Raw genomic sequence first — 59,588 nt, 5'->3', positions numbered from 1 at the left:
TGGTTTGCAGTATAGCAGAATAGTGATGCAATTTTCCTCTCTGTTCTCTCCTTTTCTCAATCCAATCAAGGAATTCTTCTCTGTGTGGAGGTGGAAAGTTCATGATTACTGTCCCCATTACCAGATGTCACTCATACAGGCAATGCATGCTGGTTGTCTGGCAATCATTGTAGAGGACTGCCAAGCATGGAAGTGTCATGCAAGGAGATTGCATTGTAAGGGAAAACATCCAGTGTGATGTTGATGAAAACGTTTGGCCCGATCGACAAGAACGAATGGATATAGTATATAATATAGTATCAACAAATGGAAGAGACATATAAAAGTTGGATAACCATGTTAGGGTATATTGATAGTTGTAGTTAGTTGGGCCATTATGTTACAAATTATTGAAATAAGTTGTAGCCCATGTTTTGATGGAGGTAGTGTATTTAATGTTTTGAGACTCTAAGTACATTTTTTGCAAATTCAATGTGAAAAGTGAATTCTGTTTGGACAAATGTGCTCAAGCAATCGAGAGGAACTGTAAAAGCAGTAAATAACCAGAAGAAGTTCAAGATACAGAACAGGCAAACATTTAAATAATAACACACTGGCATCTCCACACTGCAACGTCACTTTCCCCAATCGACCCGGAACCCATTCTGGATGCATTCAATATATTTACATATTGCAGGTTCTTCTAATAATCCTCTGACACCTCAATAGGGTGGCTGTATTAATAGCTTGCTGGGATTATGAACAAGGTTTATATTTTCCCCTGATAATAAACATGTAAATACATTTTTATTTAGTTAAACAAAACTTAAAACAATATTTTGTATCAATATTGGATCCCATAGAACCATTAGTCTAATTATAATAAAATAAATATTCTACAATATTTCAGAACAAAAATATGTTCAGTATTGTTTTATGTAAAAAATGCATTTATAGTACATCCTTACTTAATCGTTGTCAACATTATGGTTGCTATGAAATAGAGCTGCAGCATTACAGCCACATTTCAGTCTTTTACACATTGGCGTTCAGCAAGTTTATTCCTTTATCATTAAAGTACATTAAAGCACTGATCAGGAGAGGACAATGTTGCGTACAATGCAGGGATTATCCTACATTCAGTGGTAAACTAAAACATACACGTATCTGCGTAGTTCACAGATTTAAAAAAAAGGAAAAGAAAGAAAAAGAAAAAAAAGAAAAACTAAATTCTCTGCTAAACCGACGGTTCAGTGTTTTTGCAAGCCGATTTCTAAGAACCTTATATGACGCATACGTTTTTATTTTACTTTTTTTAACACTATAGTATATATAGCCTTTGGGCTGTGTTGATTATTTCAAATGACTTGTTTACACGGCGTATTGCATATCTATCCTGTTTAGGGGCTATTTTGGGGGGTTGCTATTTTTAGCGATTTATTTTTAAGAGGCTTTGTCTGTCCCGAGTTTATCACCTGTAAGAGAGGGGTTCTGCCTGCCAAATAAAACAACAACACAATGAGTTATTGTCTTAGACGTGTCCCCAGTGGCTGGTTCCGAGCGCCCCTAACGGTGTCCAAATGAAGAAGACAGGTGGCCTGTGTCTTTGTCCCAACGGGTATCCCTCCCAATAGGGCGAATTCAGGGCAAGCTTGTTAATGGCAGTGCAAATGCACCGCTGTTTTAAAAACAGCAATCTGTTAAATATACCTAGTCTGTACTCCCAGAGGCACATTTCCGTGACTGATAACAAAAAGACAAACAAACAAGAAAGAAATCATTAAACTAAAATAATAATAAGAAAAATAATATTGGTTCATATGAATAGCTTAAATACCTTGATGGTGAGTGTATTTGTACTTGTGTGCGCAAAAAAAAAAGCGTTTGAACTATAAATTACACACAAACCACAGACTTCTTAATAGCATAAATAAATAAACACCAAACAGCACAGGTTCCTGCTGTAATGCAACCTACTCGACGATGCTGTCTGCCTGTTTCCTGCGCTCGTCGCCAGGCTTAATGCAACACAGCAGAGCAGCGCCTTCACACGTACGTGGCGGCTGGCCGGCTGCCAGCGGGGAGGACGCGCAATCAGCCGCTCGTGTGCCGGGAGCCGCAGGCTGGCGGCGGCCTGGCTTTGATTGCCGGCGCTGGTCGCAGAGGCTGAGAGGAGGGAGGGCGGCTAGGGTGCGCAGAGGAAGAGTCAGGGAGCCGGGGTGTCCTCTTCCGCTGGAAGAACGTGGGCCCCAGGCACGTTTAAGCACTCTTCACACTGCCTGTGTACGTGTGTGTGTGAGAGCCTCTAAGTACCAACCAGTTGGCCGGGGCCTCTCCTGGACAACTAGGATTGATGATTGAAGACACAATTGTCTCTTCTAAGCAGCGCTTTAAGAGCCAAAGTTAGTGACCTCACCGTCTGGTAATGAAGTACAGGCAGCCTGAGAAAAAACATGGCATGCCCCATTTCTGACTTGATAGACTGGAAGACGGGTAGCCAACCGTATCCCACATCTCATACAAACAGCGTCAATCAGAAGTTTAATATTTTACACAAATGTATTTATTTATTGGTTGGCAGGCGCCCTTGTGCAGGGTACATACAGGTTACATGAGCAATACACAAGTGCAATTTCAAATCAAGCATAATACAGTTACAGTTTTAATCATACAGAAGTGCATCAGTTAAAATATAAAGTTAATTTAAAATATAAATCATGTATCCTAGTTCTAATAGTATTATTACACTTTTGTATTGCTCTTATATTTTGTAATTAGTATATGCTCTTAAGTCCAAGGTATGAGCTAAAGGGCAGAGGGCGAAACAACAGGAGCACTAGCAATGTATGAGTAAGCAGCATAATGAAGCATAGTTATATATTAAGTGCAAAATTACAGGAGTGCTGAACAGTTCAGGAGAATAATCTGCTGTATTATTATTATTATTATTATTATTATTATTATTATTATTATTATTGTTATTATTTCTTGGCAGATGCCCTTATCCAGGGCGACTTACAACATAGGTACAGTCTGAACAAATGTGTCTTGAGTTATCACTGGAAGGTGGACTCAGGGACTCTGCTGTCCTGAACTCAGGGGCCAGGGATGAAAACGAGTGGCTCTGGAGGAAGGGGAGCGGAGAGGGGGCAAAGTTAGTCTTCTGGCTATATGCACATGTCCAGTGAAATAAAAATATTAATAATAAAGTCTATTACTATTCCCTTTTGTTGCTGGGACTGCATCAAACCTTCCATGCCAGCCTAAACAAACCTGGGTGTCTGCGTGCCAAGACAAAACAAGGATTCTGAACTCCAGTGAGATACATGGATATTAAAAACTGCCCTCTGTCAGGTGCAGCTGATACACACACAAAAGCAGGAAAGCCTTGGTAATTGGAGAGTAAATAAAATCAGATGCAAGGCCACTGAGACAAAGGGGGCACTGATTAAGGAGGACAACAAATATAAGAACAGAGTATTGCCACCCTCTGTCGCTAGCACTTGTCTCAGTCTCTCTTTTCCTTCCTCAAGACAGAGCTAAATATATACCAGCAGGGAGAGGGAGCTGGATGCATCCCTTTTCTCACTGGGAGTTGTACAACTGGGAGCCAGAAGAGAGGAGGAGGAGGAGGAGGTGGGGGGGTCTGTCTCTGGTGTTGGGGGGTAAAATAATGGATTGTAGAGACTTACCAAGGCTAAGGGCCAAAGCTGGAACCCCTTATCCTAAAACAATAAAACAACAACAGAAAGATACACATCATCAATTAACATTAACTGATAGAAACTGGACACAACACCAGGCACAAACAAAAGGTAGCACTTGGCTTGAGATTCCCACTGCGCCGGGGAAAACTCGACAGTTCAATTGGATTATAATGGCTATGTCTTGGTACCACATTATACAGTACAGTCCAGTCAGTGACTCTGCAGCATTCCAGTACAGTCCATACCGGTCAGTGACTCTGCAGCAGTCCAGTACAGTCCATACCGGTCAGTGACTCTGCCCCAGCAGATTACAATATTATCATCTCTTTTGCTATGTCTCTGGATCTGTACAATACTTTCATGATCATGACCTAGATTCTCCTCAGGATTGTTGTTCTCTGGACATGGTTTTCACTGTGGCTGAACCTTGGTGTTACAGTGGTGTCCTGTAGGTTCAACAACAGGCCTCCAATACACTTTACTACACTGGACCATAGGAACACCATGCTACACCATGATCAATATTTCACACAGTCAAACCATGTTAAACTTAGCAGCATAGCAAATTACATGGATTTACACAGCCTTTTTGTTTAGGAAACAGTTTGACACAATCCCCCCCCCAGCCAAAATCTAAGGCAGACAGAGACAGACAGAGAGGGAGAGACAGACACCGATTTTCCTATCCACTCCCCAAGGAAGCTTTCAACTTATAGGAGGAAATTTTCTGCTTGCAACAGGAGGAGAAGGATCTGTTCTGGTGATGGGGCAAGATTTCAAATGGGGACAAGGACAGGGACAGGGACAGAGAGAGGTTGAGGTGGGGGATATGAGTGTACAATGACTTCCCACCTTTGCTTTCCTGGACGCCAGTGTCTTAAAGACGGACCAAACAATGGAGCCAAAGACAATAGTCTCGTGAGAAGCCAAAACTTAAACTATTGTTTACAGCGCCATCCCTCCAAACAAACACACACACACACAGCAACAGAGTCATTCACAGACACACACACACAGTTGCACAGGGACACACGCAAGAGGAAACCAGTGCAGACGACTTGGGGGTGGGTCTGTGCTACTGCATGGCCCCCCTAAGCTCAGATCCCTGTGATCAGGGGGGCAATGAGTCATACAGCGACTTACAGTAACAGATTGGACTGTACTGGACTGCTGCAGGGTCACTGACTGCACTGGAGAATGTCTGTGGGGATGAAAATTCAATTTGCACACTGCTTTGAAGGCAAAATACAACATACATATACAGATAGACATACACAACAACACACACACAGTCTTTATTAGAGGAATGTTAAGGGATTCTTTCCTGGCACTGATAGAAATGACAGAGCAAAAACCAAAGTGAATACATCAAACCAAACATACATTGTCACCTCCCAGCATCTGTGGCAGAGCTTCAGAGAAAGAGAGGGAGGGAGGGAGAGGGGCTGCACAGGAAGGCAGCAGAGATTAAGAGAAAATGGAAGAAAGAAAGAAAGAAAGAAAGAAAGAAAGAAAGAAAGAAAGAAAGAAAGACAGAATGTAAGACAGAATGAAAGAAAGAAAGATTATTTTTTTGTCTGCTTCCCCTCAAATATTCACTGCACACGCTCCCTCTAATCAGACCAAATTGGCACAATTACGTTATCGTCCTGGGCGGCCATGTGGGGCTCATATGGCTCGGGCTGGTGTTATCAGAGCGAGGGGCTATCAGCAGCAAGGGTGCCATTAGTTGCTGTGGGCAGAGGTGTGGCTGGCAATCCCAGACCTGGGATCTTGGGGATGAGAGAGAGAGAGCAACTGACTAGGTGGCTTTCAACCACCCCTGCCTCCCGATGACATCACCTCCGAGTCCTCTGTGCCCCTTGATGTCATCAGCTAAGCCTGAGAGGCCTGTTTGGGGAACTGCCACACGTACAACACTGAGTGGCACAGTCTCTCTGAAAAGAAAATAGGATGAAGTGGAAGCACCATCTATGCCGTGGATGGGGAGCACCAGTCTTCTCCCCAGGATCCTCAGGTTTTCTGTTTCCACCCCAGACCTGAGTCACTCTGGTTTGAGGTGAATTGTCTGCCTTGAGGGGTGAACACCAATTTAAGCCATGGACCAACAAAGGTGGCTCCTCTAACCACCTCTGTTACCCTAAAGGAGCTTTTCTCTCCTTTGTGGCAAATTGTTCTCTCTTTCCTCCTTACTGTTCTTGACTGCATCAAAGTACTCTCTCTGTGGCAGCTTGCTGCAAGAGGCCCCATATTAAATACAAATTGCTTTATTTATTGGTTACTAAGTCCAGTTGCCTTTTGTTTGCAGGTATTGATCAGTCCACTGATTGGACAGTAGGACTGAAACCTACAGGAATCTGAGCCCTTTTAGGTATTGCATCTGCTCATCCCAGAAGTAAATAGACATGTGTGCGAAGAACACTTGGTTCTTCTTTTTCTCCTTCTTCTCTTCCTCTCCCTCCCCTTCTTCTTTTTGTTAGAAAGTGGAAAAAAAGTGATTTGAACCCTTATGATGCAAATGAATATATTGCAGTCATAGTCTTACAATGCATACAGATATTTTTGACAATGATTTCACTCCATACACGAGAGCTTAACTGATAAACCAGATGAAAAATGTCTGTACAGGGCGAACATCATGCTACAGGAGGTGGAGGAGGAGGTCTACAAGCGAGAGAATCTGAGCATGTTAAAGACCTTGGGGGAGAAAAATGTTCAGCAAGTCTCAGCGTTACATAGCCAGGTGAGTAGTGTGATCACTTGTGCTCCAGTTGGATCTTTGCAGTTTATCCTGCAGTATCCCGCCTAGTGCATCCTGTACGATTGTCTTACAGGATACACCCAGTATCCCATCTATACAACCTCCCCACAGACAAAAAAACATTATCTTTATCTTCCATGCAGCCCCCGCACCCACCCCCATTGCCAATGCCACCTTGTTACATTGTACTTTGTTTTGCCTTTGTTTATTTGGAGAAGCAGTGCCCAGAATAGCAAGACAAACAATCTGCTGAGTTCAGCAACACAAAGGGGAAACTGGAGCAGCTACACACAAGACAGTTCAGATTGGTGACCTTTTAAAAAGGAAAAAAAAAAAAAAAAAAGCTTTTCTCTGATCATTTTAATAAGGGCAGCAGTGTGGAGTAGAGGTTAGGGCTCTGGATTCTGGAACAGAACGTCGAGGGTACAATAGCAGGTGGGGGCCACTGCTGCTTTATACTTGAGGGAGGTACTTCACCTAGATTGTGCTAGTAAAAACACAACTGAATAAATGGGTAACTGATTGTATAAATAATGTGATATATTGTAAGTTGCTCTGGATAAGGGTGTCTGCTAAAAATATAATAAATATTTATGCAGAAATGTGTACATGTACATACATTCTATCGTCAGTTCCTGAGATGTGATACAAGTATTCTTTGGTCCTGAAGGTCAAGGATCCAGAACTATCTTTTCTATTTCTGACATGGACATCCTCTTTGAATGACGACAGCGCTGTGGGCTGCTAAAAATAATAATAATAATAATAATAATAATAATAATAATAATAATAATAACAATAAAAAAATACCAGGTTATTAATAGAATAATAGGAGATTTTTCACAAAGATAAGAGACAGCGGGAAAAGTGCACACCCAGACGTCACGTATTATTCTGGAAAAGGCTGCCGTTCAGTGGTATTGTGGTCAGTCTGAACAAGACAGCATGCACGAGATGTTCTGCATACATGGTTTCCTTAATCTCCTCTGATGTTCGCAGAGTAACATGGCGTGCAATGGGACATCAGTATATCTCACATGAGATTCTGTTCTTGGGCAATCATTCATCGCAATATGTTTTATTTAATGTTTTTCACAATTCTGTGTTAACCTTTCATTCTTGATATTTTATTGTTGGTGAACATGTATTGATTTGTGTATTTATACATTTGTCTGTGCAATGCAGTGATTTGTAATTGCCATTTTATCACGGTGTTGTGCAACGTTTTCTCCTGTGACTGTGATTGTGTGAGTGTGTGTGTGTATGTGTGTATGTGTGTATGTGTGTGTGTGTGTGGAGGGGGGGGGTGTGTGCGTGTGTGAGTGTGGGTGTGGGTATGTGTGCGTGCGTGTGTGAGAGTGTGTGTATGTGAGAAAGTGTGTGAGTTTGCGTGTGTGTGTGAGGGAGGGTGAGAATGTTTATATGTGTGTGTCTCTGTGCATTGCTGTGTTATGGCCTGTGTGTGTGTGTGCATGTGTGTGAGTGCTCCACTCTCTTGGGCGCAGTCATCGCCACTTACAATCTGACCCTTTGTACCGGTTGCCAGGCCCAATCAGGGCAGGATAGGACACCCACGCTGCCAGGGAGGCCCAGAGGGTCAGATCACACTAGGGTAAAGTGCCCACCCACTCCTCAGGGCAGTCAGGTTGTCCCTCCCTGCTCCCCCACTCTCCACCCCTAGCCCTCAAATCCACACACAGGCACCTAGTGTGTGACTGCAGCTTGCCGTGCTTTGTTTTAATTACATAGTTCCCATGATGAATGTTTATCAATGACTGCTCACACAGTCCAGTCAGTCTAAATATACCTGCATTGAAGGAGTCGCATTTGCCTTAAGCCTGATAAGAAACTGAGACTGAGACTGAGACCTGTTCCAAAGTTATGACTCCAAGAACTTGTTTTCCCGATTAAGAATTTTCCTTTTTTTTTTTCACTTTCTCTCTTGGTCCATTTCATTATTGATCCGGTCAGTGGATTTGCTTGTCCTGAACATCCATCTAAATCTTGGGGATTTGCTAATCTATGTGGAAATTGAGCTTTCTGTACCTGTCTGATGGGAACATACAACAAAAATATCATTATTATTATTATGAATTTATGACCAAACTGAGGGCATCGTACAGTAAAGTGCAGAATACGGTAGAGATCTACCCGTCATGTGTGCCGAGAGGGCCGGAGCAGGCACGAGCATCTGTGTTACAGCAGCAGTTACAGTTGGGTGAAAGTGCTGAGATACAAAAGTAATCATCAAAACAACTGCACAGAAATAGGTGTGAATTCCCTCCCCCAACATTTAATATATGTTCATAATTGCACAAGTATTAAACGCTAAACTGGCCCTTGCAAGATTTACACTGAAGATGTACATGCAGATTCCTCCCCATTTAAAACAATAGCAGTCGCCATATGAGTGGCGTATGCATTTCCACCGAGTTCTGCTGTTGATCACATGTATAAACTCTGACCACAAACCTACCCTGTAACCCTGTACCTGACCCTTACCTTGTTATACCTGTGATTAACAGCAGAACTCAGAAGTGCATGAGATATCCTTGCGTTGTTCCAGTGGTATAAATTGATGCTCATTATTGTAAAGTGTGACCGTTTATTTCTTAGCAGATGCCCTTATATTGGCCCACTCACAGTTGTCACAAGAGACATTGTCCAAAGCATTGCAGGACACAGAAAATAAAATAAGTGCCAAGAAAATTAACGGAATTTAATACATACAAATTAAGTGCTTTATTATGCGTGTGTGTTGTCCAGTGGCGATCCTAGAGTCTGTGTGGGCCCTAGGCAGAACAATCGATCGGGGCTTGGGGGGGGAAGGGGTGCTGACAGAGTTTTCTCCAGTGAGAGCTGGGGGGGGGAGGTTTGGGGGGGGTGGAATGTGCAACAGTTGTGGTCAATGCTGTGGATTCAATTGTGTTGCCCCTCAGGGGCCCCCTTCAGTCTTGGGGCCCCAGGTAGCTGCCTGGTTTGCCTGGCCATAAGCTGTGCCTCTGGTGTTGTCTCTCCCGGAGCTGTAGCAGAACTGGACTCATCGGAGTGCTCCGGAGCCTGGAGCCGGAGCTGAGGTCATGGAGCTGCTAAACTCTTTCCACCCCTCTATTAAACTCTGCAAGATATTAAGTTCAGTTGTCTTGAATTAACAAAATATGAAACTTCATAGCCATTGATGTGATCAAGATCAAGTCTCACTCCAGCTATTCATGATTTTTTATTAATTGCAATTATATATCACCTTCACTTTCTGACTCAGTTCTAGAAGTGATTCTATAATCTTGGGCACATCACTCATAAACCACTTGCAAAAGAAGTAAAGTCCATTTTAACTCTATACTTCTAAGTATCCCCAAATTATTTAATTTCAACCAAATTCTTCATGTGCCTAAATTCACCTAATTTTACAGCCATCTGTTATCTGAAATGTCCTGACTTTAGATTGGCCAAAGGTTAGTTGCCAGGGAGTAAAGGTCACATGCTGGAGTCATGCCCCCTGCACCTTGATTGCCACTAGGGTTGCCATTTTTGAGAGATGCCTGGGGGAAAATGAAAACTGAGGTGGGGTGCTGGCGAATTGACAACAACAGGGGAGGTTGAGTGATGTCATTTTTAACGACATATCCAATAGATTACAGTACTTAAAATAATCGGACATCTTCCCAAAATACTGTACAGGGGGTCAAAGTATATACACTAGATGGTCAAAAGTATGTGGACACCTGCTCGTCACACATCTCATTCCAAAATCATGGGCATTAATATGCAGTTGGTCCCCTCTTTGCTGCTATAACAGTCTCCACTCTTCTGGGAAGGCTTTCCACTAGATTTGCTTCCATTCTACCACAAGAGCATTAGTGAGGTCAGGCACTGATGTTGGATGATTAGGCCTGGCTATGTTATAAAAGAACAGTTATTTACACACAAGTTAAAAAAACTAGTAGACCTACATTAAACACTGAAGCTTTAAAACCAGATTTCTATATTCTAATCTCTTTTATCATCTTGGGAAATGTAGAGCAAAGCAACTCAAATTGAAAACACTTTTTAAATATTGATCCCTGGGCCTGGGGCTGGGGCTGGGCTGGGGATGCTGGAGCCAGCCTGGAGCTGGAGCTGAACCTCTGGAGCCAACAAACCCAGAGCATTGCCAATCCTAGCACATACACACCGGCATCAATGAGAGGGAAGAAGGAGCAGTCTCTGCGGGAAGGGGAGCCGGGGGCAGGGGGTACAAGTGGGTCTTCCTGAGGCAGAAGACAATTTAATTTTGGAGGCATTTTCACACAAAGAGTGTGTTTCAGCTGGCTTTGGAGGTGGATTATGGGATTTCTCACACTCATGTCAATGCACTCCCCTAACCCCCCACCCCCTCCTCATCTCTCATCAATAGTAACCTTAATCTTTGCCCAGAGTAGATAGGCTGTGTCCTTCTACTGTCTGTCTATATTTTCTTCGACCCTCTCCCTCTCTCCCTTCTAGCATCCTTCCCTCCATCCCTCCCCAGTTCCTCTGTGTCTAATTCAAGTTTTTTGTAATTGCTGGAAATCACAGGAAGTCAATTAGTTTTATCGCAGGGCCAGACCGCAGTGCAGAACTCACCCTGGTCACGTACTGTACAGAGGGGTATGCTACCACACACACACACACACACACAAAGTGACTCACACACTCTGACTCTGCAGCAGTCCAGTCCAGTCCAGTCAGTGACTCTGCAGCAGTCCAGTCCAGTCAGTGACTCTGCAGAAGTCCAGTCCAGTGCAGTGCAGTCAGTGGCTCTGCAGCAGTCCAGTCCAGTATAGTCAGTGACTCTGCAGCAGTGCAGTCAAGTCCAGTCTAGTCCAGTCCAGTCAGTGACTCTGCAGCAGTCCAGTCGAGTGCAGTCAGTGACTCTGCTGCAGGACAGTCCAGTCCAGTCAAGTCCAGTCCGTGACTCTGCAGCTGGACATTCCAGTCCAGTCAGTGACTCTGCAGCAGTACAGTCCAATTGCTCTGTCTGGGAGGGACATCATAGGCTGAAGAGTGCAGACAGAGGGCAGACTGAGGGATCCTCCTGATAAAAAAAAGAAAAACAGGTTATTTGGCCAAAGAAAAGCCTGACAGCAGCTTTTATCAGACTGGGCAGTAGTGCAGCCCAACGTCTGAGTCAGCAAGAGAGTCTCATTAGTGTACTCTGATTTATGTAAGAGGTCTTTAACATGACAAACATCCTGTCAGGGTCTTTAACAGTTATTACCCCCCCACACACACACTTCTCCCCTTGCCACCTGCAAACTGCCACGTAGCCATAGCATTTAACCCTACCCCCCCTCCAACTGCAGTCCTTTTACACCACTGGGAGAAATCGTGTGTTTCGTCAGAAGAGGGAAAACACAGAGAGAAAAAAAAAAAAAAAAGTACTTCAAAGACAGGGTGGTTGATGGACTGGATCCTGAGCAGAAGGCAGGTCACGTAGCTAGGCATGCCCAGAAAGAGGGTGGGGGGGATTGGGGAAAAGCAAAAGAAAAGCGACAAGATAGACTGCCTTTTCTCTTTCTGTTTTGAGCACTGGGAGAGTATCCCATGAGATCAGCAGGGTGCAGAGCGCAGTGCGCACCACTGCCATCCATCTCCCTGCTTTCAGTGTTGTGGACTACGATCAACCGCACTGCAGCACCTCCAATCCCCACCGAGCACCATGGGGGTCAGATCACAGGCAGTTTGGTCTGATCAGTTTGCTAAATGGGTTAATAAGTATTAGTTTCACACTATTCATGTGCTCCTCATTTGTGATATTGCACTGCAATGTACTGTATTGGATTCAATGCAAATGATTTTTAACCCACTTACATAGCTGTTCGTCTGGGGGGGAAACAATCACCACCGTCACATGACCACACCACCCCTATTTTATTTCAGTGAGGAGGGGGTGTCACTCTCCCCTCTCCCCACGCAGGCTTTAGCAAGATCTCAATGCACACAGCAGAGTCAAAATTCAGAGTTACACACAAGTTTATTACATTGGGTGCCAGGTGAGGCACGAAGTACACTGGGCTAAAGGCCCTACTACGAACAATAAAAAGGATTAAAACCACCTTTAATAGTAGGTGGAGAGAGGGAGAGAATATTCAGAAGGGACACATTGTTGAGGCCAGGTAAGTGAAACCACTGATGTTATTTTACCCATTCTCCCCCAGTGCGTCTCTCTCCACAGGGGCACTGCTTTCCATCTCAGGCCCAGCTGACCACTGGGGGGAAAACACAATCTCTACCAGCCCTGTCAGATAAGTAGGAAATGGGGGGGGGGGGGGGGGGGGGGGGAAAGTCCAGAATCTTCCTGCTCAGGATACCACTCTTGTTACACAGAGGCAGCCAGGAGCCAGGAAAGGGTGCACAGCCCTCAACCAAAACTCTCATTCAAGACCAAGGAGCATTTTCCCATAGGACATCAGAGTACTGCCATGAACAATTCCTCTGTTCCACCCACAGTGTTATCCTCCTTCCTTCTCAGTCCCAGGTCTCCTTTACTGCTCTCTGAACTCCTCTTTTAAAGCAGGTTCTCCTCATTAGGGGTCAGAAGAGAAATGAAAACAGGTGTGCTAGTTAAAGAAGTGGGGGACACCACCCAATCAGACGGGTGTGTCCTTAATTAGTGTCTGTAGTTGGTGAAGAATGTTGCCTATAATTAAGTGAAAAAAAACAAAGCAAATAAAAAAGTGAAAATTAACAAGTAATATAACATGTACAAAAGTTAACAAAAGTAATGACAAGTGAAAATAGAAACCCATAACACTCCGTAATAAAATACACATAATAAATAACACACCAATTAATAGGCAACACCAATCACCCCTCCCAGCACCTCTTGTAACAGGTCCAGATACACTTTCTCTTTGCGATCAGGGTTGAAAAGATTTTGCCTCAGCCGCCCTGTACAACCCATATAATGAAAAGCAGGAAACCAGCTGTCAAGACCCAGTCCCTCCTACAATCAGATTCCTGAACCCTCTACTGCCACAAAATCAGACAAGCAGGCAGGGGCAGGGTCCGGCTACATAGACCTGGGACCCATTCAACGGCTGGAAGGCCTCAAATAAACAGCAGTCAGCTCATTCATAACATTCTCCCTTTTCTCCTCGCCCTCTCTTTCATTATTCGGCAAGACATGACACTGTGCCAACGCCACAGGCAAGGAAGAGGGAGACAGAGACAGAGCAAGGTCGGGGTTGGGGGGGGGGGGGGGTGTTAATGGGATCTATGGGAAAAACAAAACAGTTTTCTGCTTTGTTTCATGTCTTTAGTCAGTCAGTTATTTTTCTTCTTGCCCTGCCATCCTAACAGGAAACTCTGCACTCTCGAGAGGTCATTCAAAGGTTTCTGGGCAATGATGTACCCAGCGATCCCAACCCCACTCCCTTCCCTGGGGTAATGAAGATTGGAGATACAATTCACCGTCAAAACTGAAACTTTTATGTCATTAGCGTGCAGGCGACGTTCCCAGCACAGGCATGCTGCACACTAGCTAATTCCACTGCTGCACACTGCGCAGTCCGTGTCATCAGGAGCGCTTCCACACCATTGTTTGAAGAACCAAGTAAAGAAGTTTGGAAATTCACCACACACTTCACCTTTCTGAATGTTTTACACATAATGGAAACTTAACTCATTCTGTGATGGTTTATTTATCTCCTACAAATTAAGGAAACTAGGATAAGTATCATACACAGATATACTGTTGTTTAATTTCACAATTTCTTGCTTTATAATCTAAATGGATTTTGTTTTGCTTATTTTGTATAATACTTTATGTGGCAACTGGCCAGCCTACTGAACAAGGCAAGTCAACAAAATATGTTTTATGGTTAAGCAGCATAGGCTGTTAAGATTAAAATAACAATGTGATACTATTTGGGAAAGGGACGCAATCTGACATCTGTGTAGCAAAGGCATGGGGTTTAAATGTGTTCAGTTCTTCTAGCCCTACTACACCACTGAAGGCACCACCTTCAGATTAGGTTCTTTCTTTGGCACTGGGAGAGCAGGCAAGAGGAACAGGTAAAACCTGTTTTTAATTAGAATTCAGGGGGACACAAGGGAGCAATGGAAATTAAAATTGAAAAAAAGAAAGAAAAATAAAATTCTTTCTTGTGGACTCCTAGAGGCCCTGAAGCACCCTGAAATAGACTAGCAACTAATCTGTAACCTTTGCCCAATCCCACTTAACCTTATTTTACAGGTGTCTCAGCTACACTATGCTTTTAGCCTATCAAGATTTTCATAATCTTTGGTATTTTTGTATTACCAATTCTGAGAACAGATGTTGGTGTGCAGTACAGTATACAGCCACACTACAGGCAGAGGTGCTAGAGAGCACTAGAAGTAGGAAACACTATGGACCTCCCTATAAAAACTGCACTCTTAACACAAAGGCTAAAAAACAAGGTGCAGTAGTTAAACCAATAAACTTTTTTCTTGTTTAAAGTACAGAATAAAAGGTTGAAAACTAAAAGGCTACTATCTACAGTCTTGGGGTTACAGTCTGTGCATTGTTCTGAGGGAACGTTTCACCCTTTTCTTCACTTATCCTCTAAATGTGTCACTCAACTTTTCCATGCATAGGACCTGGATCATAATGAGCTTATCAAGACCCAGTACACCTGTGGAGACTTAGTAGAGGGACACAATCAACAGGTCAGCAGGCACAATGGCAGTGGGGGAACCAGAAAAAACAGTGGTTTTCAAACCAGTCCTGGAGTACCCCCTGCCCTGCTGGTTTTTGTTCCAACCAAGGTCTTAATTGCTTAATTGAATCCTTAATTGAACTAACAACTCGATATACTGTTAAATTAAACAATTAAGACCTTGGCTGGAGCAAAAAAGAGCAGGGCAGGGGCTACTCCAGGACCAGTTTGAAAACCAGTGCCTTAAAACAAACACAGTCAGCTTCACACTAAATAAAAAACACCTGTCCTTGAACCCAACTAGGTGTAGTTGGGGGTGAAGGAACCGGTTGACTTTTCTACCAGTCATAGAGCTACAATTAATCACCATTAATGCTTTAACCTATCCCCTAAGTGCAATCAAATCAAATCAAAAAAGTGTGACAGAGTAATTTAAGAAAATTAAGTCAGTGAAATAAAAAAGGTGCAAAAGTAAAGTGAAGCTGCTATGCCCAATGCTGCCAATAGATTTGTTAAATACTACCAAGTTTGACTATTCGGCAGTGACAGTTTTTGGCACCAGCACACTGTATATCTTTGCAGATCAGTAAGTGCAGACAACACTGATGCAGCTCATCTCTTAAAATCACAATATTATTACAAAGTTATGCAACATCACTAAGTTAAACAACGTTAAACACAGATTAATAAACTGATAAACATTTTGATTTAAAAAATATGTCCTTGACTTAGCCTACTAATAATAGAAAACACAAAGTGTACGTTGATTCAATTATTTATTATAATTAATAACTCAGATTTAGCAGTAGCAGTTTATCTTCAATTTAAACCATTGTCATTTCACTCAACCTACACCGGATCAGGATAATGTATGCTAAACATCGTTCAGTAGCAGATTTAATATCCTTCCATAGTGTTCCTCAATGGATTGATGATCTTTAAGTTGAAAGTGACTGACATGTACTAATTCTACCATTAACGCAATGCACATTTTAGTTGAATGTGTGCATAATGTTTAGCTATTGCATTTCTGGCGCATTACATGTTTAAACATTACCTGTTTCAAGCATAAATGATTTAGTTTAAGTTTTGTAAATAACCTAGTAACTGGTTGCCACCTAGTGGCAAAACATGTTATAACATAATACGAGGCAATTTATATTGAATCTGCTTGTGGTTATCAAACCGGTCCTGGAGAAGCCCCTGCCCTGCTGGTTTTTGTTCCAACCAAGGTCTTAATTACTTAATTTAACTGTATATTGCTTTGTTAGTTCAATTAAAGATTCAATTAAACAATTAAGGCCTCAGTTGGAGCAAAAACCAGCAGGGCAGGGGGTACTCCAGGACCGGTTTGAAAACCACTGTATTAAACAATAATTACATTACAGTAATCTTTCATGCTGTAGTCTTCCATTATTAAGATTACCACTGTTTTTCACTGCTCACCTGCTGACCCCTCTCCCTCTGTATGGTTTGTGCCTTCTTTCTTTCTTTCTTTCTTTCTCTCTCTCTCTCTCTCTCCCTTCTCTAGTCTTCTTTCAGTCAGCTGTTTACAACTGAGGTTTTCCTGCCCCCCCCACCCCTTCAGGTCTGAATGGGTCTTTCTGCACTGCCAGCTATCTGAGAGGACCAGGGCGAGTTTCAGTCTGCCATGCATGGAGGTCCGAATAGTATCCCTCTCTACCAGCATGTAGGAGTGATACCTCATCCCCCCTTCACCAACTTAATATTTGAAAACATTCAGTTACATATACGAATTGCTTATGAGTTAAGTTATAACAAAAGTACCTTCTGAGCAGCTACAGGAGTAACTGGTGAATTACAGAATGTTTAAAGGGGCCAATCTGTGAGCTGTAGTCAGGATAATTAGAATCCAATTACTGATCATTAGAGGGATATATAAAATTAAAATTAAAAAATCTTGCAGTTTTGGAAGGGAACTTTTATGTTGCAATTTAGTGCCAAGTGTGAACTGTGTGAACCACTAATCCACCCACAGATGTGCTGGGGGGTTTCACTATGCAATCTCAATGTGGGGTTGCACACAGAGGAGGTATCCAAGGAAGTGAAAATAAATATACTGTAATTCTTTAAGGGTTACAAACAAAAGGCTGGAAAACTTAGAAATGTCCACAGAAAATAAGGAGGATGATATTGACAATCAATCATAGGAAAAAAGACACTAATCAGCTTTTGTCAAGATGACTACAGTCATGTGATCCACCCACTTGTAAGAGGAATTTGTTCCATGTATGATTTCCTGTATAACAGTTTAACTTATTTATTACATCAATAAGATTATTTTCTGAGGGAAGAAGCGTCACAGGTGTGCAAAAATCATTTATTTGTTACAGATGTCATGTAAAACTACTACCATTTGATTATATTCCTAAAACATGTAATATTAAGCTTCTGTTGAGTTACAGGAAAGAAACAGGTAATACCCAAGACTCCTTCTCACAGACTGCTGTGGTCAGTGTCGGGCAGCAGAAGGGTTCCTTGTGTGTCATCTCTTTTCCTCCTTTCCTTCTTCTTCTTCTTCTCCTTCTTCTTTTGTTCATTTTATAGGTTTAATCTCAACCAGTCTTGTTCAGACAACTCTATACCATGAGCTCCACACATGATGAGATCATAAGTTGCCATGGGCTGCTTCTCTGCCTATACCTAAGGTCTAATGTGAACACAAGTATGTACTGGACCTTAGTGTTTCTACCCTGGTAGTACAGAGCATGGATATTAGAAGAATTAAATTGGCCTGAGAACGTGAACTTAAATCCCAATGTAGAGAAAATCAGCAAATACAGTCATAACTGTGACTCTAGAATCTGCATGGAAGTCTTGGTCATTTTCCACAACTTTCCATGACAACTGTTTTTCCATTTCTTTATAAGGGTTTCCCATGATCACGAGTGGGAAGCCTGTCTGTGGTGTGTGTGTCTATGTGCTGTGTTTGTGTGGTGCGTGTGTGAGGAGCTCCGAGACTTCCACCCCTGCCCGGTCCAGCCCCCCTCCAACTCAGTCCTTGTCCCAGGAAAATTTACAGGCCACTCCCTTCATCTCCTCCTTGTACACAGCTGCAAATCGTGCCTCCTGCTCAGGGCTGAAGTGGTTCTTCCAGTCTCCTGCCACCCCTGAAACACACAACAGCCTAACTGCAGAGAAGGAAGCTCCTGGACAACTGGCACAGAAACAAGAATTTGTCTTCATCAAGGGTCATCAGTTTCATGCCCTTAACTCTGCGGCAGTCCAGTCCGCGACTCTGCGGCAGTCCAGTCCATTGAGGCAGAATCAGGACCTGGTTTAAAAAAAAAAAAAAAAACTGCCCCTGCTCCTGCTCCACTCACCTTTCCTGAGGAACGGGGACTTGCTAGAGTCCATGATATCGGCAGGCACTAGGGAGTAGTTGGACATGGTGTTGTTCCTCATGCCATCAAAGCAGCATTGCTGGCAGGCAAGGTCCAGGGCCTCGGCACTCAGGTCCCTCCCCAGGAACTTCGAGATGCGCTGCAAGGCCCCTCTCAGGTCCTGCAATGGAAAAACAGCACGTACAGCCCCGTGAGAAGCCTGGCCAGACACAGACGTCCCTCACATAAAAAGAATTTATAGCAGCCCTGGTCCTGGAGGTCTACTAGAAGTTTTAGCTCTTCAGGACCAGCTACAAATCCCTTAGTGCACAGGCTCCCAGCCCTGGTCCTAGAGAAACTCCCAGTGTCTGATGGCTGACTGACTGGTTTCCACTGCAGCCCCAGTTGTCAACCACTGACCTGACCTTTCTGCCTATTAAAGAGCTAAGATCCACTGAGGAGGCTGGAGTGAAACAATCATCATAAGTCCAGTTAAGAAAACCAGCAAACACAGGCCAATGCAAAGGATAGGAAAGTAATAGCATTCTGTCTCTCCTACCTCCACCATCTCCTCATAGGCGATGTACATGATCCGGTCTCCCAGGTCGCTGCTCCTCCAGCTCTTCACGTGGTCTGTCCATTTCCCAAACAGCACTGCCCAGAGGCACGAGGGGGTGGGGGGGGGGGGGGGGGGGAGATCAACACAGCTTACCTCACACAAAGACCGGGGCGGGCAGGGCACAAGGCACAAACAGGTGGTGTTCTTCCAACAGGTGGCACAAACGATACAGTACAGATTCCTACCAAATTGTGACTCTCTCTCCTGCTCCCCCTCTCCATTATTCCTCTCTACCTTCTTTCCCCCAACCTCTCTGCCTTTCTCACTCTCCTTCCCCCTCCTCTTCTCTCCCCAAACTCCACCCCCAGCCTCTCCTTCCCCCTCAATTGTTTCATCCGTCTCTCTGTGCTCACCATTGCCAGCCAGGAACTTGTCCAGGAACTGGTCGAAGGTGCCTGGGTCATCAAGAAAGCTGGCCATCTTGTGGAAGTGGAAGGAGGAGACGGCCACGTCCTTGGGGTTACGGGTTACATAGATCACCTGAGAGAGAGAGAGAAAAAGTGCATGAGAGGGGAAGGGAGGGAGGACGAGAGAAGGGAGTTCAAGCACTGAACACTACATTACCAAAATACAGGAGGAGGGACTTAACATTATATAGCATTGTATTAGCTCTGTAGGTGATCTGCGAAAACATACCAATGTCAAATTTTCTATTTCCGGGTTTGCCATGGAAATTTTGGAAATAAATAAATCCAAACAGAAACTCACAATCTCAGGACAGTCAGGTTTAACGAATAAAGTTTAATATAAGCTTATATGGTTATCAAATTATAAGGCTGTATACTTATTATGTTGTAAAGTTATAAAGCTTGTGTTAGGGGTTGATGTACCGCACAAGAACTTCTCTTAAGCAGACCCGACTCCACCTCCTGTCAAACTAGCACACTGACCTGGGTTCTGACCCACTTCTTAGCAACCCAGGTTCTGATTGTTGTTAGTGTGAGACCACAGACATGGGGGGGAAGAGTGGATAAACAGCAACCCACCTCAGGAGAGCCAGCACTGACCCGGCTAGAGCAAAAGGCCACTGTGAACTTCCTGCAGGGACCATTCACCTCACCCACTTACTGAAACTGTGTGAGAGGGCATAACCAACCCGCTGCACACAGGCCCTACTTAATGCATGGGCTTACCAGGGCTTGAGCCCCGGGGCCCGAGCCACAAAGGCCCCATGTGGCTTGGAGAAAATGTGTATAATGTATCTATGTCATCTTTACTCGTGGTTGGATTTGCTCTTGTGTGGCATGCAGCACGGATTGATGATGATGGTGATGATGAGGAGTTGGATTATGTAGCCTATTATTAGTGCGTCTTTATTTATTCCATCTCGAAGCACTTCGTGGCAGGAACAGCAAATGTTATCCAGGTATCATTTCACAGAAATGCCTAAACGTGTGTGTTGATGTTTCTCTTGTGAGACTGGGCTGGAAGTGATCACTGTCACCAATTACTTTGTTAGTGAAATATACACCGATCAGCCATAACATTATGACCACCTGCCTAATATTGTGCAAGTCCCCCTTTTGCCGTCAAAATATAGGTTTCAAAACATTTGATAGGTACTGACCACCGTAGGCCGGGAACACCCCACAAGAGCTGCAGTTTTGGAGATGCTCTGACCCAGTTGTCTAGCCATCACAATTTGGCCGTTGTCAAAGTTGCATAGGCTGGATACATAACTTCAGCAGCCTGTGAACTATGCACAGACATTAATGGCAATATGTTTCACGGGGCGGGTTCACCCTATGAAGATGAATTCCACAGTCCATGCTTGTGTGCACATTGCTTGCTGTGTTGGTGGTGAATGATGTGATAAGGGGTTTGTGGTCTTAAAAGGGGGTGCCTAGGAGGTGGTGGGGGGGGTCAATCCAGGTAGAGGATTAGAAGAATCATCAATGATACCTTTCAAAACATCCCAAAGCACTTACAATAATACAATAGCAAGCTACAGATCAGTATGGAAAACCACATGAAAACATCTCAACACGTCAAGCAGGTGTGAAAGGGGCTGTAGTGCAGAGCATGCTGGGAACACTGGCGAAGACAGCCACACAGTTACCTTGGCCTTGGACGTGAAGAAGGAAGGGGGCATGAGGTGGTAGGGCAGGTGTGTGACCATGGCACGAGGAGGGGGGCGGTCTCCCAGGACCAGGGAAGCACGTGTTTCCTCCAGCCAGGGCACACGGTCCCAGTTGGGAATGGTCTGCACAGGTGTCAGGTTCCCCCCACTCAGGATTACAGGTAGGATCTCCTGCATCCAAGTAGTGCCTGGGGAGATGAGAGAGAGGGCGGAGACAGTCACTCACACCAGTTTGAAAACATCACTCCATTGGTAAAGAGAAGAGAACACAATAACCTAACCGCATCTAAAGCAGTGGTCAGTGGATCTTCAGCCCTACTCCTAGAGCACAGCTACAGTAGAGCCATTCAACCCTCCGAGCCAGCATTTAGAAAATTTGCTCCAAACGCTGCCTGATAGAGAGTTGAGCCTTTGGGCCCTATTTGTCAAACTGTCAGATACAAAATGTATTAATTATGGACAGAATAAGAATGGTTTAATAACAGTTTGTCATTCATCAGCTCAAAATGCGATTGCAACAATGTTAGGAAAATTGTGATCAACAAACTTAAAAGACAGGTGACTGTAATGCATAGTTGAACAGAGAACAACTTACACATCAATGGTAAATTACTTTTGAAAAATACCAATATTGTATACACATGTACACCAGAGATTCATACAGGAAAACAAATTTAGTTATTCATTGGGTTAAACACTGGGTTATTCACGCAATGTTTTATTTCTTCCTGAAATATCATAAAAATTTTACAGAAAACAGGGGCTGAAATAACATCTACCCCAACTTAAATTAAAAATGTAATCCTTATTCAAAGACAGTAAATCTGTTGTATTTGTGGTTCAGTGAACACCAGCATTTAAACTTGCAGATTGTTGCAAAAAACCTTAAGAACATAAGAAAGTTTACAAATGAGAGGAGGCCATTCGACCCATCATGCTCGTTTGGTGTCCATTAATATCTAAGTGATCCAAGGATCCTATCCATTCTATTTTTAAATGTTCCCAAACTTTCAGCTTCTGCCACATCGCTGGGGAGTTTGTTCAGATTGTGAAAACTCTCTGTGTGAGAAGTGTTTCCCGTTTTCTGTTCTGAATGCCTTGAAGCCCAATTTCCATTTGTGTCCCCTGGTGCGTGCGTCCCTGCTGATCTGGAAAAGCTCTTCTGGTTTGATGTGATCGATGCCTTTCATGATTTTGAAGACTTGGATCAAGTCCCCACATAGTCTCCTCTGTTCCAGGGTGAAAAGGTTCAGTTACCTCAGTCCCTCTGAGTAGGACAATCACTTCAGACCTGGAATAAGTCTGGTTGCTCTCCTCTGAACTGCCTCTAGAGCAGCGATATCCTTCTTGAAGTGTGGAGCCCAGAACTGCACACAGTATCCAGATGAGCTCTAACTAGTGCATTGTACAGTCTGAACATTACTGCCCTTGTTTTAAATTCTACACTTTTGACAATATACCCTAACATTCGGTTTGCCTTTTTTATTGCTTCCCATTGTTAGGATGGAGAAAGTGAGGAGTCCACAGAGATTCCTAGATCTCTCATGCTTTAATTCATCTAGTTCTATTCCTCCCATAGTGTAATTATAGTGGACATTTTTGTTACTTGTATGTATTACCTTGCACTTGACCCATTTTCAATGCCCTGGCTGAGGGAAGGAGGTTCTCAACCAAGATTTGACGGTACATGGCCCCGTCCATCGTCCCTTTGATGCGGTGCAGTTGTCCTGTCCCCTTAGCAGAAAAACACCCCCAAAGTATAATGTTTCCACCTCCATGTTTGACGGTGGGGATGGTGTTCTTGGGGTCATTCCTCCTCCTCCAAACATGGCGAGTTGAGTTGATGCCAAAGAGCTCGATTTTGGTCTCATCTGACCACAACACTTTCACCCAGTTCTCCTCTGAATCATTCAGATGTTCATTAGCAAACTTCAGACGGGCCTGTACATGTGCTTTCTTGAGCAGGGGGACCTTGCGGGCGCTGCAGGATTTCATTCCTTCACGGCATAGTGTATTACCAATTGTTTTCTTGGTGACTATGGTCCCAGCTGCCTTGAGATCATTAACAAGATCCTCCCATGTAGTTCTGCAGTGAGGAATCAGCCTTCTCATGATCATTGAAACTCCACGAGGTGAGATCTTGCATGGAGCCCCAGACCGAGGGAGACTGACAGGTATTTTGGGTTTCTTCCATTTGTGAATAATCGCACCAACAAGCTGCTTGGCGATGGTCTTGTAGCCCATTCCAGCCTTGTGTAGGGTCTATAATCTTGTCCCTGACACCCTTGGACAGCTCTCTGGTCTTGGCCATGGTGGAGAGTTTGGAATCTGATTGATTGATTGCTTCTGTGGACAGGTGTCTTTTATACAGGTAACGAGCCGAGATTAGGAGATTAGGTGCTCCTAATCTCAGCTCGTTACCTGTATAAAAGACATGTTATACTGAACTTAAACCCCCTACTGTTTAAAATAATTAAAAGGCTCTGATTTAAGAAATGATTACTTCAATTAAGGGTTCAATTAAGTCATTGAGAGCTCGGTTGGAACAAAAACCAGCAGGGTAGGGGGTACTCCAGGACCAGATGGAGGAAACGGAAAGAAGGAAAAAGGAGGAGGAAAACTAATTTTGTCCTACTGGACAATGTCACTGGAACCCAGTAGTAGCAGAGAATGGTCAGCTCTCTTGGACCAGGTCTGGAAATCCCTGACTGAAGTCAATAATTCAGTCAAATTAGCACATTGGACCTACATTTCGGACAGGATGACTGGATATTTTTAAATCAGGGGAGGCGCTTGTATCCTCCATTCCGTTCCGCCAGAGTTATGCCACGAAGTCTGGGTCTTTAATACTTTAATATATGTAGTGGGTCTGTAATTTTCCGTTAACATTTCGTACTTGTGATTGTGTGTTACAAAAAAGGAGGAAACCGCATTTTAACAGTTTAACAGTTGTATCAGTTGACCTGCTTTACTTCCCACAAATTTGCGTCGCTTCGGGGTGTCCTTTAATCTGGTAAAGCAAAGGATTACTTTTGAAGTCAGATTTTAAACCACTCCCTGACTACTTCGTATTTGTATCATTGCCTAGTAACAGTTAAATAAAAAATAAATTATACCTAGAAGTCAGAAGTAGGGGAAATGTAAAGCTCGTTGTTTATTGTTCTGGTTTGCGCTATTGAAACAACCGAGGCAGACTTTCACAGAAGTCATTCAGGAGGACTGTGCGAAGCGGTGCAAATTAATGAAAATTAGTGTGTGGGGGGGGGGGTTGCTTTTCAATCGTACTGTGCAAAACGTGAGGGTCTATACAGACTTTAGATATATCGTATTTAAATCTCATATTTAAAATGTCTGATATATTGGTCTTACAATTCCAAAAAGACTAAAATGGTCCTATTATTACCGAGATTAAAAAAGCAACATGCATAGACCTACATGCTTCGAGGATTTTACAACAATTTTCAGCTTTCAAAACTGAATGAAATGGCAATAAAACTTAGTTAAAACACAGCGCAAAAGCTATTTATATTTTTTAGCTATAGAGATAATCGGTGTCTGCGTGAGTTTTTTTGTATTCGTGTTTACGACTTATCGGTCAGAAGTGGCCAGATGTGTACAAGTACAAACGTGGGCCACAATAGGCTATAGCCAGCGCTACAGTATTACTGCCGGTCGGGCTATACGTACCAGACTTTGGATAAGTAACCGCAAAAACATCATCGTCTCGAACTTGAAATTCCGCGGCGTATTTCAGACTCTCGGCCGAGTGAGTCTCTGTCGGGACCATCAACCCTTTAAACAAAATATACTTCCCCTCGGTTGTCATTCTGTAAACGGCAGAGCTCAGGAACAGAAACCGTATCCTTAACTAAACTGAAGCCCTTCTGCAAGGCGCTAGTTGTACAGGCAGCAAGCGTGTCTGTCCGGTTCCGACGTCAGCCGCCTCACAGGCTGCACCGCCCCGCCACCTCAATTCACCTGACTGGCAAATACCCAGCAACGGGGCTGTTTTGAAACTCATCCCAAAACAAAATAAGGGCAGACGTTTAACATAACTTTAGCCGTTAAAATCCAAAACTGTAGCTAATTTGGATCTGTGACTCCAGACCCAAATGTCTAAAGGGTGATACACACACAGTTTCGGCGGAGGCAGCCCCTCCTGACGGAGCACATGGAGGAATGCGGATCAGAGCTGAAAGCAAGTTACAACCAGGTCAGCGCACAATCACTGCATTCCCTGCCTCCAGAAAACAGTCGTCTGTTTGTCTAAATAGTGCAGCGTGTATGCGACAGTGACAGAGGGGAACAATGGCCACAGTCACATGACCTCGCCACCCGTATTTTATTCCAGCGAGGAGGGGGCTCTCACTACCCCCCCACCTCCCCCCCTCCGGCCTTAGCAAGATCCCAACCTACATCACCACAGTCAATACTTGGAGTTGCAAAAAATTGTTTATTACCAGTGGCTGCCGGCCCTATTGCTAACAATAAACCCCCAACTGAAACCGCCTTTAATACCGGGCGATTGCACTAGCAATCGTGACAACCAAAAAGAAAAAAGGAAACAAGACAAAAACATTAAAAACAGGCAATAAAAACACTCAAACTAATCCTAAAACCCACCAATAAAACTAAACTAAACTAAAAGTTAAGCCTGCCCCCAAGTCAAAGTCCAAGTCTAGGGAATACGGTGCAAGTAAGTAAAAAGGGAGTCTCTTATCCACCAAATGTCCATTCGAGGTCGAACAGGTGGAGGTCTCTGTAAGGCTTGGCAGCACGGGGTCCCCCTTACACTGTCGGCCTCTGGACCAGGCTCTGCAGTGGCACCAACCCTGGGAAGGGAGAGAGAAAGAAAAGGAAATTCAGGAGGGACGTGTGGTTTGAGGCCGGGAAACTGAAATCACCCACTACAGATGTTAATTCTCATTCACGTCCCTCTGCTATCCTTTTCTCCAGTGTGTCTCTCCAAAGGTGCACGACTGTCCGCCTCAGGCCCAGCTGACTGTAGGGGGGACACCGTCTCTACCAAACCTGGAAGATAAGTCTAATTAGTAGGAAATCTGTCTCGTGTCTATACTTGGACTGATTATTTCTATTTTTCCTCAGGATACTATAACTGTATTAAGAGGAGACTGCCAGTAGCCATGGAATGTGTGCAGCAAACTGACTAAAACTCTCATTCAAGACGAGAGAGTTTTCCACAGAATATTAGAGTACTTATCCTGGCGTGAACAATCCCCCTGTTCCAATCAGCGGCTTCCTCTGTTCCTCAAGGCTCCGTCTTCCTGGCCTTTATTGTTCCTAATCGCCGCACACCCTCCTGTCCTGCTCCCTTCCCGGCTCTGGGCTTCACTGCCTGCTGTGCTCTGCACTGCTTAAAGCAGGTTTTTTTCGTTATGGGTGAGGAGAAGATAAATGAAACAGGTGTGCTAGTTGAAAGAGTGGGGGACACCGCCCAATCAGACAGGTGTGTCCTTAATTAGCGCCTGGAGCTCGTTAAAGTGCTGTCTTCATGTGAGAATCTGATTAAGTTAAGACGAAGTAAATAGTGAAAATTAACAGAAGTAATAAAACTAACAAGTGTAAATATAAACCCACAAGAAAACACTCCATAATAAAAGAAAAAACATATTATTATTATTATTATTATTATTATTAATAATAATAATAATAATAATAATAATAATAATAATAATAAATACACCAATTAATAGGGAACACAATCAACCCTCCTAGCACTTTTTGTAACATGCACACGAGTCACGAACAGGTTATTCCCAAGACTGGCAGTTATCAAGCCCGTTAGAATGATCATAATGCATGTTATTGTGAGTCTCCATCACTCTATCACTCCGAGGAAGAGCCTTATACATCATTTTCGTAGCAAGGGTTCAATTGTATTCTCTGTGGGTAAGGGTTTTGCAAAGCTCCTAACATGGCTCCTCCACACAAAAAAGGGCTCTAACAAGAATGTTACCGACATTCATTACACGAGCGTGAGTGTCAGAGCTGCATCCCGTAGCCGGTTGAAGTGAAGCCAGATCATGGAAAACAAGACAAATAAAACTCTACAAATTCGAAACCAAACTATGTTTGTGTAATCTGTCTTCTGTCAAAACCCTCACGACCCCCCCCCCAGATCCTCAAGTTTTAGCCTTGGATGTGGACCCCATCTCATTTTTATCCATATCATGTCCAACGGCTCTATTCAACAAAAAGGGACTCGGGATAGTCATTTCCAAAACCTTTCTCACAGGAACAAATCACATGCATCATTTCCTGATGTATTTAGCTTTGTGGTTAAACATAGAATAACCAGACATTCATAACCCATTTAATATTTTTTAGTTTGAAACAATTTCAACAATTTCGGGAAGAGGCACTGAAACGACAACCCAGTCTCACTAGAGAAACGTCAATCGGCTAATGATGCCATTCTCGATTATTGGTATTTCCAATATAACGTTTATTTTAAACCAGTAAATACTTGCACACCCTAGATAAAAATAGATTTTTTTTTTTAAATGCACTACATGTCCCGGCCTCCTTTCTAACGCCAACTTCCCTATTCGATGGCCCTTCAGCTGCTCCTTGTATTTTCTCTCAGCTCCCATAAACATAATACAACAAAATAATCCAAGAATGAAGAAGTAACTCCGCAAAACACTGTCATAACCGACCCAAACTCACATTGAGTTTCTAGTCAACACCCCGAGGAGCAGACGGCGTGTCAGCACACAATCCAAATACTTCATTAATTTTCTCATCAGCTTACATTCAGATACACCGTCTTCGGTCCATAGATGACAGATTACAAGAAGAAAAACAAGTTTATCTTGACGGATTAAGTGAAATAACCCGTTGTAATTTTGATGTGGGCTGTCTCGGGCCAAGCTCGAGTCATTTCTCAGTTTCTCCCTTGCTTTACCTTTCATGGGATGATCTACAAAACATGGTAGTTTAAGAAAACTTGTCTATATTTCAAATGCACGTTATTGACGCGAGGCATGACTGAATAATTCAATATCTAATAGCAGAGAGGTACAGGCCTGGTGTTACGACGTATAATACCGGTCTTCATTTCCACCTGAGATCGCAGAATTTATCCTACTCCCAAGGTCCACAGATTGGACACATGGACACAGGTTACACATGCTTGGAAGTTGATTATGATTATGTAATTTATGTATGGGCATCCTGAAATCTCCCTGCACTCATGGTTGCGCAACTGGAAAAGTAATACCTGATCGGGCAAGGGAACACATGTTGAGCGCAAATCTATTGTGGCTAGAAATAGCATGCAGGTGATTATTTCCAAGGTCACCTGTGCCAACACAGTCATAGGGATCTGCAGACATTCCTACCTACTTACTTACTTACACTCACTCACTCACTCCCTCTCTCTCTCTCTCTGGTACCCTACAAGGAGTACTCACCTGACTTAGGGTATGTGACAGCCAATATATCGTCTTTATGAAACTGAAATTCCTCGGCGTATCGGAGGCTTTCGGGAGTGTGAGCGATGCTGGGGAGCAACAGCCCGTGGTACAGCAGATAGTTACCGGTGGTTGTCATGTCGAAATAATTAAAATAATAATACTAGTAAGTGTCGGAATTATTCCGAAAAATACAGCAACCTCTAAAGATGATACAATGCCTTGGCCAGGAGCAATTTATACGGGAAGATTGCATCACACATTTCGAGCGACAAGTATCCGCCCTTCCCTACTTCAGCCAATCACAGACTCCACCAGATCATATTACTCTACATTGCGCCTTTGAATAGGAGACTCTGGGGCATCAGAAAGAAGGCATGTTAATCGTATTACACACCTGGAGAAATGCATGGGAAGAGGTTTATGGGTTTGTTTCTTTCATGTAAAGCATTAAACGTGCATGTGCTGCTGATCGCGACCCAGTATTGGATGAAACAGTTGTTGAAAGTGGGTTTAGTTTGAGCTTAATCTTATTATGAGGGTCCGTTTAGGAAATAATTCAAAAGTTTCATATGTAGGTGTGTTAGCATTTCATATGCATGTGTTGGAGTATTTCATATGTGTGTGAGACTATTCAATTTCGTGTGTGAGTGTGTGTTTAATATGTGTGTGTGTGTGTGAGCATTTCATATGTGTGTGTGGAAGCATTTATGTGTGTGTGTGTGAGTGTTTCATTTGTGTGTGTGTTTCATTTGTGTGTGCAGGAAAAGTTAAAATTATTTCCTAATATCCCCATATAATATCTTTTTAGCTATTCGAGTGTATTAGTTGTTTGTCTTTTATATAACGGTCATTTTAACAGTTTTATTCGCCCCTTCTCAATAAAGCAGATGTTAGAATATTAACCTATAATGTTGCGTGGGATGTCGTGCATTTGACCATGGGGTTGCCTGTAAATTTGTTTACGAACTGTGAAATGTATGCCTACGTGAAATGTGTTACATAAACTGACCGTTCCGCAACTGTTTAAGCTGAGAGCGACAGGGGAGACTGGAGAAAGACGATCATAAGAAAGAACATAAAGTTCAATGTAGTCCTTTTAAGAGCTCAGCTGGAATGAAAACCATCACACACACAGGCTCCTCCAGGGCGAGGGCTGGGACACCATTTGTTTAGCTCTCGGTATTCACTGTAAAAACCCGATTAAAACCTTACACTGGAACCGCAAAATACCTATATAAACGGGCACGGATCATTCATATGGAACTCAAAAGTCCCAAAAGTTTCACAAACTCCCAAAAGGGGATTTTAGCAGGTGGCCCAGTCTATCGCGTACTGGATTACACTAACGAAAATGCTGCGTTTACATTACAGATTACACAAAAGACCTAGTGTTTTTATTTTTTATTTTTTATGATTTCATCATTTGTTATCATTGAGTGCAAGTGTACTGCGAATTACAACACAAGTAACTGACAACGTGACTGGGTTAATATGCGGAATGGAAAAGGCAACTTTCTAAGTGGATTCAGATACGAGCTGCAAAGTATTTGAGGGCTAGATTGTATCTGTGGGAAATTATATTTATCTTCCACACAAATAGAAAACATATAACATACATCATAATAATTATAACTAATACATTTGTAAACATGTAAATATTTCTCCAAATATCCCAGTGATTGAAAGGGCTGCATGTCTTGCCTGTTTATAGTCTGATATACAGTGATAGTCTTTGCATTTACACTGACATTTCTGATCCGGATCATTTGCATCAGTAGCATCTGATCAGGATCAGAAATGGCAGTGTAAACGCTTGGCGATCGGATCAAATGTACCTCCCAGGGAGATGGTACAGATCCAGATCAAATGTATCGGTAGCATTTGATCTTGTCAGTGTAAACGTTCAACAGGTGTTGCGAGGAATTCAGTGACCGATAGCATTCTTGTGACCAGGTGGATGTGCGCATGCGCCGGCAGCAATCGCCCGCTCTCTGCCTGCGGGAGCGCGTGATCACTCGCACGCGGCGCAAATCGTATTGTCAATAGCGCATGCGCACTGCTGCAAACAGAGCGAGATTAGCGCTTCTGCACGGCGCTTAGTTCTCTGTGCAATTGTACATAATGAAAGGATTGTTTAAAAACAACAGCAACTATACAAATTGTTTATTGAGATGTGTATACATTAGTTACACTTACTATACGATGTAAGTATATGTACTCTTACTATTGGTTATCGAACTTTATATACATAGTTAAAGTTGCACTTCTTAATACTGAAGATATTCTGTATTTGATCTGCTGTTACTGTAAAATATATATTTTGCCGCCCCGGGTAGGTGTTTCTGCTAATTAAAAAAGAGAACATTACGCAATGGATTCATGTAGGTAATTAAATTAAGTATTGTACGAAGTACGTGTATTTTTCACAGACCACAACAAACGCATTGAGACACTCTCGTTTATATTAATTTCTTATTACTACACAAGTAAAACCATATGTAAACATATGCAGACATCATACTTAAGCGACATAAATGCAGTACGATCTTCTAACTGTTTATTTACTTATTTATGTATAAGTAACTTAATTAGTGGTAACTTAACCACTTTTGTGACTAGTGTGTAAGGAAGGGGTCACCATTGTTTCCAAGGGGCAGAGTTTTTACAGCCACTGGAAAATTTGGTTTCAATCCACGCTGCCATATTTCCAATGCAGACATAATTTGTACTAAGGGACCCCAACCCAGCTCCCAGAGTGTCAATGCACTCCTCACTAGCCGGTTAGTCAGTCTAGCCAAATATATATTCAATATGATATAGTAGAAAAATATTGCGGCATTTCAGTGGATCGTTGAAAAGTACACGGCTTTGAAGGTATAGAAGCCTGTAAAACACTCCGGGGCCTACATAAATGTTCAAATGCATTTAGACAATTGACCAATAAAATCAAATAGACAATTGAGGACTTTGGCAGCATGAAAACCAGCACACTCACCAGCCCGCCAGAAACCAAGCCCGAGAACCCCACGGCATGTGCTCAAAGCAGCCGCAGAAGAATTAACTTTAAAAAATAAAAAGTTATGTGCCTATTCCCCCCCACCATTAGAATCCTTAATATTCTTCACTTTGTACAGCCGATTTGGATTTTTCAATATTTTTCCCCAAAAAAATTGGGATTAAATCAATAACCCATCATTGTGTATGTGAGGAGCAGTAATCACTGAGAATATTAAGACGACAAAAAGAGATTAAGATAAACAAATAATTAAGTACCCTTTTAGTTTTTTATAACTGAGACCAAAGTTTATTCTAAATGGTTAGAACATTAACATTAACAATAACCTTAATAACCAAAAAGCTCCAAAAAGAGAACAAAGCGACTTGCATACTGCGCTCAGTAATATGTAACATCCCCATCTAGCTACAAATAATATGTGCAAAGAGAAGGGAAAAAAAGGGAACAGAAGGGAATCACAGTATTACAAAATAAATGGGAGCAAACCACAATATCAGAAATACAAGTTAGGCTGTACAGTATTAGTTCATTTCCCGAGTAAGGAGCGCACATACTGCATAGCTCTGGCAGGGTCTTCAAAACATCGGGATTCCACTTCTGTGTCGATCTTCAGTACAGCTGGGTATAGAAGGGTGAATTTGATCTTGTACTCATGTAGTAGTTTCTTAGTTGGGTGAAATTTTTGCCGCTTTTTCTGCAAGGCTCTTGAGAAGTCAGGAAAGACCAGCACTCGGTGCACTCTCCAGGGGATCTCTCCCTTCTTTCTGGCGGCTCGTATAATCAATTTACGGTCTTGATAGTGAAGGAATCTCGCAATGACAGGCCTTGGGTGCTCGTCTGGTGTGGGTTGGGGACCTAGGGATTGATGTGCTCTATCCATTTTCAGATCTCTGTAATCTTCCCCAAGGTCCAGAATAGTGGGAATATTTGTCCTTAAGAATTTAAGCATATCTTCTCCCTCAGCCCCCTCTGGGAATCCGATAAAGTGGATGTTGCTACATCTATTTCTATTCTCCATGTCGTCAATTTTAACACGAAGGGTCTCCAGGTCAGTTTGAGATGCAGGGGGATTGGCCTTCATTTCCTCAGTAATGTGTATATATTTGCAATGTCCTTGCAACACTGTTGGGGTCTGACTGACTGTCCAATGGAGTGGAAGCTGCTTTGCCATCTTGTTCTATTTCAAGGAGTTGAATGTCATTTTTCGGTTTAGTTTTTTTCTTTGTAGCCACAGTCTGACTAGTCGACTTATCAGCCATTATGTCCGAGAAGTTCTGGGCGTCTGCTAATACTTTTTTAAAATTTGCAATCATCTGTATTTGCATAGTATAGGATTTTTGGTATGGGAGCGCAGAGTTCACGAGTTAGGCAGCCGTCTTCTCAGGAACGTCACATGACTCTCCACAAAACACTTTTCTATCAAAGCTGCCTATAGGCCCATGTGTGTGTCACTCAAACAGTCCCTTCCTGTTTCCTGTTTGTAAACCTAGTGATGTATGCAAAGTCTCTCTTGCCTTATTTACTATTTTTTAGTAATAAAACCAGTATTTGTTTGGGTTGTATATATTCATATATATGCAGTGCCTCTCGGTCTCCTCCTTGGTGGCTGCAGAGTTTTGACTCCTTAAGCCCCTCTGCCTCCTCCTCCAAGCCCACTGCTACCACTCCAACAATACAGAGCAGAAGAAGGCCCCCTCCTCCTCCTCTTCTGGCCCTGTCTCCTCCGACCAGGGGCCCCAGCTCACCAGACAGATCGTGTGATGCCGTGCTTCTGATGCAGAATGCCTGCATGGAGTTGATGGCAGAGGACACTAACTTGCTGCCTTCACCAACACCAGTGGAGGACACTCCCTCTTCCAACCACCAAAAGACACAGGGAGTTCCTGGCAGTCATCCAGCAAGCTGTGGACCAACTCCAGATCCCCTGGCCAGAGGACCCTGCCCCCCCATGCTCATTCTTTTAACAACAGCATGGGCAGGTGAGGCTTTTGCCAGGATCCAGGGCGCAAGAGAGGCGAGCCTGACTGACTTCCCGCTGGTCAACTCGACCATTGTAGCTCTGGTCTCCTTGCCCTGTCTCCTTATCTGCTGAGCCCCAGGACCTTTCCTGCCCTAACAGAGAGCCTACATGGCTGGAGCCCAAGTGCCTTGTCTGAGGAAAACAGAAAGTCTTCTAGCCTTCCCTGGCCAGCCTGGCAGAGACCCCAGTAGCAACCACTATGATGCCAGATGCCCAGCCACCAGATGCCCCTCTGTCTATCTGGGAGATACCGTCAGCAGCAGAATTGTTGGTCAGCCCCCCCCCAGCCCCCCATGCACATCAGTGCCGTACACCCCTCCAGCCTAACCCTGTGATCCTGCCAATGGTGATATCGCCCTTTCATGTAACCAGGCCTATAGAGTTGATGGCTTTCCATCCTCCTCCCTTCTCTGCAGAGGAGCAGAGTCAGCTGCACCTACTTTTCCCTGAGTGGGCACTGAAGTGCCACATGGACTGCACTGAGGACAGTCAGTTATTTGTGTCCTATGGCAGAGGTTCCCAAACTGGGGCCCGCGAGGGGGCACTAGGGGTTCCGTGGCAAAATGTCTTCTCTCCCCCATATGGAAAGGAAATATATTGCAATATATTATAAAAATCTGTGGGCATATCATTCAATATAATGTAAAATATATTTAGGTCAAAATAAATGTTCCCAAATTATATCTAAAATGCAAGTAAGAATATATTTACATTAATATATTCCACCAAAGTTATTTGAAATTTTTACAAAGCTCTGCTCAAAGCTCTGTAGCGCATCCCTCCAAGCTTATTGTATTGAACATTTCAATAAATGGTACAGTGATGGTGTAGGTTTTGATTGTGACTGAGTTTTAGTTGATAGTACTGTTCATTGTTTATTAAGTTCATTATTATAAAGTATAATATTGTAAACTAAAAAGTTATATATATATATTGCATTTGCATTGTTTTATTTATTCTTACAAAATAAAAGTTTTTCTCTCTTGAACATGGACATGTAGTACACAGGAGGGTTAATGAAAAACACATTTTGGTTCATTTTTGTTTGTATTTCATTCATCATATATTTATCTTTTAAAGCAATTTCAGGTGTTAAAACATCATTATTTTCAAAATCTGGTACCTGGGAAGGGTTTTCATTTTATTCTTCAGGGTTTCATCATAACACACAGAAACAACTGGCACACAACACCACTGTGCTCCACATACACAGCTTGAGATTGCTACAATAATAAAAGTAATAATTAGCTAAACTTCTTTCTGTCCCACAAAACACATTTTGGCTGTGCCGTGATGTTGAGATGCTGCACATGGGCCTGGTGCAGTGCGGGAATGAGGAAGGGGTTGCAGTCCAGTGTGGTCACTCTGACTGAAAGTGTCACCAACCCTTAATTAGGGTAAATTAATTGTTTTGTTATTATTTAGTTTATGTATTATTGCTTTATTTGTTTCTTTTCAGCTCTTCTGGTGGGTCATGTAATGGTTTGGTTGTGTGCATAATTTTATGGATTTACTTTTCTTGTGGTGGTGTGGAAAAGTTAATTAATTTATTGTTGTTATTGTTCAGCCCTTGTTCCCCCTTGAGTGTGCAGATGTGGCTGTTGCTAGGCAACTAATTCCTGATTGGAATTTGGATAAATGGTAAATGAAGAAAAGTCATAAAGTTATATACAAGTTATATAAATGCAAACATATTGAAAAACATTTATTTTAATTTGTGTTTTGTTTTGTTGTATTTTTATTTCTTTTTTACTTTTTTTTTCTTTTTTCCCCTGTCATTTTATTGTTATTATTTTGTGTGCTTGTATGCCTTGGTAGTTGTGTACAAAACGTTGCACAGAAAATGGGTGGTAATAGCTCCAGTAAAACGGGTGACTCACCACCCAAAGGTACACATGTGAGGTACATGTATGATCATTATCGAAGTGAAGCGGTGCGCGATGTGGACAAAAGGTGACAGAAAGTTAAGGTTTACAGAAGATGGGACTTTTGATTCAGATAGACTTGAGCACCTAAAAACGGTTTTGCAAAATAGGAGTACAAAGCCGGGAGAAATAAACTAGAAAGTGTTTATGATGTGGAATGATTAATGAACATTAAGAAATGAGAAACCAAAGCAGCTATCTTAAAACGTTTGTTAGAGAAAAGAAAGAAAAGACAAAAGTCATAATTCAATCTAGCCTAAGCTGAATGCCCCGAAGACAAATAAAAACAACAAAAAATATTTGTTTTCAGTATAAATGACAGTCCTCAAGATACTGAAGGAAAATTACTAGATAAGTATTAAATAAGGGTAGTTTGAGACACTGCAGGTCAATATAACATTACAACCAAAACCATGGTATCCGAATTTACTTTGGATATAAATTAATATGTCTCTCTTTGTATGTTTGTATGTTTAAAGTTTGCGAAAGCTACATGTCCGTATTTTCTCTTTCATTTACTGTATAGTCCAGAATATGACTAAGAGAGTCATAAGTCACAAATAGTTACAGAATGATAGCTAAAAAACGCCAGCAAGTAAGCATTTAACTGTACACATAATGCTATTGCAAACAGAAATAATTATACAAAATTAAGTTATTTAAACAGGTCTTACGAATACAGAAGTTAAAAGTAACATGTTAGAAATTGAATTGGAGCCAAATTTAGAAATTGGAATCCAAGGCAACCGCAAACATTTGGTGAAGGTTTCTTAGATATTGATAAATAGATAACCAGATACTCCAGGAAATTAAAGATGTGGTCATTTGGTAGCTATGAGTTCCACAATGAAGATTTTTTAAATCCCTAGGAATAAGATCCCTAAATACATTGAATAGGTAAGAAATTAACTATTGATCTGTTCAATCTGGCTTTGGGAACAGTTCTTCTGAATCTGTACTGGTGTAGATTGGACTTCAATAGGAGAAAGCTGACACAATAAAGACAGATATGAGCCGCACAGGCGGACAGTCTTAGTGCCCACACAGGCTCTTCATTGGGGAAATAATTGACTGCACACATATTAAAAAAAAAAAAAATGTTTTCCTGACGTACCTGGACATCATTATTGAGATCATTGAAAGGGCTTATTTCCCAAAGATTAACTAAATTTATTGGCTCACATACTGGAGTGAAATATATGTCTAAATAGTAATCATACCTATTGATAAATATAACTTGAATACATTTCTCAAAAGAAATTAGGAATAGGACAAAGAACAGCTGTTAGGATCCAGAGCAATGTTAACCAAAATTGAAGAAGGTTGAGAAAGGAGAGTTTGTTCTGTGTGAGACAAATGTACTGCCACGAGACATTCTGATGGTGATTGACTGGAATATGAGGGAAAATAAGGAAGTTACTAAAGGTGTAACATAACTTTAATGAAATTTAATTTAATGAAACATAGTCATGGCAAGTTATAAAACTGTTTGGAAATGGTCCTTTCACAAACAGAAATACACTATCAATTAGGAAGAGGGGGGCAGGGGGCAAGGGCCGTGACACTGCTCCCCCTGTTCGCCTGAGCAGACAAGCAGCCTGAGATGACTATGAGAGAGAGAGAAGGCAGAGACTGTAAGTACGTGTAAGGGTTCATAACTTACTACAAACAGAGCAAGAGTGTAATGAATGGTAATTTACACTGCTTGTATTATAATGATAATAATATTGATGTTGATACAGACGAATACAGCACATACTAGATGACAACCGCATAAAAATAATAATAATGAAAATAGGAATAATAGGAGTTGTTCCTAATTAAATGTAAATAATTTTAAATGATGGTTTATTGGGAAAAAGGTATTGAGAATCAAAGAGTAATAATTGCCATCATTTACCCAACTACTTTTAACTATGGTGTTGAAGGAGCTGCTGTAATAATTATTGTAATGGTCTCAGGTATTTAAGTTAGATAAAAGGACAAAGATAAGCATATTGTTTTGAAACTTTGACAGCTCCACACAAAAGAGTATCTACACTAGGAAGTAAAGCTGATTCAGTAAACACAGGAGATATGATACTGCTGACAACAGCTGAGTGATGTACTGAAATAATTTGATAAATGAGATAAATTGGAATCAAGATTATTATTATTTTGAATTGTCCCTTTACTAGAAACCTTATAGATTGTGCGAATGTCAACTAATGTGATAGAGATACCTTTTATAAGGAGGATCTCTGATGTTGTGTGAACCACGCATTGTGTCTTCAGATGACTGATTTATTCCACATGGCAGATATGCACATTATGAATCGTGTCCTGAAGGAACCGATGTCTGACCCGTAGTGGCAGAGGTGCATATGGAGAAGACGCTGGTGTTCTCGTTGAGACACAGTAGGCCGAGGGCGCGGCTTTAAAGACAGCCTCACGGCATCTTTTAACAGACCGATGTTGAGGTCCACAACGCTGAAGTGATGGTTGACTCTGTGGAGAAATAAGTTCAAATACTGTAATTAAAGGTTTTCCAGATGATAGGAATCTACAATATATTGTGAAACAGCTCAGATGATGTCCACAGTAGCATATATTCTTGTATTGATAGTTTAATTTTTAATGTACTATTAGTGGAGATGTCACATTATTCAAATGAATAGAATGAAAGTCAGAATCAGTCCATTGCCCTTCTCTTAAGATTTGTACAATGTACAATGTTTATAAATCAAAACGCAACAAATATATGTACAATACAGTTTACAAACTGAATTTGTAAAAATAACATTTTGCTGACTTTTGTATTTTCTTAGAAGCAACAAAATGTATGTGTTATATAGGTAGAAACTAGGGTTTGACTTTTATGACCTGGGCCAGGATGAAATGTAATTTGAGATGCACTATAAAAGCTCCAGGAAATTGCAACTGGCCACTGCACCTTCCATAAGAGAGCTCAAACATTTGCTAATGCATTGGTTGCCTCACAGTCACTCTCCCTGGTTTGCCCATCTGGCGCATGGTGTTGGCCACCCGGGCAAAGGGGGGATGTGTGCATTAGTCTTTTAAATTGGTTTGCCCCAGGTTTTATAGTAACAGCTTAGCAATATTGTAGAACTTGCCACATTTGTCAAGCTCATAATCCTGCAAAAGTTCATATGCAAATAGATTGTGTTCAAAAGCTTAAATGTTGTGGATATGAAATATATACTTGTAATAATGTATAGGTTTTCTAAATGGGTTGAAGCTTATCCCGTTGGAAGGCTGAAGTAGTAACAGTAGCAAAAATACTGTTGAGGGATGTTATATGTAGATTTTGCATTCCAGGGAAATTTCCAGCGATAGGAACACTCACTTCACTGGGACAATAGTGCAGGAACTATGCAAAGTCCTGCGAGGTAAATAACATTTTCACTGCCCCATCACTCTCAGTCAGCTGGAGCAGTGGAGAGACAAAATGGGATATTAAAGAATAAGCTGGCTAAAATATGCAAACAAACAGGACTCAAACATCCAGATGCCCTACCTATAGTCTTAATGACAATGAGATCGTCAGCAAATTGAAAAAAAACAGGTCTTTCTCCATGTGAGATTATTATGGGATGACTTATGAGACTCTCCATCACTCCTCCATTGTCTGTAAGGGAAATGGACATCCACTTGATGGATGATGCTATGTTGTCGTTTTGTATGGGACTAACATGTGCATTCGAAGCTGTCCATTCACAGGTGAAAGCCGCCCAGACTGAACCATCCCAGCAGGATTGCCGCCCCTTCCAGCAAGGTGACTATGTGTATATCAAAGCACACGAGAAAGTCCTCCCAACAGCCCAGCTGGACAGGGCCCTACAAGGTGCTCCTGACCACCCACACAGCTGTGAAGTGCCAAGGAAAGACGACATGGATCCACTCCTCCCACTGCAAACTTGCCAATTGAGGCAATCCACACAACCCTGGTGGAGAACAGCGGGATGCTCGCCTTCACCTGGATCCTCTTCCTTATCGCCTGCGGGACCATCGTATGCGCCATAGTAATCTGGGAAGAGGGCGCCTTCAACTCCAAGCGGATGGGATCATCACTGACTGGGGAAACCAGTCTAGAAGAAGCTGACATCGGCATCACCCTGCAGCTAACAGCACAGGGCCGGAGCAGTGGCCCAAAAGGAGCAACAGGACGCACCGGTCCACAAATACCGGGTGACGTGCTAGTAACCTCTCCCCTTTCGCATATTAACACCACAGACATTAACATGTACACTGATAAAATACAACTGAGGATTCGACAGCGACGAGACAGCCACCTGACCAGAGGAAACGCCTACCTCCAACTGTCTTATCCGTTTACAAAAGACTTGAATCTGTCAAGGTGCTGGGTGTGTTCACATGTTCCCCATAACACTGAGGGAGGCATTCCCATGATCCCAGTTCCCTTGACTGCAGAAGATAATTGTGCTATATGGAAACATTATAGAATAGATGTGAGTATCTGCAATACTGTTAATACATCTGCCTCAAAGTTGACTGAACAAATGCCCTATTTCCGCCCATATAACACCTCCCAGAGACCGCCTTCTATCCTTTTGGCAGACTCTATCCCTGGACGAGCCTGTCAGTATGGTAAAGGAAATGTGTTTGTAGGAAAAAGCTCCTGCAATAGCTCATGGGATATGGTGGGATGGGGGGTTTCAAATGCAGGAATTGCCACACTTGAAGGTACATATCTGATCTGTGGAAATTGTGCTTATCCTTGGCTCCCTGACAATTGGTCAGGTTCCTGCTGTATTGGCTACATGGTTAGCAATAAAACAACAGAATCTATAGATGATATAACAATAGAGATGACTGAACCACAGTCTTGCAGAATCGCTTAGCCCTAGATTTCTCTCTGGTGGTAAAAGGGGGGTGTGTGCTGTTATTGGTAAAGAATGTTGTACCTACATTCCTGACAACATTGAACAGATTAATGATCTCACGGATCACATTCATAAAGAAGTAACTAAAATCCACCAGACCTCGGAGTGGTCTCTGGAGAGCTGGATAAGTGGCTCCCTAGGAAGAATTGGTGCTATTATAGCCCAGAATCTGCTTTTTATCTTTGGCATACTCATTCTTCTTTATATTTGTTTTGTACTGATCAAGTGTTGCTGTGCTTGCACTGCTAGAGAAATGCAGAACAGCCTTACTGCTGAAATAAAGGATAATGTATGAGGAAATGCTGCAAGAACGCAGTGATATAATGGATCTTATGAATATAACCTAATTACACTGAATGATGTCCACTATTCCCCCTGAGGTTAAGGGTTACAACTCTAGGGTCTTATCAAGGCTCTGTACATATGTATGATTGTCCTTCATAGGACAAAATGGGGGAGTGTGGAAGGAAAGTTAGAAATTCTTTCTCTCATACCTGTTTTACTCTCTTGTATACTTAAGAAAGATAAGGTCAACCCAGAAGGACAGGCAAGAAGGTAGCTTGATTTCGGTTTGTTATTTACGATGAGAATCTTGGAGACAATGTCAAACAGTATGATTGAAGTGCCTGCTCCCTAATCCATGTGTTGACCTATGAACTCTGTCCTATAATGATATATATTCTGCTTAGCTAACTCTCTATGATAATATAGTAATGACTTTGTGATTGTAACCAGATATTTGTTTTTTGTGTATAAAAGCCTCTGACTTTTAAAATGAAGGCAGAGCGACTTTGGGCTCTTCTTGATTCACTGTTCCTCTCCACGCTGCGTATATTAAAGGCATTGCAACTAACGTCCAACCTGATTGAAGATGATTGTTCTTCCACACCAGCCGGGAGTTTCCCATCAATAACTCATAGTGGAGAGGTAGAGTGCGTTGATCAGAGAAGTTTATTCAAACACAAGTCGAATTGGGAGATTCTCACACAGAGGCGGTCTCAATGTAGTTTCTCAAAAGTTACATTCCACAGTCAGGCATAATTATACATAAATGCTTGTGACACGACGGACTTCTGTCCACTCCTGAAGAGACACAGATGGCAGTTTTTAGATGTCCAGAGGGTCTGCTGTACCTCTGTCGCTGGGGTATAGACAGTTTAGGCAGACTTGACTCATGTTGGCACCACACGAGGCCAGACACATATATATAATTATAGCGTATACCATCTTTCAGTTCCTCTTTAGCGGCAGACCTCATAGCACACATACACTTTAAGAAAAACAACTCGATGTAAGGTATTCCTTATTGATATACAATCTCTCATATAACTTGTTCTGTTCCCATTTACCCTCTTTATAGAATAAGTTCCTTTTTCCACCCAAGACTGAAGCACGTACATTCTGTTCTTTACCCATAGTCGGACAATTCTTTTTAGTCCTATGGTTCTCTGTGCACTTCCTCCTTATGGTTGCCATGTTATTGCTGGCAGTCCACCATGGGAGACTCAGTAACCAGATGCAGCATCAGACATTTAGCAGAGTCTACACCGATCCCTGAGCATCCTGTGGTCCCCTCTATTCCTATTATTTTACCCCATCTTCAGGTGTGTAACCAAGAAAGCTGATTGGGATCATAACAAGTAACATCAACCACTGCTTGTACAACAACATTGAAAGATCCTAATCATTAACATTAGTTTATGACTGAGAGGGAGATCCAGTCACAGTTGGAGTCAGAAGTGGTTGTAATTAAGACCTAGTTGGAGGTTTTGACCTATGGAGATGATTTTTTTTTACAGAAGCCTCTGTTGCTGTTCTTCCTCTAAGCTGGGCTGCTCCCCCTGCCAGCCCTTGACTTTGTGATCTATTGTGACTTTTTAAAATTTAATTCATAAGCAAAATACCTTCAGTATGGATACATGACAGAGATTCCGAGAACTGTGGCAAGGTGTGGATGATGAAAGACAGAGGACCGGGAGCACTCCAGTTCAACAGCTGCAGACTGTGCAAGCGACTGGGAGCACCCCAGTTCCACAGCAGCAGACTTCACATGCAACATCAGGAGCAAGTATGGTGCACTCATCGGAGGACATCGGAGCACTGATGAAATCTTTGATGGTGTTCCAAAGGTATTCAATTCATGAACAACAAAAGCAATGTATGCAGCAGCAGAGATGGGACTGGGAGCTCGAGAAGCTGATGTTAGAGCAAGCACAGCATTGGGCAGCCCTGGAGACCCGTGATGAACCCTCAGTAAGAGGGGGAATGGAGGAGCAGAAGGCAGCACCAGCAGTCATGGCATTACCACCAGCAGCAACAATACTGGGATCACAGTCAGTTTTGCAAACCCCAATGGATGAAGCCAAACCTGGCTCACTTGACAGACATGGATAATATTGAGCATTTTATTGTGACGCTTGAACAGATTGCAGTGGCATGCAAATTGTCGAAAGAGCAGTGGGCAATGCGATTGGCAGAAGTTTTAACTTTAAACCGGGAGCGGAGTCAGAGATGGCGGAGACCTTCATACCATGGAAAGCACAGCAGCATTTTAGGAGGGGAGGAAGCAAGTGTCCAAAGCCTTTAGATTTTGCTACAATGCAGAGAAATGTCAACAGTTTGAAGGGGTTGTTTGTTTGTTTGAAGGTGTGAATTGGGAAACTTATGTTTAGGTTGATGGCTTGTTGTACAGAGAGGGGCAGGAGTGTGCCATGGTGGTATCAACTGCATTGAGAGATAAGGTGTTGGCAGTAGGGTACTCCATCCCTATGTTCCCATATAAATATACAGCGCAGGTGAGGAAGTCTGAAAGAGGACAACTGCAGCCTTTTTAAATGTATTCTGTGTGTCTGACCATCCTTGATATTTAAAAAATCACTAACATTATTTTATGAGAGGGAGTTCAGGTCACATATTCATGTTTTCAAATCTCCTGTTGAAACAAAATAAATAGTCTTCAGATTTTGTAGAACTCTGTGTGCATGTGGACATGTGTAAGACTGAGGTATTTGGAAATTGAGACAGTTAATCTATTTTACCAACTGTCAAATTCCAAACTGCCAGGGCACTCAGGCTGGGCAGCGGCGGCGGCGGCGGCGGCGGCGGCGGCGGCGGCCAGGATCGGGACCGGGACCTCTGGTTCGATGGACGGGACTGGGACCTCTTCTACTCTTCCCACAGTGTGGGATCCCTACATACAATTTCTGCAAGGCTTTTTGTGAGGGGGTCGACTGCTTGCCCAAGCTCAATTCACATTTGAGTAGTAAAACTCGTACAGATGTATAACCATAAAAAAATCATTATTTTCATTAGAGACGGCTAACCTTACCCATTTCAAAAACACAGAAGCGACTTAGAACTAAGTATTGCTTAGTTTTAGAACTGACAACACCTGTATTTCCCTTACAAAAAAGTAATGAATAGCTAAATCCTTAATGCATTCATGGGAAAACATTGCTAGCTATAGATGGTGAGCCTTCAAGCCTTCATTGTATTCTTCCCAGAAAGCTTGTTACTACAGTCCACAGTTTCCCCGGTTTGGCTGGTCTTGCATACACATATGGCAAAGCGCAGCCTGGGGACCAAATGCGACCCTCAAGGATGTTTGGTGCAGCCCCCCCAAACCCAACCTTCAATCACCCCTTTCTGAAACTGTGTCATGACTGAGGGGGTTCTGCGTGGACATGTGATCAACTGCACCACCTCAACTGGTGAGCGAGAGACGAACTCGCAAACCCCCTATGAAATACTCTCCCCAGGCTGACTTGATTGGACCCCAAGACTTGACAGCAGGAAGTAAGTAATAACTATTTTTATTTAGAGGTTGGATCTCACTTGCATAGGACACAAAGACTGTGCTCAAACAAATGGAAAACACAACAGGGAAGATAAACCGACCAATAAATACATCATGACTAAAACCGTCTTTAATATTCAGGGCACAATAAAAGCTAAAATACCCTACTCAAAAAGAAACAAAACAAAAAATCTAAAACTATTATTCCCATACTAGAAATGTATACATAAAGCAGCAGGAGATACTCAAAATACAAAGCTAAGTAATTCACAACAGTGATACTGTGAGCTGTGAGCTGTCTACTACGGGACACAATTACTCTACGGTGCCTCCAAGACTGGTAGCCAATTCAAGCCAGGCAAAACACTGACTGGCTCCACACCGCTAGCCCAAATTCCAGAAGAGATGCAGGTCAGTAATGTTCATCAATAAAAGTAAGTGCAAATATGCAATGTAAGTGTCTCTTTCTTGTCTGCTTGTAGGTTAAATGTCTTAAAATAGCCACCAGAAGAAAAGTGAGGGAAGACAGCGACTATCCAACAATGCAAGTTACAGTCAAAGCTCAGATTCCAGAGGCCCCCAACCATCCTTTAACATTCTGTGGTGTCTGAAATAAAGTGCTCTAAATGCCGGTTCCTCAGCCTCTTATTATCGCAATCGCTTTTCCATCAACGGGAAAACAAAGTACTTATCCATGCAGGGAGGGTCCGCCTTTCTTCCACGGTCTCCAAACGTTGCGTCTTTAATTCCATAATCTTCTACGTAGTCTGCTCACCCGGCTCTTCCTCTGACCCAGGTCCCCGGAGTCTGTAGCTTCACTGTCTTTATCCCCCACTCTTTCCTCCAGTGCAATGTAAGAGAATTTGATATGCTTGGTTTTTCAGTCAATCTAAATAAATTGTTGAACTGAAAAGTCATAGGTCCATTGGTTTCTCGTTTAAGAATCTTTTTTAGAGAAAACTACTTACCTCAATTCCGAAAAAGTTGGGACAGTATGGAAAATGCAAAAAAACAAACAAAAAGAGTAATCTGAAAATTCAATTCACCCTGTACTATATTGAAAACACATTAACACATTATTTGATGTTTTACTTTGTGAATTTAATTTATTTTTGAAAATATACACTCATTTTAAATCTGATGACAACAACACACTCCAAAAAAGTTGGGACAGTCGACTGTTTACCACTGTGTAACATCACCTTTTCTTTTAATAACACTTATTAAGCGTTTGGGCACTGAAGACACCAGTTGGTTATGTTTAGCAAGTGGAATTTTCCCCATTCATCCTTCGTTGCCTTCGTTGCCTTCTTTTGCGCTTCATAAAGTGTCATGCATTCTCAATTGGAGACAGGTCAGGACTGCAGGCAGGCCATGCTAGCACCCACACTGTCTGCTTACACAACCATGCACTTGTATCTCTCTCTCTCTCTCTTCCTCCTGCTCTTCTTCTTGTCATTGTCTCCCTCTTCTTTGATCTCCTTGAACTCCCAAAAAAAACTTCTCTGTTTGTCCCTAGTTTTATAAGGTTTCCTTTCAACCAATCACATTTTGGCAGCAGGACATGAGAAGGGTGTGTGATACAGATGTAACTTAGAGGTGGGGGTCTTTGGAGATTGGCTAGGAGCCAATCAGAGGACAGATATCATTTGGACTCTGGACACATAGATAAGCTAGGGTCTACCAGGGGCCTCCATAAAATTTTGGGAACTAATTTACAAAAACAGATAGCATAGAACTTCCCATAGAAAAATACATTCTAACAAATAATATCTTACAGCAAGCTTAGGTTAAGGTGTTTTGTCTCATTCCTGCTTCACTGCTGGTCTGTGTCCGTCTGCCAAAGAAACAGAGCTCCCTGCTTTTTTTTCCAGATAATGCATATAAATAAAATAAAACATCCAGTTGTAGTATAAAATAAGTTATCTAGCACAGTAATCATGTTTTTATTTATTTTTACAGGCACATGATTTTATGTATAGGTATTGATTGTGCTTGCATGGAACATGTTAACCTTCTTAGAGAGGGGGCTGTAGCATCCTGTGGTCCATGTTCCGGACCACTCAGACCATATCGACTATATGGGGAACTATATTAATCGAGTGGTCCGAGTGGTCCCTGCAGTGGAATTATATATTTTAAAAATAATAATAATAATGTACACATAAGAAAATAACATATACTGATCAGGAATTGAACCCAGATTCAAACCACTGCACTATCTGATATACAGACTTAATACAAAACCTATTTCAAGTAGCCTGCAGCCATCGCTGCCAGCTGTTGTGACTTAATTATTGATGTTATAGTCTCAAATTAATGTATTAATTAAAAACATACAGTATAATAAATAATACAAAATAGTTTATCTGTGTGTCTGCATGTATTTATGTATATATTTATATAGCCTGCCTACTATATATACACATATGTGTGTTCCATGGCTCTACAATAAGTGAATGGTTACAAATGCTCAAGTGGAGAACATATAATGATGGGGTGAATTGATGTGGGGGTGAACTGTCATGGACCCATTATGATGAACCCAACATTTGACATAAAAATGTATCAGTATGGAAAAAAGTGGAGCATAAGACACTTATTCTTAGACATTTCAAAGAGTTACAATTCATTATATAAAAACAATTTTACTCATTTGTAATGGTATGAGATTTTTAAAATACAATGGTTTAAATGTCTGTATTACCATGTTTTTCAAGGTGTTTCTTGAAATTATGCTTTCTCTGCACAACAGTTTTGCACTTATGACAGTGCCAGTGGCTTCTGATTGCAGAGCATCCATGCTCAGCACAGTAACAAAGAATGATGAATTTATCTGTGAAAATATACATATACACCACAAAACTTAGATCACATCAACATAAATATTAACATATTCATAAGAAAAAGGCTATTGGGCAATTCAAAATACAATGGTAGGACAAACTTTGAACATGTAAGGTAAAATACAATGTTAACACATACATGTATATTATATAAATAGGATACATTTAAACTTGTAATGAAGAGAATGATCACAATGCATTAACAGTTTTATGTTAATTCACAAAAGTGTCAAAATGTTTCAAATATCATACCTGCCATTAGGATGTTCAGCTGAGATCTCTTCAGATGTGTTGAAGGAAAGAATCTGATGTGATCTTTGATTCGGACTTGATTCGGATACTGCTTGGCCTTTGATTGATGTTTTTTGTGATCCGAGTTCAGCCCACTCCAGACTTACCTGACGCCAAGGATGCATTGAATGCGTTCAAAACCATTAATCAACAATTAATCGAGAAAAAGTCAGACACAAACGATTTGATACTTTGATTAGTGCCCGAGTCAGAATGTCTTGATCCAGTAACCTGGTGCATTGTGTGAACAGGAATCAGTGTAACAGATTTGATCAAATATTCTCAACTGATGTGAGAAAATTGAAGAGCCTGTGGCAGAACTAACTCTAAGCAAACAAGGGGGTGGGGTGCTCTCGTGGGGCCCCCAGGTAGACCGCTGCAGAGATATAACAGGTTTTTTTATTATATATATATATAAAATGGGTTGCCAGTGTAACGGAGTTACAAACACACTGTAAGCTCACTCCAGTAAGGACAATACAAATCTATAGTGAGGGAAAAAGTATTTGATCCCCTGCTGATTGTGTATGTTTGCCCACTGACAAAGAAACGATTAGTCTATAATTTTAATGGTAGGTGTATTTTAACAGTGAGAGACAGAATAACAACAAAAAAATCCAGAAAAACGCATTTAAAAAAAGTTATAAATTGATTTGCATGTTAATGAGGGAAATAAGTATTTGACCCCTTCGATTTAGTACTTGGTGGCAAAACCCTTGTTGGAAATCACAGAGGTCAGACGTTTCTTGTAGTTGGCCACCAGGTTTGCACACATCTCAGGAGGGATTTTGTCCCACTCCTCTTTGCAGATCCTCTCCAAGTCATTAAGGTTTCGAGGCTGACGTTTGGCAACTCGAACCTTCAGCTCCCTCCACAGATTTTCAATGGGATTAAGGTCTGGAGACTGGCTAGGCCACTCCAGGACCTTAATGTGCTTCTTCTTGAGCCACTCCTTTGTTGACTTGGCTGTGTGTTTTGGGTCATTGTCATGCTGGAATAGCCATCCACGACCCATTTTCAATGCCCTGGCTGAAGGAAGGAGGTTCTCACCCAAGATTTGACGGTACATGGCCCCATCCATTGTCCCTTTGATGTGGTGCAGTTGTCCTGTCCCCTTAGCAGAAAAACACCCCCAAAGCATAATGTTTCCACCTCCATGTTTGATGGTGGGGATGGTGTTCTTGGGGTCATTCCTCCTCCTCCTCCTCCTCCAAACACGGCGAGTTGAGTTGATGCCAAAGATCTCGATTTTGGTCTCATCTGACCACAACACTTTCACCCAGTTCTCCTCTGAATCATTCAGATGTTCATTGGCAAACTTCAGATGGGCCTGTACATGTGCTTTCTTGAGCAGGGGGACCTTGTGGGCGCTGCAGGATTTCAGTCCTTCACGGCGTAGTGTGTTACCAATTGTTTTCTTGGTGACTATGGTCCCAGCTGCCTTGAGATCATTAACAAGATCCTCCCGTGTAGTTCTGGGCTGATTCCTCACCGCTCTCATGATCATTGAAACTCCACGAGGTGAGATCTTGCATGGAGCCCCAGACCGAGGGAGACTGACAGTTATTTTGTGTTTCTTCCATTTGCGAATAATCGCACCAACTGTTGTCACCTTCTCACCAAGCTGCTTGGCGATGGTCTTGTAGCCCATTCCAGCCTTGTGTAGGTCTGCATACTTGTCCCTGACATCCTTGGACAGCTCTTTGGTCTTGGCCATGGTGGAGAGTTTGGAATCTGATTGATTGATTGCTTCTGTGGACAAGGTGTCTTTTATACAGGTAACGAGCTGAGATTAGGAGCACTCCCTTTAAGAGAGTGCCCCTAATCTCAGCTCGTTACCTGTATAAAAGACACCTGGGAGCCAGAAATTTTGCTGATTGATAGGGGATCAAATACTTATTTCCCTCATTAACATGCAAATCAATTTATAACTTTTTTGAAATGCGTTTTTCTGGATTTTTTTGTTGTTATTCTGTCTCTCACTGTTAAAATACACCTACCATTAAAATTATAGACTGATCATTTCTTTGTCAGTGGGCAAACGTACAAAATCAGCAGGGGATCAAATACTTTTTTCCCTCACTGTAGGTCATCTTAAATCACCAATTTCTAAATACTGGGAACACATGTGAATTATTAATCAATTTAGCAAGTCAACCAAGAGATTTCTTTACTTGAGAGGCTGAAGGTATTCAGATGATTGCTCCTTTACTGCTATTATTGTATTTAAAGGAGTATCATGTGCTATTAATGAGCTGTATATACATTTCTTTGTCACTTTGTATTTTGATCAAGGCATAGATCCAGAGACCTGGGTTTGCAATGTGACTTCCAGAGAAAAGTTAGAAACTTGCTGAGCCAATCAGGACTGGCAAACAAGAGCTATAACAGGTACTAATTTTAGTACAAAACCCATATTGTCGGCTACATTATATTCAGTAGGTTATAGCCTACCACATAAACTGCGGGTCCAGCGGTTGGAGAAGAAAGTATTTATAGCTAATTAATTTTGTGGAGTTTGAAGCTGTATATTTAATTCAAATATTTAGTAACATATAAGAACAGATATGCAGGAGAAATTAATGTACGCAGAGATATTTACATTTGAATTGCAAAAGTCTCTAGCCAACTATAGCAAGACAATATAGATCTGCACATACAAATGGCAATTTGTATGTATGTGTGTGTAGTTTCTGTAACATGTTATTAACAGTATGTGTTGATCTACATCCATACAACCCTAGGTGCACTATAGAAAACAGGTTTCATTTTCTGTGGATTATGCGACACTGCCTCCTATCCACGCATCAATGAATCGTGTAAGAATGTTGGCAGACACCTATGCAAATGTCTGCATTCGATGCCCATGCATGTTTGTAGAGACGCAGACGCAGAAGCATAAATCAGCCTTTTGGAGGAGTGCATGTCTGCTCCTCTGCGAGCTATGCTTACCCAGAAACCCCTTCTCATGTACGTGTATCAACGCAGAACAATGAATCGGGCTGGCCCTGTTACACCCTCCAGGGGTCCGTGAGGTGGAGCTAGGGGGTCTGCAGCAAAATCCCACCCCCCATCCACCCCCAAAAAAACATACTTTAGTTGCTCAATTATGAAAGAATGTATAGGCCCATCAATCTCATTAGGAGCAGTTTCAACTTTTCTTTGAATTTGAACTTGTCAGTTAAGAATAAGTTTCTATGTTCTGCATTTTTCCTTTTATTAACATGGTATAATGAGGCAGTTTTTTTGTAGGTGGGGGTCTGGTTGGGAAAGGGGTCTTTGGGCAGAAAAGATTTAGGAACCCCTGGCTTAACACCATCATAATGAAAGAATAAGCACTTGAAATTGTGTGAGTCTTGTATAAACAAATAAAAGGCTGGGTTAGCTTAGCACATTCATATAGTAGTATTTTTGCTTCTGCTTGTCTACAGATCACGCGTTTTTGTCTTTCCTTAAAAATGTTGAAAAACATCACAGTGAGCCGTTTTGTCATGAAAATTAGCAAAAAGGTTTTCCTACAATTTGATCTTACTCCCAGCTAAAAGTATGTGTAAAAACTAACCCCTAGCTCCAAGTCTGAGAGATAAGTACTTTTACTGTGATTCCTAGGAATACTTCTGAGATGTTTTATGAATACATGCACAGATGTCAGTGTTAGATTTTCACACAGTATGTGAGAGCACAGAGCCAGAAACACAGTTTGAGTCATTGAGGTTGCTTGCTTCAAAAGCCCCACTCACACTGAAATGCCAGCAAAATACAGGAAACTTTTGTCTGTTTTTTTTCTTATTGCTCCCCCTTCACACTGGCTTTGAAAGCAGAGTGAGAAGATACCACATGAACACCAAACAGATTGAGCAACCTGGCAGTTCTCAGCATTGAGGCTAGAAGAGCCAAGGCATAGTTCTGCAATGATACCGTTTAACTCCAGGAAATTATTTATTACAATAATAATAATAATAATAATAATAATAATAATAATAATTACAGCAAGATAATGACCCAAAACATGGGATAAACTGGACAGAAGGGTGAAAGAAAAATCAACCTACAAGTGCAACACATTTGTGGTAACTTCTGCAACAGTGTTGGGAAGAACTTTTCAAACAATATTTGATTTCCATTGTCAAAAGGGTTACACTTTAGATTAAGGTGCTGCTAACTATGTGTTATTAATGGTTTATAAAGTATTATTGCATTATAAATATATACTGTATATAGCATGAATAATGCATTATAAACTAGTTATAATGCAGTTATAGTCACAACATTTAACAGATGGCTAAAAAGTGTCCCTTTTCACTACTTTGACACATCCTAATACATTTTTTTTTAAAGTTTTGGATCATTATTTATTATAGAAGGGATATTTTTTAGCTACCTGTTTGACTGTGGCCATTCCATATATTGCTATAACCAATTATGTATAATTAATGCTTTATAAAGTATATATTAATAATCTATTAAACATTTATACATCATTAGTGTTACCGTAGAAAGAATACATTATGACATTAAACTGCATACATTTCAATAAAAACTGGAAAAATGTGTGTTCTAAAACTTTTGACGGGTAGTGTGTGTGTATATATATATATATATATATATATATATATATATATATATAATTGGACCGCAATCTAGTATTAAATTTAATTATGGCTTTAAAATACTACAATGCTATAAAGCAATTCAGCAGGGATAAAACACAAACATAACCTTGTATAGATTAACAACGTGCGTATTGCTTACATTATGGCATGACAAATTCACAACATCCTGTAAAGCAATACGCCGATATTTTTTTGATTTCAGTATATGTATTGTTTTGTATTTTGGCACTAGAAAGCTTCCATATGTTATAGCCTACGTAGATTGTTAAGTAATATTAACTGTTAACTATTCAATAGTTTGAGAACATTTTGGAGGTGGGAATATTTACTCATACATTTTTTTTATTTTACGAAAAGGGTAAAGTTATTTAAACGTTCAGTGTTATAACTCCAATTAAGACTTGCAGATAAGACTATTTTTTATGCATTGAATGTTGGAGTGCAAGTTTAAAAATGCTGTAAATATGCTGGCTTTGTGTTTCAAATTTCAAAACCATTCAACAGAATGCAGAGCCTTAGAGATAAGATAACTGTATCTGAAACGATAATAATCTATACTTTTGAGAAGACTGTGTCACCCCTTGCCAGGTACAAAGAATAACAGAGAAACATAGTCAGCTTTAAATCTCTAGAAATATGAAATTTTGTTCTTCAACAGTAAACAGAATGCAATATTCTCAGTGTTAGAGGGTCAGCTCTCAAACTTCCAATTCATCTAATGTGCAAGGAATTAAAGAATATTTTGGTAATCAGTACTGGAACACAATGAATGAGAGAGGAATCTGGGGAGGATCATTATGTCAACCACCATGACCAGCCAGTGAGAGGGGTGAGGTGGAGGTTATTCACTCTAAATTTAATTGGAATCATTTATATTTCTATATTTATTGTTTATGAAAAATGTTTATGTGTGACCAAGTTGACACTCCTTGTGAGACAACACACTGTTTATCCTGTATTGATAGCAATGCAAATTTGATGGGAGCTCTGCAATTTAGGTTCTGTGCACTGTGGTGGCAGTGTGGTGGCTCTACTAAATTGAAAGAATGAAATAAACGGAGAAGTAATTTTTTTCTGTAAATCATTAGTTTATGTTGCCATTGCTGTTATTGATATTTTCAGAAAAGCACAATTCAGGATGCCCGTGACGAAGATCTTTGCCTTGCTCCTCTGCATTTCCTGCTGTGTGGACCTCTCCTGGGCAGATCTGGACTTCGAGACAAGGGAAAAAGTGGAAAATACCTTCTCTGCTGCCAACAGCATTGCATCTACAGTGGTGGCCTGGAGGGAGGCAAAAGAGGACTTCTCCAAGGGGACAGCACAGTTTTTGAAGGTAACAGGAGGTGCTCAGACTCAGATCGCCGCCGTGAAGCGGTCTTCGGGGAAGGCTCTGGTCATGCTGCTGAAAAGCATCAAGGGGCTGTCAGCGCTCCTGTCCACCTTCAGCATGATTGGACCTGTAGTCAGCTGCATCCTGGCCTTCATCCCGCAGGAAGACCCCGTGATGACACTTATGAAGAAGGAGTTCGCCAAGGTGCATCGCAAACTGGACTCCATCGGGTTGTGAGAAGGGGGTGCTAGACCAATTAAACTGGGAAGAGATGCGCAAAAAATCAGTCCTGCCTGGGATCAGTCCTGTGCAGGAGGTGGACTCCATTTCCCTGGAACTGAAGAGCCTGGACTCCCAGATTGAATGGACAAGTGTCTCGCCGACGTCCTAGCCCGAGTGCGCTTCATTAACGAGCTGCACCATCAGCTGAAACAAAAAATCATCTCAGAGAAATCCTTCATCTCTGAAATGAAGCTGCAGTTTTACACTTCTCCCTTCCAGCAGCTCTCAAACAACTACAATAGCCTGGTGAGGGGAGGCGTGGCTCTGTGGGGAGAGGACGCCAACGCTCTGGACGCCAATGCTCTGGATGCCAATGCTCTGGATGCCAACGCTCTGGACACCAACACTCTGGACACCAATGCTCTGGATGCCTATCGGAGCTCTCTGCTCAGGCGGTGGGGTATGGAGCCAGCAGCAACAGTAACATGCTCAGCAGCATACACCAATAAAATAAATAAATTCTGCTCTAACCTTTTTGCCACCCAGGAGGCCTTTCACTCTGCCTGGCTCCACTTCCTGGATCTGACAAAGCGCTCCCAGGAATTCCCCAGAGAGAGGGAGAGGTTGAGGCAGATGATCCTCGAGCAGAAGAGGCTCTACACTAACAAGGGTTGTGGCTCCCTCCAAGCTGAATTCCTCTCCAACAGGTTCTGCACCAAGCCGTACCACAGCACCACCTCTCAGGAGGTCCCCCTGGTCTGTGAGGGCGTTCACCTGCCATTCCCACACGTCATCACCTGCAATGGGGGTCACTGGAGCCACACACCTATCTGTTACACCCACCCCCAAAATGGACAGACCCACTGCACCCCCCATGCAATGGGGGGGACCAACTGCAACGCTTCTTGTCAGAAACACTGGGTCTTCCCAAACCGCAAAGTCAGTTATTATAGTCTGTGTCGCACTCCACCCTGTAAGGCCTTCACCCCACCCCACTGCAATCACTGTACTGACAGCATGGCTTGCAAGGACACTGAGATCTGCTATCAGGGGACCTGCCAGCATGGGTGTAACACAGGCCTCATTACATGTGGGCCAAACAGCATCTGCAGCGTCTCTTCACACCAAGCTGTGTGCCAGTGTCAGAGCGGGTGGTTTCCAGATGAGTCTTCAAAATGCCGATACAAGCGTCCACAATGGGAGGCAACCATTGAATTCAGTAATAGTGAGTTTGTTTCCAAGGCTTATATACCTTAATGCATCTGTACATCATAATTTTATTGTTGGTATTATTAAAGCTGTGTTTTACCTATGTCACACTGGGTCAATTGCAACGAACTGAAAGCTGCATATTAACTGGAGATGATCCCATGGTTAGTACGCAGCTCCGGACTAAACTAGTCTGATAGTTAAATACCCATGGCAACGAACTTGGCGGGCTGAAGTTAGTCCCCAGCTGTGGACTAACAAAGGTCTCCATTGCAACGAACCCTAAAATCATTGCTGCTATCGGAAATGATCAGTCTATAATTTTAATGGTAGGTGTATTTTAACAGTGAGAGACAGAATAACAACAAAAAAATCCACAAAAACGCATTTCAAAAAAGTTATAAATTGATTTGCATGTTAATGAGGGAAATAAGTATTTGATCCCCTATCAATCAGCAAGATTTCTGGCTCCCAGGTGTCTTTTATACAGGTAACGAGCTGAGATTAGGAGCACTCTCTTAAAGGGAGTGCTCCTAATCTCAGCTCGTTACCTGTATAAAAGACACCTGTCCACAGAAGCAATCAATCAATCAGATTCCAAACTCTCCACCATGGCCAAGACCAAAGAGCTGTCCAAGGATGTCAGGGACAAGATTGTAGACCTACACAAGGCTGGAATGGGCTACAAGACCATCGCCAAGCAGCTTGGTGAGAAGGTGACAACAGTTGGTACGATTATTCGCAAATGGAAGAAACACAAAATAACTGTCAGTCTCCCTCGGTCCCCCTGCTCAAGAAAGCACATGTACAGGCCCGTCTGAAGTTTGCCAATGAACATCTAAATGATTCAGAGGAGAACTGGGTGAAAGTGTTGTGGTCAGATGAGACCAAAATTTAGCTCTTTGGCATCAACTCAACTGGAGGAGGAGGAATACTGCCTATGACCCCAAGAACACCATCCCCACCATCAAACATGGAGGTGGAAACATTATGCTTTGGGGGTGTTTTTCTGCTAAGGGGACAGGACAACTGCACCACATCAAAGGGACGATGGACGGGGCCATGTACCGTCACATCTTGGGTGAGAACCTCCTTCCTTCAGCCAGGGCATTGAAAATGGGTCGTGGATGGGTATTCCAGCATGACAATGACACAAAACACACAGCCAAGGCAACAAAGGAGTGGCTCAAGAAGAAGCACATTAAGGTCCTGGAGTGGCCTAGCCAGTCTCCAGACCTTAATCCCATAGAAAATCTGTGGAGGGAGCTGAAGGTTTGAGTTGCCAAACGTCAACCTCGAAACCTTAATGACTTGGAGAGGATCTGCAAAGAGGAGTGGGACAAAATCCCTCCTGAGATGTGTGCACACCTGGTGGCCAACTACAAGAAATGTCTGACCTCTGTGATTGCCAACAAGGGTTTTGCCACCAAGTACTAAGTCGAAGGGGTCAAATAATTATTTCACTCATTAACATGCAAATCAATTTATAACTTTTTTGAAATGCGTTTTTCTGGAATTTTTTGTTGTTATTCTGTCTCTCAGTGTTAAGATACACCTACCATTAAAATTATAGACTGATCATTTCTTTGTCAGTGGGCAAACGTACAAAATCAGCAGGGGATCAAATACTTCTTTCCCTCACTGTAGCTCATAGACGACTTCGTATATTAGTATTTGCCAATATAGTATATTAGTATACCGTGCCCAAGGCAGGGCTGTGGCAGGACCACAGCTCTGTAGAGCGGAGCGGTTTTGGATTGCAGTGTGGGAGGCGACAAGTCCGAACCTCCGCCTGTGCAGCACAATCATTATTTTCTTTAAAATAATGAACTTATTAAATGTTTAGTCTAGATAATGTGTTTGGGTTTTATTTTGGGAAAAATAGTGCAATTGGAAATGCATTTGAGTGCCATATACACTCACCTAAAGGATTATTAGGAACACCTGTTCAATTTCTCATTAATGCAATTATCTAACCAACCAATCACATGGCAGTTGCTTCAATGCATTTAGGGGTGTGGTCCTGGTCAAGACAATCTCCTGAACTCCAAACTCAATGTCTGAATAGGAAAGAAAGGTGATTTAAGCAATTTTGAGCGTGGCATGGTTGTTGGTGCCAGACGGGCCGCTCTGAGTATTTCACAATCTGCTCAGTTACTGGGATTTTCACGCACAACCATTTCTAGGGTTTACAAAGAATGGTGTGAAAAGGGAAAAACATCCAGTATGTGGCAGTCCTGTGGGCGAAAATGCCTTGTTGATGCTAGAGGTCAGAGGAGAATGGGCCGACTGATTCAAGCTGATAGAAGAGCAACTTTGACTGAAATAACCACTCGTTACAACCGAGGTATGCAGCAAAGCATTTGTGAAGCCACAACACGTACAACCTTGAGGCTACAACAGCAGAAGACCCCACCGGGTACCACTCATCTCCACTACAAATAGGAAAAAGAGGCTACAATTTGCACAAGCTCACCAAAATTGGACAGTTGAAGACTGGAAAAATGTTGCCTGGTCTGATGAGTCTCGATTTCTGTTGAGACATTCAGATGGTAGAGTCAGAATTTGGCGTAAACAGAATGAGAACATGGATCCATCATGCCTTGTTACCACTGTGCAGGCTGGTGGTGGTGGTGTAATGGTGTGGGGGATGTTTTCTTGGCACACTTTAGGCCCCTTAGTGCCAACTGGGCATCGTTTAAATGCCACGGCCTACCTGAGCATTGTTTCTGACCATGTCCATCCCTTTATGACCACCATGTACCCATCCTACTTCCAGCAGGATAATGCACCATGTCACAAAGGTCGAATCATTTCAAATTGGTTTCTTGAACATGACAATGAGTTCACTGTACTAAACTGGCCCCCACAGTCACCAGATCTCAACCCAATAGAGCATCTTTGGGATGTGGTGGAACGGGAGCTTCGTGCCCTGGATGTGCATCCCACAAATCTCCATCAACTGCAAGATGCTATCCTATCAATATGGGTCAACATTTCTAAAGAATGCTTTCAGCACCTTGTTGAATCAATGCCACGTAGAATTAAGGCAGTTCTGAAGGCGAAAGGGGGTCAAACACAGTATTAGTATGGTGTTCCTAATAATCCTTTAGGTGAGTGTATGTCTTGAGTTTATACAGTGGCTCTCAAAAGTATTCACCCCACTTGGACTTTTCCACATCTCATTGTGTTACAACATGAAAACAGAATGGATTTAATCAGGAGTTTTTGCCAGTGATCAACACAGAAAATGTCCAAAATTTCAAAGTGAAAAATATAAAATACGAAACAGAAAATAATTGAATGCATTAGTAATCACCCCTTTCAGTCAGTATTTGGTAGAGGCACCTTTGGCAGCAATTACAGCGATGAGTCTATGTGGATAAGTCTCTACCAGCTTTGCTCATCTGGACACAGCAATTTGTGCTCATTCTTCTTTGCACAATTACTCAAGCTCCATCAAGTTAGATGTGGAGCTTTAGTGAAAATAAATTTTCAATGCTTCTCACATATTCTAAATTGGATTGAGGTCCGGGCTTTAACTGGGTCACTTCAGTGTGGCTTTGGCTGTATGTTTGGGGTCATTGTCCTTCCAGAAGATGAATCTTCTCCCAAGTCCCAGGTCTCTTGCAGAATTCAGCAGGTTTTCTTCCAGGATTTCTCTGTACTTTGCTGCATCCATTTTGCCCTCTATCTTTACAATGTTTCCTGGCCCTGATGCAGAGAAGGATCTCCATAGCATGATGCTGCCACCACCATGCTTCATGGTAGGGATGGTGTTCTCAGGATGATGTGTGGTGTTAGGCTTGTACCAAATGTAGCACTTAGTGTTGAAGCCAAAAAGCTCTAATTTGGTCTCATGGGACCATAGACTCTTCCTCCACTTGGTCTCAGTCTCCCACATGCCTTCTGGCAAACTCTAGCTGAGATTTGATGTGAGTTTTTTCTTTCCTGTAAAGGCCACTGTGTAGTAGTGGTTAGGGCCCTGTACTCATAATGAGAAGGTTGTGGGTTCAAATCCTGGGTGGGGAGCAAGGTAATTAACTTAGATTGTTCCAGTAAAATGTCCATCTGAGTAAATGGGTACAAATGTAAGCTGCTCTGTGTAAGAGTGTCTGCTAAATGATGAATGTTGCAGTGTGAGCAGTGTCTACCAGCTCAGCTGTGAAAGACTATAATGCCTTTGGAGTTGCCATAGACCTCTTGGAGCCCTCCCTGATTAGTGCCCTTCTCACCCAGATACTCAATTTTTGAGGACAGCCTGATCTAGGCAGATTCACAGTTATGCCATATTCTCTGCTTTTCGTAATAATGGACTTTACTGTGCTCCAGGGGATATTCAATGCCTTGGAAATGTTCTTAAAGTTAGGTCCATAAATATTTGTACAGTGACACAATTGTCATCATTTTGGCTCTGTATGCGACAACAATGGATTTGAAAGGAAACAAGATATGCTTGAAGTGTAGACTTTCATCTTTAATTTGAGGGTTGTTACATCCAAATTGGGTGAATGGTGTAGGAATTACACCCATTTTTATATGTGGTCCCCACAGTTTTAGGAGCTCAAAAGTATTTGGACAAACTAACATAATCATTAATTACATTGTGAATTTCAATACTTGGTTGCCAAATCCTTTGTAGTCAATGACTGAAGTCTGGAACCCATAGACATCATCAGATGCTGGGTTTCTTCCATGGTGGTGCTCTGCCAGGCCTGTACCGCAGCTGTCTTTAGTTCCTTAGAAATCAAAACTGATTGTTTCCTTTCAAACCCACTGTGATGGCATACAGAGACAAAATGATGACAATTGTGTCACTGTCCA

At 42.1% G+C, this 59,588-nt stretch overlaps 1 protein-coding gene across 4 annotated transcripts; it reads right to left on the bottom strand.

The window, feature by feature from the left end:
• Positions 1 to 17,437: 17,437 nt before the first annotated feature.
• sult2st3 (sulfotransferase family 2, cytosolic sulfotransferase 3) lies at positions 17,438 to 28,821 on the bottom strand. 4 transcript variants are annotated; one of them, XM_066719223.1, is made up of 7 exons: positions 28,590 to 28,675; positions 25,878 to 26,184; positions 21,133 to 21,341; positions 19,427 to 19,553; positions 19,014 to 19,108; positions 18,455 to 18,635; positions 17,438 to 18,241 (listed from the first exon to the last, which is right to left on the bottom strand). In XM_066719223.1, exons 3-7 carry the CDS (start codon positions 21,328 to 21,330, stop codon positions 18,126 to 18,128), a joined length of 717 nt encoding a protein of 238 aa, XP_066575320.1. In that variant the 5' UTR covers positions 21,331 to 21,341; positions 25,878 to 26,184; positions 28,590 to 28,675; the 3' UTR covers positions 17,438 to 18,125. The 4 variants fall into 4 exon arrangements, with proteins under 4 accessions (XP_066575320.1, XP_066575321.1, XP_066575319.1 ...); XM_066719224.1 differs by having other exon boundaries at positions 25,878 to 25,985; positions 28,590 to 28,660; XM_066719222.1 differs by lacking the exon at positions 25,878 to 26,184 and having other exon boundaries at positions 28,590 to 28,821.
• Positions 28,822 to 59,588: the final 30,767 nt, after the last annotated feature.

The sequence above is a fragment of the Amia ocellicauda genome, chromosome 12, assembly GCF_036373705.1.
Source record: "Amia ocellicauda isolate fAmiCal2 chromosome 12, fAmiCal2.hap1, whole genome shotgun sequence".
Taxonomy (NCBI): domain Eukaryota; kingdom Metazoa; phylum Chordata; class Actinopteri; order Amiiformes; family Amiidae; genus Amia; species Amia ocellicauda.
The sequence above is the reverse complement of the archived record's forward strand: the minus strand, read 5'-3'. Positions and strand labels throughout refer to the sequence as shown.

Bases quoted from the DNA above. Each gene is read 5' to 3' on its own strand.
- sult2st3 (XM_066719222.1), bottom strand. From the start codon at position 28,728: ATGACAACCACCGGTAACTATCTGCTGTACCACGGGCTGTTGCTCCCC. The intron at 21,342-28,589 runs GTGAGTACTCCT...TCATCTCCCCAG, and splicing joins TGTCACATACCCTAAGTCAG to GCACTACTTGGATGCAGGAG. The intron at 19,554-21,132 runs GTAACTGTGTGG...TCTCTCTCTCAG, and splicing joins TCTTCACGTCCAAGGCCAAG to GTGATCTATGTAACCCGTAA.